At 43.3% G+C, this 70,527-nt stretch overlaps 4 protein-coding genes across 9 annotated transcripts; all 4 read right to left on the bottom strand.

Moving 5' to 3' along the window:
* Positions 1-12,953: 12,953 nt before the first annotated feature.
* LOC120458856 (adenylyl cyclase X E) lies at positions 12,954-17,566 on the bottom strand. Its single transcript, XM_039646683.1, has 12 exons — positions 17,431-17,566; positions 17,232-17,372; positions 16,639-16,798; positions 15,808-16,579; positions 15,581-15,681; positions 15,161-15,518; positions 14,654-15,107; positions 14,238-14,599; positions 14,084-14,178; positions 13,866-14,017; positions 13,645-13,777; positions 12,954-13,589 (listed from the first exon to the last, which is right to left on the bottom strand). The coding sequence occupies exons 1-12, from the start codon at positions 17,500-17,502 to the stop codon at positions 13,027-13,029; spliced, it is 3,363 nt and encodes a 1,120-aa protein (XP_039502617.1). The 5' UTR covers positions 17,503-17,566; the 3' UTR covers positions 12,954-13,026.
* Positions 17,567-17,678: 112 nt separating this feature from the next.
* Positions 17,679-22,124, bottom strand: LOC120453902 (adenylyl cyclase X E). Of its 4 annotated transcripts, XM_039638832.2 has the most exons (12): positions 21,933-22,100; positions 21,741-21,881; positions 21,526-21,685; positions 20,578-21,358; positions 20,347-20,447; positions 19,947-20,292; positions 19,420-19,870; positions 18,993-19,354; positions 18,842-18,936; positions 18,624-18,775; positions 18,431-18,575; positions 17,679-18,350 (listed from the first exon to the last, which is right to left on the bottom strand). In XM_039638832.2, the coding sequence occupies exons 1-12, from the start codon at positions 22,032-22,034 to the stop codon at positions 17,839-17,841; spliced, it is 3,348 nt and encodes a 1,115-aa protein (XP_039494766.1). In that variant the 5' UTR covers positions 22,035-22,100; the 3' UTR covers positions 17,679-17,838. The 4 variants fall into 4 exon arrangements, 3 of the variants coding, with proteins under 3 accessions (XP_039494766.1, XP_039494774.1, XP_039494783.2); XM_039638840.2 differs by lacking the exons at positions 21,526-21,685; positions 21,741-21,881; positions 21,933-22,100 and having other exon boundaries at positions 17,685-18,350; positions 20,583-20,706; XM_039638849.2 differs by lacking the exons at positions 17,679-18,350; positions 18,431-18,575; positions 18,624-18,775; positions 18,842-18,936; positions 18,993-19,354 and having other exon boundaries at positions 19,426-19,628; positions 19,682-19,870; positions 21,933-22,112.
* Positions 22,125-22,132: 8 nt separating this feature from the next.
* LOC120453935 (adenylyl cyclase X E) lies at positions 22,133-26,452 on the bottom strand. Of its 2 annotated transcripts, XM_039638882.2 has the most exons (12): positions 26,233-26,452; positions 26,046-26,186; positions 25,829-25,988; positions 24,990-25,773; positions 24,763-24,863; positions 24,364-24,709; positions 23,856-24,306; positions 23,423-23,784; positions 23,271-23,365; positions 23,054-23,205; positions 22,851-22,998; positions 22,133-22,769 (listed from the first exon to the last, which is right to left on the bottom strand). In XM_039638882.2, the coding sequence occupies exons 1-12, from the start codon at positions 26,326-26,328 to the stop codon at positions 22,243-22,245; spliced, it is 3,363 nt and encodes a 1,120-aa protein (XP_039494816.1). In that variant the 5' UTR covers positions 26,329-26,452; the 3' UTR covers positions 22,133-22,242. The 2 variants fall into 2 exon arrangements, with proteins under 2 accessions (XP_039494816.1, XP_039494823.1); XM_039638889.1 differs by lacking the exons at positions 26,046-26,186; positions 26,233-26,452 and having other exon boundaries at positions 24,990-25,762; positions 25,829-25,946.
* Positions 26,453-26,467: 15 nt separating this feature from the next.
* On the bottom strand, positions 26,468-30,642 carry LOC120453925 (adenylyl cyclase X E). 2 transcript variants are annotated; one of them, XM_039638863.2, is made up of 12 exons: positions 30,476-30,640; positions 30,287-30,427; positions 30,071-30,230; positions 29,225-30,008; positions 29,062-29,162; positions 28,662-29,001; positions 28,153-28,603; positions 27,739-28,100; positions 27,586-27,680; positions 27,367-27,518; positions 27,168-27,312; positions 26,468-27,065 (listed from the first exon to the last, which is right to left on the bottom strand). In XM_039638863.2, exons 1-12 carry the CDS (start codon positions 30,584-30,586, stop codon positions 26,518-26,520), a joined length of 3,390 nt encoding a protein of 1,129 aa, XP_039494797.1. In that variant the 5' UTR covers positions 30,587-30,640; the 3' UTR covers positions 26,468-26,517. The 2 variants fall into 2 exon arrangements, with proteins under 2 accessions (XP_039494797.1, XP_039494808.1); XM_039638874.2 differs by having other exon boundaries at positions 26,910-27,081; positions 30,476-30,642.
* Positions 30,643-70,527: the final 39,885 nt, after the last annotated feature.

The raw sequence follows: 70,527 nt of genomic DNA on the forward strand, positions 1-70,527 counted from the left end.
TTTTCCGGACCTCCCTACCCCACCTTCCCCTGGGGGATATCTCTGTTATATTTATGTTTTCAGCATGTGCTCGTAGTAGTAGTTTCAGTCGGTTTGCTCATGCCACTCATGTGTGGAAGCAGATAACATGCAACCAGCTCCAGATCCCCAAGAGACCGCCCAGCGAGCGGGACAGAGAGAAAGAGAAAGAGAGAGAGAGAGGGAGGTTGATGGGGACGGAGGACGCCTTTTGAATATGAAATGAAAATGCAACTTGGTCCTGGTGATGATAATAATTATGGGCCCTGCAGGCGATAATTGCCCACTAAGCGAGCCATAATCTCAGGCGACGTGGGAGGAGAATTTCGGTTTCTGCAGGGGGCGCTTATGTCCAGAGGAAAGGACCCCCGAAAAGCCAACCGAAAACCACACCGCAGTCAGAGAAACTTTTTTGCGAGTCCACTCACATCCTTTCAGCATATATTGCCCCCTTCCTGCCACTCTGCGGTTGCTTTGTCTTTCGTGTGAGCTATGCTTTATCTCACTCTTCCCCGCTTCTCCTTCTCCTTCTGCTTCTGCTTCTGCTCCTTGGTCAGAAGCAAGAAATTATTCATGGCATCTTCCACTCGAACTTAATGTGGCTTCCACAGGGTGGGCCTTAAATTCTATGTTTAATTGCCGTTGAGAAAACATGAAGAGCACCAACGACAACAGCAAAGCAGCTAGAGAAATACTTAGTAAATATATAAATATTTTTGGACAGCCACAAGGACATTTTAGAGGACTACCTAGAGCGATGACAGATGCAAGGCTATAAGAAATTTATGAAATTGGTTACATGGCTTAAAAGTATACACGAAAGATAAGAGTCCATAAATGTACTTATCGATCGGTATTAAGTTATACCTAAATTTCTATGTGTAAATTGAGAGAAAATGAAAATATGTAATATCTTTTCTATTGATAATTTCCCTACAAAACAAAGCTATTAATGTTATTGTTAATCGTTTTGCACAACCTTCGGAGTACTTTAGTATTATTAAATACTTTCCCGGTAGTTTTACCATGACAACCAAACTTTTATCATTTTTAATTTAAGCCTTCGGTTGGCGCTTTTTATGTCCTTAGAATCCCCTTTTTTTCCACTCTCGCCAACTTTCTGAGCCTGAGTGCTTTTGTCATTTTGAAAAAGGCAAACATTATTGGCTCAGTGAGATAAGCTCCGACTGTGAACTATTTTTCTTACATTTACGTGACGCTACCTCCAGCAAGATTTCCCACATAAGCCCCATACCATCGTTCGTTTTGCAACCGCAAAATGCGAGAAATATTATGCCTTATCCATTTTAATAGTCAATCGTTTTGTCATTTTGCTTCCACTGCCGGCTTCGGTGAAAGAAAAATTAATTTTATTTTAATGTCCGTTGCGGGCATTTGAGAACGGGGTTTTCACGAGTTTGTTGTTGCTGCTGCCGCACTCTTGAGTGGGATTTCCAAGGATTTTCCTTATCAGTGATGCGGGATCGTTTCACCTCAGCCCCTCTACCTCTCTACCCCTCCACCCTTCCACCCCTTTTCAATGTTGTCAGTCAGGTGTGTGTGCGGTACCTTTTTTAGCTTTTTTCCTTTTCCTTATTTATGGCGATTTAAGTGAGTTGTCAAGCGGGGATAAGGAAAGTGCGATATAAAGGTTGGGGCTAAATAAAAGGACAGTTTTCATAGCAACAAGCTGCGTAACGAGGTATGTGGTCTTCATGTGGTTATCTAATGCGATTTTAATTGAAACTGTGGGCATTGTTGATGGTGCGGTTAGGGTAATTGGTTACATCAAGAGGTTGGTTGGTTAGTTTCAGAAACAAAAGGTATTTTAATATGCATTAACAATGTGTCTTTAATCCAAAAGTAGTAGGTTTCCAAAATGATAATAACCCTACCATATTTAAATAAAACCTAATTAATTCCTTGATTTGTTATGAGTTCCGCCCAGCAAAAAAGGAGATCCTGCCCAAAAACTCTCAGGCAAGAGAGTAAAAATAGTTTTTAAATAGTTTAAGCTCCCAGCTCCCTATCAAATGACAGAGGAAACAAAAATTAAAACAAAAACTGCCCACTTAATGAACTACTTTAAATAATTTTCCGAAAGAAAATTATTTTCATTTACTAAACTTTGTCGTCGTGGCCGTAGTCGTCCTAGACGTTGGAGAGCCCCAACCAGCCCCACTCATCCCCTCATCACCATTTTTTGGCCAAGGCCGGGACTTTTAAGAAGGCCCTAACTCTCTTTCAATGGCAACTTCAGCATCGTTAACAATTTGGCAAGATTTAAAAATGCCAGCAATTGAGGGGACGAGCTGAAGAAAGAGAAAGCATCGAGTGAGAAACGGCGGGGTGAACCGAGACTCCGAATAAAAATATCACTTTACTGTGTCGCCCGACAACGTTGAAATCGCTGCCAAGGACGGGGTAATTTATCAAGACAAAAACCAAGCAACAGTGGAACAGTGGACGGGGTTCGAGTGGAACAGAAATGAAAGCCAAGTACTCACTGCAAAAAAGGAGAAATTTCATTTAAAGTCGGTAAAGCATTCCAGTCGCAATTATTTCATCCTTTGAATGATATAGCTACGAAACTAAAAAAATAATGATTATAAAAAATAAAAAAGAACTTTAATAGTCACAGTTGAAGATCCTAGGTATAGTAAAACGCATTGTCATTTAAATGAATTTCAATGAAAGATTTTTAGATAAATGTGCACTAAAAGGATATAACATTGCGTATACGTAATATGCGAAAGTATACGTTACTTTGGGTTAGCATTAGCATATTTCCCAAGTTCACTGCCTTTTACTTGATAAAAATAAGTAAATGGTCGCTTTTTCGTGCAGTGCAGAGATGGAAGCAGCAGATAAGGTGAAGGGGCTGCGAGGGGAGTGCGGGGCAGCAGCTTTGAGTCTTTGGTTACTTTCTTAATTTCATTTACGCAATAGCAGCGATGCCGGCAGCGACGGCACCGGCAACTTTCCAGCTTCCTTTGGACTGTTTTGTTTTTCAATTTGGCCCTGGCGATGGAAACTTTACCAAATACATCTCAAAAGCAGCAGCAACAGCCAGATACGACGGCAACAACAACAACAACAGCAGCAAAAGCACCGAGAGGAGACGTGCAAAGTTTCTATTAAAACGGATTTAATTATGTAATGGAATCATGATAAATTTCGCGCAACGTGAAAAGTGTTCGGCCATGTCTACCCGCCCATTCGCTCATGTTGTACCGATACAAAGGCCAAAGAAAAGGAAGCCAACACAAAAGTTGTACAAGTGGAGCAAGCAGGCTAAAAACCGGAGAGGAGATGAACGGCTTTGGCCAGATAGCCAGATGGATTGGGTTGATGGTTAGCCAGATAATGCGGGTGTGGCCGAGAACCTGGCTGCCTGCCTTACGAAATTATTCTACATTTTGGGACCTATGATTTATACGGAGCAGTTTAATTAACGATGCTCATAACTAGTGCTTCAAAGTTTTCGCTTCCGGTTTGCCACGCCATTTCCTATTGTTGTTTCCGGCTGTTGCGTCAAGAGTTCTTCGCCCCTCCGACATTGTCTTCAATTGCTACTCAGTGGATTCTACCCAATTAGCATATCAAGTGGAACAAAACTTGGATCTATCATCTCAAGAGCCTGCTATAAAATCTGTTTTCAAAAATGTTGTAGTTTAAAAAGTTGTCGAAGTTTACCTCGAGTAGAATATTAAGCTAAAGCTGGGCTTAAATTGTTCATGAACTTTTCGACGCACAGATTGGCTTGTTAACATATATTAAAGTGTGAAATTATTTATTTATTTATTTATACTCTGGTTCCGGGGCAATTACAAATTACCTCTAACCGATTGTTAAGCTATAGCTACTAGGCCTTAAGCTATATTTACATACTTGGATTTACATTAAATTGAGTATTAATAGTAATATGAGTAGATATTGGTTAGAATAAAAGTAATGTCTATGTTTTACATTAAGTGATATAAGTTTGTAGCCTTTAGGAATTTCAGGGAAGAGATGATATTCATGGTACTTGGGGATAGGGAATCAATTGGGTTAGCTGGTAGGAACTTCTTTCTTTCCGCCTCAAAAAGAGGACACTCTAGAAAAATGTGGCGTATCGTGATACTGGCGTTGCAGAGCCCACATTGGGGTGCAGGTTGCTTGTTAAATAAGTGTTCTTTTGTGTATTTGGTGTGTCCGAACCTTAGTCTTATAAATTTCACCATATCTTTGCGGTTGATGTTGTCTTGTGGAGTAATATTATAGTTTTTAATTGATGTTTTGTTGGGGTTGATGTATTTGTAGTGTGAAATATAAATGCTGATAATGTGAAAATGTAATAATCACAATATTCAGAAGGGAAACATAAAAAATAGTGCATTTCTATTTGATTTCCACTTCATGCACTTCATTAGTTCTTCCCAATGTTTATTTCCCTTGATTAATTGAAATGCAAACTCGTAACTCTTTACTTTCCCATATCCTCCTTGTAACGAACTGTCCTTGCGCTTTTACAAATATTTGTAAGTCTGGGTGGTATACATATATAGTGCATTATAGTGCATTAATCCCTATGTTGCACTGCAGCCCATCTACTATATGCGTATTTGCATATGTGTGTGTTTTCGCCTATTTGTTTGTTGCTTTGTGTTTCTGCTCGCATAGATTCTTTGTTCTGCTGCCATGCTAAATAATTAACATCTGTGAAGTTTTTGTTTCGCTCCCCAGTGCCCCAAAATGGAAATCTTTTCATGTACTTCTTTGGCCGTAATTAACATTTCAAGACCAGAAAAACAAATGCACCATCAGCAGCAGCAGCATCAGAGCAGCCACAATAATTTAGATACATTGTGGGGTGCAACAAAAGTTTGTGTTAATTTTGTTGCTTTTGATTCCCGAATGCTCCTCCCATTCCAGTTGGTTGTCGTTCTCACAGAATACAAATACTAGATCGATAAAAAGCAATAGTCTTACTTATATTTGTGCAATGCAAGTTACAATACGTTTTAAACTACTCCTGAAGTGCTCTAAATGGTTATTTTATTTACTTTAAAAAGCATACATATAATAAGTGCCATATAATGAATTATTACCAAGTTATGTTTAGCTTAAAGGGAAAGAAATCCTTGTAAAAGTGACTGATAGAAAATAAATAACTGAATTGCCTCTGATTTTATCTTTGAAACTAGTTCGCACTGTACCTATTCCCTAACACAGACGTGCAAATGCGAAAAAATGCACATTTCCATTTAGCCATTCATTAGCAGAACAGCCTTTGTCCACATCCTTGGCCACAAATTCACTAACATTTTTTACCGCATTGTCATTTATTTGCTGCTCGTTTCTAGTTTTTCTACCTTTCATTGTATCTGTTCTGTGGTCCGCCATTGCCTTTTCAGCGACTCCTTTTTCGCCCATCCTTGCATAATTCTTTTTTTTCTTTTCCCCGTCGGTTGCTTAATAACGTTTTAATTGTTGTTGTGGGCTTTGACCGTGGAGGACCATGGAGTTTCCCACGCAGACTGGCCCCGCCACGCCCAGCCACGCCCCCTTTGGTCATATCGCCGTGGCGCTGAGCGTTTGTATTATCATAATGAGTATAATGGCAAGAGGTTGGGTTGCTTTGGGTCTGTGCTGAAAGGAATGTTGCATAATGTGGCCGCCTCGACGCCGAAAAAGCATTCGAAATTATGCATGCCGCGGTATTATTTCTAGCCTTTGTTTTTGCTCTCCGAATTTTTAAAATATTTTTTTTTTCTTTGGTTTTCTGTGGACCAAACTCCTTCTTTCGCTTTTCGCTGCGAAGTGGGGAAATAAATTCAAGTTGGCGAGTCTATTTAGATTTTCAAAACAGCTTTACGGCCCGCCGAGTTTATTACCATGAGTTTAAAGCGACTCCTCTTGGCAGTCTGCTTATCAAGTTGCCATTAAATCTCCCGCTAAAACATCCTAAAATCCCCCTGCCACGCCTCGCCGATAAGCAAAATTTCAGGGCAAATTTATTTGATGTGTTTTATTGTGTTGTTAAATTTCGCGTAGCGAACTGAGGCCAACAAAACAAGAAACAACTGCCGAAAAAAATCGCACCCACCTGCCCCAAAAACTCAACTTGCTTAGCTCTATCAGACGAGCCGTTTATCATTCCCAGAATCCAGCCTCCGTGGAAATGGCTCTCAGCTGTTTTTTGGAGCCGTGTTTTCCTGCCTCTTACCTGGATGGCTGTCGCCAAAGTTCATTAAATGCGCCATGAATTTCAAATGCCCCAGCGAACTGAACTTTAAGCTGAAATGGGACTCGATTTGGTTTCCGTGTGGGAATGGCGAAGCAAATTGACGCCGAACGGAGTTCAATATCACTGACAATTGGCTTATTTCGATGCAAATGAGCTGGCACTGCTTCACATTCCAATTAAATTGAATTAATTTTAATGCGATTTAAGATTTTCATTTCATTATTTGCTTGATAAGATTTGTTACATTTATGTGAGGAATATTGGAATATGTAAATATGAGGGAAAACTCAGAAACCTCCTTTCCAAGTGTTGAAAAATATGCCGTAATATATTCCTATCATTCTCCAAAAGTATCCTATGCAAAAGTCTCCTTTTATTGGTTAAAGTTAATCAAGTGTTCTTCGCAACTTTTGCTATGTGACAAAGCAGCGAAAAGCAATTTCTCGATTAAATGTACTTTCCTCTCCAGTCCTCAACAAGCTATTCCGATATTAGCCATCATTCCTGCACAGATACCCAGGATCACCCCTCCGGCCCTTGGCCATAAACAAGACATTATCGAAACAGCGAACAAAAGTCGAGTCAGAAATGCAGCTGGCTTCGCTTGGATTATCGTTTATTGCATTATTTTTATGCGATGAACGCGCGTCGATTAGAAAACTAAAAATGTATTTCGCATTTCGCTTGCCGCTGCTTCTGCTGCTGTTGCTGCTGTTGCTGCTGCTGCCGAGTGGCGAAAAGGGAATGAAATGCAATAAAAATGAAACTGAAATGAGGACTCCTCACGGAGCGCCAGGAACGGGGGAAAAATTACTGGGAAAAAGGGCAAAAGCGAAACGCGGAGCTGCAGAGCTGCAGAGCAAATGGCAATCGCATTTGGCGCATTGCACTTTGCCTGGCAACGGCAACACAGGCAGCAGCGGCAACTATCAGCAGTTTACAACAATATTGGCACCTCCACTTGGCTAACTTGGCTAACTGTGAAATTGTGGCCCATAAAACGTGAGCATTGCCACGGAAAAAATGGCGCAAGTTTTCGACTATAAAATATCCGGTACTCCCGCTTAAATCAGTACATTAAATCGATATATGTACCTATAAGGACAAAAGACTACTCATATTTATTTATTTTCATCAATATTTAAGGGTCGATAATAAAAACTGAAATAACTTATGTTTCTTACTCAATATAATTAACTTTAATTGTTTTTTTAATCACCAGAACCACATCGAGCTAGCTTCAAATTCGTATATATTGTGCCTAATTAGTAGGATTTAGAGTGTACACTATTATAACTCCACTTTCGTGCTCAAAAAGAGTTCCAAAAGAAAAACATTCACCGCCTAGAAATGCAAGCAACGAAGCCGAATCTCCGCGACTGCCAGCAGACAGCAGACAGAAATCCTGGCCAGCCACATGGCGTATACGTGTTAATTTAGCGCAACGATTAGACACAGCGCACTCCTTTCCACCTCCTTTCCAGGTCCTTGCAACCGACAATGCTTCCTTCTACTTCTTCTTGCGCTTCCGCCGACAATTGCAGTTTGGTAAATTGGCCGTTTGCTTAGCACAATAAATTTCAACACTGTAGCCTGTCAGTCAATGGCCAGGCGCTGGCGGGGATCAGGGGATCTGGGGAGCTGGATCTCTGGCGGTTAGGCTGGCTCGTTAAGTGCATTTTAGCCGAAACGTTTTCAATTTGGCCAGAGTCAGTCTATTTTTAGGCTTAGCCCGACACAAAGCACTATATTTTGCCGGACTATAAGTAATGATGTGACGATTTGGCAGCAACCGAACGAGGTGAGTGCACTGGCATGGGTTGCGATCCATTCAATATATAGTACTTATACATACCCATATCTATCTGCATATATTCCCGGCGTGGGCGTTCTATAATATGGTTCATTGGCCCCAGGTCGTGTTTTCCTTTGCCGTTTGGCCCTTTACCCACGCAGTTCAAGGCCCCGTTTAGTCGGTAGTTGATTAAAGTCTGAACACACCAATTTAGCTACTCATTGCTTGGGGGACCTTGGTTTTCAAAGGTAAGTCGAGTCTAGAAAATATACATTTTTCTTTGGTTTATGAGTTATAAATAATACCCATCGGAAAACAAGATAGGATTCCCAATATCCTAAAATCTATGCTACTGTTTGTTTGCAATTAAATAAGAAAACGGGAAACCAAATTATAACCGAAAATAACCCATTTTCCAAGTATTTCTTGCCTTCGAGCAGTGGCATTCTTAAAGAGTATCTCAAATTTCCAACCATAACTCCTGGTGCAAATGTTCTCCACTTTGTTTGTTTGTTGCTGCCGTTAAATAAAATTTACTTTACCATGCACTTTGGGCATACATTCTGCTTGGTAAAAGTGGCCGGAGTCCTTGTTTTCGTGTTTCTTCTCTCGATTTTTTGTTTCCTTCGGCTGCGAGGAAAGAAGCTTGGGTCGTTTGCCCAGTCTGATAAATTGTTTCCGTAGAGAGAACGCTGCACGTAATTGCTGAGCGGATCGATGAAAAGTAGCTTAAGGATGCCGGCCAAGAGTGAGTTGTTGTTGCTGCTGCTATAGTAGCAACAGCACTGCTGCTGTTCTGCTGTTCTGCTGTTTCTGTTGCCTGTGACAAGGGCAACTAATTTGTACACTTCACTCGAGAAACCGAACGACAGTTGGCACAAAAATAAGACAATGTTCAAAAGTGCAGAGCCAACTCATTGCAACACCCAACTTGTTTCCGTGTGAAATGTAATGCAATTTCATGTCAAAAACCAACACAGACGACAGGACTCAGTGGCAAACTTTAAAGTGATATTTTTGTGTCGGTTGGTACAGCGTACAGCGTACAGCGTATAGCGCACAGCACACCTGTCCTGTTCCGTTTGCCTTGCACCACCATCGGGCTTGCAGGCTTCGTCCTGCCGGCTTTATCCCTCCTTCCACCTGCTGCCATCTTCGAGTTCGTGGGCTGCCGTGCGGCTGTCTCTTCTTGGTTTTTGCTGTCACTGCAGCAGAAGTAGCAGCAGCAGCAGCACCAGCACCAGCAGCACCAGCAGCAGCAGACAGAAGTGCCAGTCACGAGGCCGCAAGAAAACAAACTTCAGCCTGCTTCCTGTCCCGCCTCACTCTCCCTCCCGTTGGCCCCTTTCACTCCTTTGGCTCCCTTTGCTCCTTTCACTCCGCTCATCCTCGACCGCAGCACATGCCGCTTACTTCCGCTTTTGAGTGTTAAGCAACGCACACAAACGGAAATACACTCCAAAAAAAAACACACTGCGAAAGAAGTTATACTGCTTTAATGAAATTGAAATTTGCATTAAAAATTTGAAGATTTGAAAAGAATTTCATTGTAATCATTTTTTCTTTACAAAAGAAGAAGATAATGCTCCATCGATTTAAATGTATGTTTTGTTCATTAGAGGTGCCATCGGGTACTTATTTCTTTCTGTGTAGTATCTGCCACACTCATAGATTTCCTTGTCCTTTGACATGCATGTCTCGGTCTTTAGCTGTTCAACCTGTCTGCTGCTAGCTCTGTGTGCAGTTTTTGTCATTCCTCGTTCTTTCCCTGCGCCCGAAGCCTGTGGAAGTTATGACAAAACCTGCCACGCCTCTCGCCCATTGTGCGGCGCGCCTACCCCTTCGCCCCGCCCCTGACGCGCCCAAGATCCTTTGGCCGGAAAAAGGATAGAGGCGAAGTGGCTGGGCGAAAGACCAAAAAGTGCATAGGAAGCGTTAAAGGTGATTCACTTGTTTGTTGCTTGTTTGTTTGCAATTTGCTGCCATAATTCTGTAGTTCTGTATTGGCGCTCAGTTTTCGCGCTCCAGGATTTAGATTTCTGCCCGAGCTGGTTGTCTTGGAGTGGAAGTGGAAATTGCTATGGCAACGCACTTGATACTCAAACAAGATGACATTCCATGGTAGATTATTTTTTTATCTTCGCAAATATCCGTACTTACAGACTTGTATATTTATTATTGCAAGCAGATTAACGGAATGAATAAATAAAGTTAATTTTGCCATTAAAAGATGTGAGTCCACAGCCAAATAAAATTACACCCGTCTTAATATGTATTTGTTGTATTTTAAAATGCAAATTCGAACAATGTTTCAAGGGCATTCAGAGCCATTCCGACCTTCGGATACTTTTAGCGTCACTGTTTATGGGGCGTATACGTGATGCTTTTGTTTGCATCTGTACCTCAGCTAAATGTGAATGCTCACTGTTTACCATTTTGGTGGCCATATCAATTTCGCCATCGCTTGCTTTTGGACCACATTACCGTTAAAATTGTATTGGATTGGTCCTGTATGCTTTGCTGACCGACTGGATAACCGAATCGCTATTGTGGCCCCAAGTCACTGCCAGATTGAGCTTCCCTGTATCCTTTTTCCATTCCGTCTGCATTCAGTCGGATTTTGCCACACATGTACATATATATACATGGCTATATAAGCCCTTACATGTTTAGGTATGTGTTTTTATAGATTTTTTCCTTATAGCCACACGAAGTTCTTCTTAAAATGCAATTTTCAAGATTTTCCTTTTCCTTTCAGCTCGTTTGGCTGGCGCCATTTCAGTTCTTGCCTGCCCGCCGATTTTGAGCCTTTTCGCCCGCTCTGCTCAGCTGGCCAACACTTTTGGCTCTGGCCACGCCCCCATTTGGTTCTGCTTGCATGTGTCAAAAGGTATTTTTTACGTTCAGTTTCGTGTTTTCCAGCATTTTTCCAACGTTTTATTTTTCTTTCTCCTTGGCTTGGCTCGGCTTGGCTTGGTTTGGTTTGGTTCACAGGACATTCGAGGCAGGGGGCGAGTCGAGTCCCATCTTGTGTGCAGGTAATGTGGCACTTGGCTAAAATGGTGTGTGAAATTTTATGCGAAACGGCTTAAGATGTTGTTGCTGTGGCCGGAGTTGTTGCCGTGCTTGTTGTGCTGATATTTCTGGAACGGAACACAATCATTCTGCTATGTTGCACATAAAAAGTTACGTTGAGTGGCAGTATATATGTATGTACATATATATAAACGTGTATAGTTCCCAGTCCGTTTGCTTTCTCCACTATTCTCTGACCGAAGCTCTGCTGATGATGACATTTTCGTTTTGGTCGCTCGGATTGGCAGCAACACACACACAAAACTGGTAAAATGGGTAAAATGGGTAAAAGGGGGAAAAAAGAAATCCCTGAAAAAAGATTAGTTAGCTTGGGAGGGTTTAGTTTCAGTTCCATCTTTTTTTTTGGGACTTGAGTCAATGTTGCTAGTTTGGATTCTGGGAATGGCAAATGGCCTGAGAATGAAACTCGATTTCGATTGCGTTCTTGTATTTTTTTTTGCCTCTCGCTTTTTGTCATGAAAACATTTTTCGCTTTGTTATTGAGTGTGCCAGAATTGGTCTTCATTTCCAGCTACCACACTCGCACTCGAAGTAATCATTTGGCTACAAAACATAGAGTGGCTCAACCGACAACTGCATCTAAAATATAGTGAATAAAAATAATACCATTGGGTTTATAGCACAGGTTTAAAGTTGACTCATATTGATTCACCTATTTTTAAAGCTTAAATAGGAAACTAAATAATATCGAAATATTCCATTTAGTCCCAAGCCAACCTATTTTATTCTAATTGAAATTGATGCACTTTGCCAAATTACAAACTTTGTTTTTTAACTCAGTTTAAAATTCGTGTCTCTTTGGACTTTTTGCTTAACCCCCTTCAACGCCAAAATAGGTCAAAAGCATTCCGCACACAAATAATGTGTCACTCATTACAAAACAATCAGAGACCAATATACAGTACGTTTCATACAACGAGGCTTAAGTACCCTATAGCTAAAACTTAAATGGGAAAAAAAGTGCTATACGAAGATTTACTTAAAAACTTACAACTATATTAATATTTATAGGTATAACTATTAAACACCTTTGAAGTGCAACTAAATAGTTGTCATACAACTAGCCTGTTTTTAGAGTAGATAAGTTTTGCATTTTAATTTCCATTTGGAATCAGCATGCATTTTTTAATTGCAACCGAGAATCGAGTTTTTCTTCTCAACACGAGCCAACATGGTTTTGTCTTCCATTTTCGAACGCCAACTGGATGCAGTTGGTCGAAAGCGTTTTACATGTCAAAGGAGTAGTGCCGTGTCCGTGCAGATAAAACAACTCTTTACGGACCGGAAAGGGACACCGAATCCTGGGGGCTTTCACCGGAAATGGCTGTTTCTCTAAAGCGTGTTTTTGCATTTCCGTGCTGTCGTGCTTTTTTGATGCTTCATCCCGGCGAAAACTCGTCAATTACAGCAAACAATGACAAGCACCATCAGCATCAAAGGCATGCGATCTCACCTTCCACATCTGTCGGCTCCATCATATTTTCCAAATTTCTTGTAAAAATACCTTTTAATTGGTTGCGAGAAAAGGGATTTCAACCCATCCGGTGGGCACACTTGACACTCCAAATTTTAACACGGTCTGGTATTAATTCAATTAAAACTAAAATGCGGGAATGAGGCAAAATCCATTTAGCAAGCAGGCTTCTGATTTGCTCTGTTCATGCTTTTGACACTTTTAATGGATAGGCATGGCAGTATCATTAATTATGTTTCGAAATTCGAATGGAAAATGCATGTCACTTCCGCTTTGGGCAATAAAAGACATTTGAGCAGCACTTTAGAGAGCTAGTACCGAAAATAAATCGACATATAGAAAGGAGTATTCGTTTATTTTAAGGTTGATTTAAGAAACTCATAAAACTCATTACTAACAAAAAAAACTGACTTAGATACTTTGAAAAGTGTGTCTGGACATGCTGCCAATACTGTTATCGGGATGGGAATAGGTGGACTGCAAGGATATAACCGTGCTGCGCTCCTGGTGACTGGGAAGTCGCGAAGCCACCTTGGAAATGAAGTTCAGGTTCTCATCGATATCCACCAAATAGGTAGGTATTTGGCCACGTCCCTTTACAAATGTCAGTCCGCGATATGAACAGGAAATGCCGAAGTCTTGCAGAATTTTGGACGACTCCTCCGTCACCTGGATGTGTCCCGGCAGCCCCGTTGATTCCATTCGCGAGGCCATGTTAACCGGATTGCCCCAGATGTCGTAGTGCGGCTGCGACGCACCCACAATGCCGGCCATCACCTCGCCGCTGGAAATGCCGATGGCGATGGTTCCATCCGTAATATTCCGATCGCCAGCAATGTTCTGGTACACCTGATTGCTTTTGGCCAGGGTTCGCATCATGTCCAGCGCATAGGAGGTCATCACAAAGACCACTTCCTCAAGTTCCTTCTCGTCGTCTAGGAACAAAAGTCTTCGGCTGGATCTTTCAAGGTTTTCTGTAACGTATTTGTTCTATAGATTTCACTTAATTTTCATGAGATAAATGCCTACCAGGAGGTATGCCCGATTTCCGATTTGTACTACAGGAGCCGGCAAAGTTGAGATCAAGTCCACACGCCGCCATGTACGTGCATCCGACGATTTTGATTTTCTCAACCGTGTAATACTCCTTGTAGAACAGCAACTAAAAATGCGATATTTAGGTTAAAGTATTTCCCTTTAATCCATATGTATAAATCGAATGAATTATTTGTTGAAATTTAGAACCTTACCAAGGTGTCGAATTCGGCAATAATCTCGTTGAGCACTCTTAAGCTCCGCAGATCCATTTCAAAGTTAATTAGCATGGCAAACATGACAGAGACCATTTTATAGTTTTCGTAGTAGAGCTCATGTTTGGCCAATGAATTAAGATACACATCCACTACCAAATATATTATGTCAATATCCATATATGTACATGTATCCAATTTACCAGCTCGAAACTCACCAATATGAGATGGCAGTATGTTGTTGAGGATAATGATGATCGAATGATTTGTAAGGCTGGCCTCGTTCTCCTCTCTCCGCAGATCAACACGCCAGCTGAGAAAACTCGATTGAGCAACAATTCAAATGAATATAAATTATATCGAGGAGCTCACTTGAAGTTTACTTTGTTGGTGAACTCTATTTGGCGCTCCTTCACAAACATTGTTAGGAAGGTGATGCAAATTAACAGGGCATGGGCGTACTCGGATTTGAGAGAGGGGTTTGTCGTAACGCTGTGATGGAAGACGAAATCGAACTGGAAAAATACCAGCAGCATATATCCGAGCGTCTCCAGAATGGCCACTGCTGTCTTCACCATGATGGGTATGCGGGTGAATGTGAAGGTTAAACAAATCATCAGGGACAACATGTTGGTCGTCACCCACGGATGAAAGCATATCTTGGCCTCCTGCTCGTAGTGAAAGAGTCTTTCCTCGATATAAGCCATCTCGAAATCTTCGCGTTTGCAGCTCATCTGGTGCAAAGATTCACCGTACTAACGTTGTTTCCAAGTTGTTTAAGCACTTACCACAATTACGCACATAACGAAAAAACTCGATATCACCAGGAAGAGGTATATGCAGATGCGGATGGGCAGACTGTTGATGATCTTATCATGGACTTTGAATATAAAGCAACTGAAACGGTTGTAATGATGGGGCACACCGTGTTGACCATATCTGGTCCAGCAATACTTCTTGTACCACGCTATGAAGGTCAGGATGCCCTGTAATATAGCCACAATGGCTGGTAAAATGAAGCAGGAGGGGCATACAACTTGGGTGTCCATCAGTTCAATGTACACCAGGGAGCAGCCAACGCACCAGCTCAGGATAATGCTATACTTGAACATATAGTCGGTTTGCTTCAGATAGGCTCTTTCCAAAGCCGGATCGTTGAAGGTCAGGCAAATGTTTAGCTGTTGGTGTGCAGGCACTTCTTGTTCTGTTTTGAATCGACAGATGCCGAATAGCCGTTTTGGACTGTGATTAATGTTACTATATGTTGTTCAAAGAATGACTCTTTGCGTACTTACTTAAAAGCACTGACCGGCATTTTGCGAAACTCTTCCCGCAACTCTTCCTGGAAAACCGCACGAATATTTTGATTAGCAGGTTCACTCAGTCTTGGTTGTGCTCCCACGTCGCACAGGGAGAGGGCATGTAGTTCGCCAAGAAACTCGTCACTATCTCCGTCATCCACTTGAAAGTCTTCTCGAACTGTATATGTACCTATTCTGTATTTTTTCAGAATGGGATGATCCCGCGCTTTTTCAGGTCCATTCTCAATCGCAAAGCGATCAACATTCAGATGGTTCAAAGTGGCACCACTTATGTGCACGGCTCCCGGCACTCCAGTTGCTTCTAGCACACTGGCAATGGTAACATCCAAGCCTAGAAGAAATCGGGAAGCAGTTGTAGCCAACAGCAGACCATAGTTCGCACTGTCCAGTTACCCCAAATATCAAACTGCAGCTTGGCCTCCCCGATGACCCCTGCAAACAGGTTGCCCGAGTGAACTCCAATGCGCATGTTGATGTCCAAGCTGTGCATGCTCCTGAAAATTGGGACCACGAACCGCAGTGATTATTTGAGAAGTTAAAAAGAGAAGTGAATATTTACGAGTATATGCATCCTCCACATTTGTGCATGAACGCAGCTTATTTTAATGCACTGAACTTACCGCACCTCCATGATGTGGGTGATCATGAAAAGGCCTAGAGAAACACAGTTGTCGGCATGATCGGGATCTGGTTCCGACAGACCCGCCACACAATAGTAACAGTCGCCCAGAAACTTGATGCGCTGCACCTTGAAGCGGGAGGCAGCCATATCGAATCTGCCGTAGAGATCGTGCAGCACCTTTACCAATTTTTCTACCGTCAGTGTGGTGGTCAACTGCGTGTAGTTCACTACGTCTGCATACAGGATGGAGACATCGGGGTGGATCTGGATGGCCATTGTGCGCTCCATGGCTGTCCAGGAGTGAATGCCTTGCCTGGCCATTACGATCCTGCCCTGAATGTCTTTCTGCAGGGGCAGCGAAATCTGCGGCGGCAGGATGCTGTCCAGCAACTGCTTCTCCTGCAGCCGGGCGTTGCGCAGCCAGATCTTCTCCTTGATGTACTGGTGTCTGTCCAGGAAGGAGGAGCGCACCACCGTGTCGTTTATAACGCGGTAGAATATGCCCACGAGATTAAGGCACAGGTAGTGCACAATGTCCACCGACATACCGCCGACTGAGAATAGTGCTGCCATGAACTCCACAAAGCCCTGGGCAATGAAGATCACAAAGTACAGTATATAGATGCCGGACACCAACAGAGCCAGCAGGACTGCCCCTTCTATGAAGTGGATCGGCAGGAACATGTATATCATGTATATTATGTATGTGTCGTAGAATGTGCCCAGTATCCAGTTGTGCGCATAGGTGTGGTATATTGATTCAGTTAGGTCTAAAAGAAAACACTTGGATAGGAAGTCACTGCGCTAATGCCGATAACCAAATACTAACCAGCGAATACCAACGTCAGGGAGGCAAATATCGAGCTGGCATACATATACCACGTGTGCTTCGCTATAAATTCGTCGCAGAAGTTAACACTCAGCACAAGTATAAGCACCAACGCGCATCCCATGGAAAGGGCCACATCAAAATAGATAATTGATCGGCGCTACAGGAAGAGCAATAAGGTGTATATTAATAATACAGTACCATAACAATAAGCAATAAAGATGTTATAGAAAATAACAAAATGTAAGAAAAATCCTCGAAGATCAGTTGCTCAGTTGGATTCTGAGGAGCTGTATTTGCCGGCACTAGCTCGTCGGCTTTTGGGTCTGGAGGTCCTACTCATTAAGGCCCTGAGACTAACTACACATTACTATTAAAAGACTGTGCTTGCGATAAATCTTGAATGCTAGTTAACTTAGCTAGTTCAAACAGCTACTGCTGTATTAGGATTTCATCTGATTTATCTGTTGGAACTTAAGAATACATTTAGAAACTTGGTCAAGGCTTAGTAATAGCTAGCAAAACCATGGTTTTTTTTTTAACATTCTGTGCTCTTTTCGGTCTAAAGTTTTGGCAAGTAAGGCGGTTCTTACCTCAATTGTGGCTAAAAGCAGGGCACAGTGCAGACTGGTCACGAAAATATGCAGCACAAAGAAAGTGAGTAGGTAACTCTTCCAAAGGCGTATCCGATACAATCGAAACTCGCTCTCCAAACGCAAGTCTGCACACCTGGCCTGGAATATTCAGATTTATTAAATAAAATTGTGTGTAGCTCCTAACACCATGTTTTACCTTGAGGTAGCCGGGTTCCCACATGCGTTCCCGTGCATAATCGAGCTGACAAACTCTTTGGACGCTAGGCATTTTGATTTATAAGTTTATCTTACCTGGGTGTCAGCAGAACAAACAGAACATTGCTCACTTAGCCTACTTCAACAAGGTTTTTCTTTTACTAAAACGAACATGATAATCTTTGCAAAGCATTACAAAAATTGGGACAAAAACGTTTTAAGGTATTCTAAATATGTATTTTCCAAATAATTTGTACAAGATTCAAGTCTTTACATCATTTTGTATGGCTACGCATCTCAAATTTTGCTCAATTTTTTCAGCCACGGACTGACTACTCAAAATCTGAGAGACGTAGCCAACAATATGCACTTGCGATTCGATTTCCATATTGCGACAAACAAACAATTTCTATCTTTCCTTGGTGCCGTGCAGGTCATGGCTTAGATGTATTGTTACGGGTCTTTCCAAAAGGCTAATGGTTTTGCTGGATATGAACTTTAGGTCATTATCGATGCCCACAAAGTAGGTGGGAATTTCGCCACGGCCCTTCACGAAGGTTAAGCCGCGATATGTGCACTGAATATCAAACTCCTCGAGCGTTTGGGCTGTCTCCTTCGTAACCTGTATATGTCCAGACAAACCAGTCGATTCCATTCGCGAGGCCATATTGACCGCGTTTCCCCAGATGTCGTAGTGCGGCTGTGAAGCGCCCACCACACCGGCCATTATCTGACCCGTCGAGATACCGATCCTTATCTCACTGGTTGACAAGGACCGAACGAAGTGTTTATCGGCGTAAGCATTGTTGCACACAGACAGGACACGCATCAGGTCCAGAGCAAACGTGGTCATTATAAAAGCCACCTCGTCATGGTCATTATCTCTTACTGTTGACTCTTGACGACTGCGCACCTGCTCCACTGAAATAATCGGATACACCCATATACAATTAGAAAACCTTTGCTACGCATTTGAGTCGTAGCTTGGCATTGGTACTAACTTTCGGATGACATGGATGCACTTCCGAATTTCGAGGTTCTATCAGGGTTTTCGATCAGACTGAAGTCCAATCCACAGGCCGCCATATAAGTGCAGCCCACGACTTTGATCTTCTCGACTACGTAATACTCCTTGTATGCATACAGCTGCAATCGAAAGGTATAATATAAAATAGAATCGATACAATAGCTCACCAGTCTGTCGAACTCCGTGATGATATCATGTAGCACTCTTAGGCTGGGCAAATCCATTTGAAAATTTGTGAGTTTGGCAAACATGACCGATACCATTCGATAGTTTTCATGGTATAGTTCGTGTTTGGCTAATGAATTGAGATATACCTCGACTGTGAAGGAGAAAATGAGAGTATGCATTCTTGGGGCTATTCTTTGGATGTTCATTAAAAACTGACCAACGTGGGATGGAAGAATGTTGTTGAGCAGGATTATGATGGACTGGTTGGTTACATCGGCCGACTTTTGCTTCTTTTGCAAATCCAAGTTGAGCCTGTGATCGGCAGGAAATTCAGCTGAGTTAAAAAATGTACTGGCGATAGAAATTACTTGTAGTTCATTTTAGTATTGAACTCCGACTGACGCTCCTTCGCGTACATCGTCATAAGCATCATGCACACCCTGCTGAAGTGTGCTATTTCAGGCTTCAAGAAGGGACATGTAGTGGAACTGTGCTCAAAAATGAAATGAAACTGGAAATACACAATCAGCAGGAAGAACACTGCTTCAGAGCAACCGATGAAGGTCTTGAGGGCGAAGGGGATGCGGGCGAAGGTGTAACTCATTCCCAGGATCAGGGCCACCATGTTCGTACAGGCCCACGGGTGGAAGCAGGAAAACGGATCCATTTCATAGTGAAAGAGCTTGCTCTGAATGATGTCCAACTCATATTGGTCTTGGTCACAGTTGATCTTTAGACATGCAAATATACTCGTATTAAAGGCATGCGGTATGCGCAAGCTATTGCATAACTCACTAGTGTCAAGGACATCACCATGTAATAGCACAATACCATCATCATGTAGACAGTGACACGAAGGACGAAACTGTGCTGGATCTTCTCAAACATGTGGAATATCGCACAGCTGAGTTTGCTGTAACTCTTGTGCTGGTCCTGTCTACTTCTCCACCAACACACTTTCTTGAACCAGCAGATGAATAGCAGGGAAGTCAGAACGAGAAACGCTATCATGTCAATTATGCAAGCCGTATACCACAAATATGCGTTGTTCACGTACTGAATGTAAATAAGACAGCACCCGATTCCCCAGCCGAGCAGCACTGAGTATTTAAAAATATAATCCGGCTGATGCAAATAGTCCCATTCTAGAGATTTGTCTTTAAATGCCACACAAAAAATGCCCAAATCGCGTTCGACTTTCTCGTGTTTCAAATCTCTCTCTCGTCGCGACCAAGGGAATCGAAACCTGGAGTAGTAGATAGATAATTTAAATTGGAAAAATTCTGATTTTTCTCTATTCCCTATTTGCCATCCTTACTCACTTGAAACCCCCCACCGGCATCTTGCTAAATTCCTCACGCAACTCCTCGGACAGTGAAATTAATTGCGAAACCTGGGATTTTCGGTTAGTTCCCACGGTTTTGAGATCCAGGTTACGATCGAACCTAACTGAGCCATCACCTAAGCCTGAATTGCGGTATGGTAGGGCGGCGAGGAGGTAGGTGCTCATCGGATGTTTCTGCAGTTCAGGATCCCTCTGGGCTGCTTCCGTGCCCGGAAATATCTTGTACTCCGCAGCGTTCAGGCTACTAAGAGTTCGTCCACTAACATGCACATACCCGGGCTTTCCGGTCGATTCCAGCAGACTGGCGATATTCACGTCGGCACCTAAAAGAGCGACGAATAAGTTTTGGGTCATGTGGCGTACCTAATGAGTCGTACCCCATATGTCGTATTGCAGCTTAGCCTCGCCGATCACACCTGCAAACAGAGTTCCCGAGTGGACGCCAATTCGCATGTCAATATCCAAAGAACGTTTCACACTGCGGGCGAAAGGGTACTTTAGCAAGTCGAAGCTTATAAAACCTCGCAGTAATTATATATGGTGATGCCGATGCGGAACACCACAAATAATAGATTGTAAGCCTATCGGGATCTTAGTAATCAACATACCGCACCTCCTTAATGTTAGCAATCATGGAAATCCCCAGAGCGACGGCCATGCTGGCGTGATCCGGGTCAGACTCCCCCAAACCCGCCACACAGTAGTAGCAATCGCCCAGGAACTTGATGCGCTGCACCCTGAAAGAGGAGGCAGCCAAATCGAATCTGGCGTACAGGTCGTGCAGGACCTTCACCAACTTCTCCACCGTCAGGGTCGTCGTCAAATAGGTGTAGTTCACCACATCTGCATACAGGATGCTGACATCGTTGTGAATCTGGATGGACATAAAGTTCTCTTTTGTCCGGGAACTACCCAAATGGTAGTAGTCGTTATCGGGCCGCATGATCTTGTCTTTTATACTTTTCTGAATAGGCTTTGCAATCTGAGGTGGAAGTATGCTGTCCAGTAGCAATGACTCCTGGCGGCGAGCTTGGCGTAGCCAAATCTCCTCCTTGATGAACTGGTATCGGTCCAGGAAAGAGGAGCGCACCACGGTGGCGTTCATGATTCTGAAGAATATTCCCATCATATTGAAACCCAGGTAGTGAAAAAACTCGATTGATACTATATCCAAACCATAAACATATTTCGCAATATTATGATCGCTAAACACTATAAAGTGAATGTAGTATAGCACGTATATAACGCTGACTGAGATGGCTAGCAGAGCTGCTGCCAAGATCGAAGAAATTGGCAGGAACATGTAGATCATGCAGAGCACAAAGACATCGTATGAGGTATTAAGAGGCCAGTCAGAATGGTAATAATGATAAGCGGTATGCGCTATATCTGAAAGCAACAGAAAACACTGTAGTTCAGTGCATGTGGGAAGGCGATTTGGATCGTAGAGATCAACTAATTTTCAATGCATTTAGTATACCCAATTACTCTACGAGTGACTGGTGTAACTGTCATATAAGCGTTGAAATAGTAGGAACCGTAGCATTTAAACTTACCACCCATAACGATAACATATGCCGACAAAATCGAGGTGACAGTCATGACCCACCTGTGGCGATTTACAAATTTTTCAAAGAAATTAATGCTCAGTAGGCCCGTGACTAAAATTAATGATCCTCCGTCAAAAATCAGATTCAGGTAGATGTAAATTTTGTACTGCGTATAGGTAAGATACGTTAAAACACCCAGAGTTCTCACTAAAAACGCATACCTCGGTAAATGCCCACTTGATTACTTGAAGACCTACGATCACTAGTATCACCAAGGGGTAGAACACGGTGAGGTAACTGATCATCAAGCGAATCTTGTATTTCATATATTCCTCCTCTAAATTCAACTCCTTACATTTGGCCTACGAATATCGGTTGCATTCAAGAACCTGAAATCTGAGCATATTCCTTACCTTCAAATAACTTAGTTCCCACAGGCATTCATTGGTATATTCCAGGTAACATCGCCTAAACCTTTCCCTGTACGGCGTTTTACAAGTATTTTTTTTGTTCATATTTTTAAATTGTATTTTTTTTGGATTGTATTTATGATTGTATGTATGACAATTGAGTACTAAGCCAACTGCCTCCATTTTACATATGAGAGAGCTTATTTTCATTTAAAAATTACAATTTTTTTGGGTATAAAAGGTGGACCCTCATTGAAAATATCTAATTAGAGGTTGTGTACAGAAAGATGTTTCAGTAAAATTTGAAAATGTCTTAATTGGATTCACTTGAAGTTGGTATGGTATTTGGCACCAGAGAGGCCAAGACTGAAAAACGCTTTGAATTATTCCTGTTCTTCTTATCCGAGGCAATAAACTTCAAGTTCTCATCGATGCCCACGAAGTAAGTGGGAATTTCGCCACGACCCTTCACAAAGGTCATGCCCCGATACATGCACATAATATCGAACTCCTGGAGAATATTGGCTGTCTCTTCCGTCACCTGGATGTGTCCAGGCAGCCCTGTCGATTCCATCCGGGAAGCCATATTGACCGGGCTGCCCCAAATGTCGTAGTGCGGCTGAGAAGCCCCCACCACTCCGGCCATTAGCTCGCCGGTTGAAATTCCGATGCAGATCTCTCCGGTGGATAGAGACCGATCGAAGGGTTTACCCGCGTATGCCTGGTTGCACACGGAAAGCACTCGCATTAGGTCCAAGGCAAACGTGGTCATTATAAAGGCCACCTCATCATAGTCGTAATCTACGCCCTTGGACTCTTTGCGGTACATAACCTGTTCCACTAAACGAAATAATAAATGAACAAATCAATTTAACCTCTTCATCATTGGGAATTGGGTATATATCAAGACGGCGTACTTACTTTCGGATGTGAAAGAGGAACTAGTAACCTGTGTTTTGCTTCCAAATTTCGACTTGGCCAGGGTGAAGTCAAGTCCACAAGCTGCCATATAAGTGCAGCCCACGACTTTGATCTTCTCGACTACATAATATTCCTTGTAGGCACTTAACTGGGTTCGAAAGGTAATGATAACTTACAATAATGAATCCAATACATGGGCTTACCAATCTATCGAACTCCGATATAATATCGTTTAGCACTCGTAAGCTTGGCAAATCCATTTGAAAATTGATGAGCATGGCGAACATGACGGATACCATTTTATAGTTTTCGTAGTACAGTTCGTGATGGGCTACTGAATCGAGATAAACCTCGACTGGGGGTGAAAACGTTGTTGATGAGAACCGTGCTCTTTGGGGTAATATTTAGGTAAAAACTGACCAACATGGGAGGGAAGAATGTTAGTGAGTAGAATTTTGATGGATTTGTTTGTGAGGTCCGCCGCCTTTTGCTTGCTCTGCAAATCCTGATTGATTCTATTGAGCAGAAAAAATTTACTCTATTGAGGAGTAGAAAAAGCACTCAAAGCATACTTAAAGTTTATTTTAGTATTGAACTCCGACTGACGCTCCTTTGCGTACATCGTGAGTAGCATCATGCACACCCGAAGACAGTGAGCTATTTCCGCCCTCATAAATGGAGTTATGGTGGCACTGTGCTGGAAAATGAATGAGAACTGGAAGACTACGATTATGAAGTAGGCAATGGCCTCGCAGCAGCAAATAATTATCTTGAGGGCAAATGGAATTCGGGCAAAGGTGTAGCTTACGCCCAGGATCAGGGAAATCATGTCTGTGAAGACCCACGGATTAAAACAGTTGTCGGTAACAATGTCATAGTGGTAGAGCTTGCTATTGATGACATCCAACTCATACTGATTTTTGTCACAGTTAAGCTGAATAGATGGATAAAATTTGTAAACGCTGAGGTGTAAGTAAGTAGAGTATTAAGTAGCTTTAGACTTACTAATATCGTGGAGAGTACCAAGTAATAACTGAGAATTATAATAATATAGATGGTAACTCGCACGACGAAACTGTGCTGGATTCTCTCAAAAATCTTGAACAGCATGCAGCTGACTCTGCTATACTCTTTTGAGTCATTTTCTCCAGTTCTCCACCAACACACTTTCTTGAACCAGGAGATAAAGAGCAAGGAAGTCAGGAAGGTAAACACAGCCACATCGATCATTATGCACTCTGTACAAATGGCAGATTTGTCGTTCACCACCTGGATGTAGATGAGACAGCACCCAATTCCCCAGGCCAGCAGCATTGAGTATTTCCAGATGAAATCTGGCTTATGCAAATAGTTCCTTTCCAGAGACGAGTCATTGAACGCCACACAAAATATGCCTAAGTCGTGCTTGACTTTCTCATCACTCGCATTTGGATCTCGGCAGCACGGCGATCGAACTCTGCACATAATTATCATTTTTCATTTAATTACCACTCTAATATCCTTTGACACCCACCTGAAGCCTCCCACTGGCATCTTTCTAAACTCCTCGCGCAACTCATTTGACACTAAGGTAGGCCTCAAGATCGCGCTTTTCCGGGACTCTCCCAAGGCGTTTATGTTGATGTCGGCGTAGGAGTGCACTGCATCCACAGATCTGACCGAGTTGCGACTTGGAGCGGCCGTAAGAAGGTAGGTGCTCATTGGATGTTTCTGCAGTATGGGATCCTTTTGGGCTGCTTCCGTTCCTGGAAATACCGTGTACTGAGCTACGTTCAAGCTGCTTAAGGTGCGACCACTAACGTGGACATAACCGGCTTTTCCGGTTGCTTCCAATCGATTGGCAATATCCACGTCGGCACCTGAGAATTCAGTTATCAGATCAAGATGCCACTTACACCTGGGTAAGACTTACCCCATATGTCATACTGCAGCTTCGCATGTCCGATCACACCTGCAAGCAAAGTTCCTGAATGGACCCCTATTCGCATGTCAATATCCAAATCACGGTAGCTCCTTCGGATAGAAGGGTTATATGAATGCGGAGAAAATAAAATAAAATAATATAAATTTCGGACTTAAGATCAATTTGGTGGCTTGGCTTATAGGTGATTGTAGTCTCAATAGTTATGGAAAACATACCTCACCTCCTGGATGTTTGCAATCATGGAAATCCCCAGAGCGACGGCCATGCTGGCGTGATCCGGGTCAGATTCCCCCAAACCCGCCACACAGTAGTAGCAATCGCCCAGGAACTTGATGCGCTGCACCTTGAAAGTAGAGGCAGCCATGTCGAATCTGCCGTATAGATCGTGCAGGACCTTCACCAACTTCTCCACAGTCAGTGTCGTCGTCAAATAGGTGTAGTTCACCACATCTGCATACAGGATGGACACGTCGGAATGGATTTGGATGGCCATAAAGTTTTCTGTTCGTCGGGGATTGGCGAGGAAGCGGTCTGAGTCGCTTTCGGACAACATGATCCTATCCATAATGCTATGTTGGATGGGCTTTGCAATCTGAGGGGGAAGAATGCTGTCCAGAAGCATCGATTCTTGTTGCCGAGCTTGTCGAAGCCATATCTCCTCCTTGAGGAACTGGTGGCGGTCCAGGAAAGAGGAGCGCACCATGGTGTCGTTCATGATACGGAAGAAAATCCCCATCAGGTTAAAGCCCAAATAGTGAAATATGGCGACGCAAACCGTAGTAAGGTCATGAACCATCTCTTCAATTTCATCATCGTCTTGCATTAAAAAGAAAATTAATAATCCAACGTATAAAGCACAGACAGAGGAGGCTAGTAGGGCTGCTTCCCTGATCGAAGGAATTGGCAGGAACATGTAAATCATGCAGAGCACGAAGACATCGTATGCTGAATTGAGAGGCCAGTGGATCTTGAAATGGTACACTAATATCTGGAATATATCTGAAAATTAAAGACAGTAAGGGATGACAGTAGGGGTCAAAGCTAATAGACTTACCAACTAATACCACAATATACGCGGACAAAATCGAGGTGAGCACCATTACCCACCTGTGACGAAGCACAAAGCGCTCAAAGAAATTTATGCTCAATATGCCAGTAACAGTAACTAATAAAATTGCAGCCGATACCATTTCGAAGTAGATGATTTTTTTTTGCTGCAAGGAAGCTGGTTTATCAGAAGCGCTTTACCTGGATCACCTTTGAACTCTTACCTCAGAGAAAATCCATGGGAATACTTCACAGCCTAAAACCACGAATATAAACAAAGGGAAGAAGACGGTGAGGTAACTGATCATAAGGCGGATCTGATATTTCTTATACTCTTCTTCTAGACCCGATTCCTTACACTTGGCCTACGAAGAAAACATTAAGTATCCTCAAGGTATGGGGATTTTTCACCTTTAAGTAGCTCGGTTCCCACTGCCGCTCATCGGTGTAGTCCAGATTACATTTGTTCCTATTGAGTGGCTTTTTAAACGCTGTTTTCCGGTTCATATTTTCGAAATTTGAAAAAACTTTTTTACAAATAATATCTACACTAGTATTTCTAAGTCCTTAAAGATTTTAGAAACTTTTTCGTATCTCGATTTAAAATAGAATGATGTTCCACGCACATTGATTGAAAAGCATAAGGTTACATATCAAAAATATATATTTCGGAAATGCTTGAAAAAATATATCAAATTATTCGCTAGATTCCTGTTGACTAGAACTCATCCTAAGGCTGTCCGGATCTAGTGAAGACATAACTGAGAAACGTCTTGACAAACTACGATTGACCAATTTTGCGGACATAAATTTGAGGTTCTCGTCGATGCCCACAAAATAGGTGGGTATGTCACCACGACCCTTCACAAAGGTCATGCCGCGGTATATACACTTAATGTCGTACTCCTGAAGAATTTTTGCCGACTCCTCCGTCACCTGGATATGTCCAGGCAGTCCGGTCGATTCCATTCGAGAAGCCATATTCACCGGGTTTCCCCATATGTCGTAGTGAGGCTGAGAAGCGCCCACCACGCCAGCCATTATCTCACCACTGGAGATCCCGATGCAGATCTTCCCATTGGACATGGACCGCTCGAAGAGAGTGCCCGAGTACGCCCGGTTGAACGCCGCAAGGGTGCGCATCAGGTCCAGGGCGAAGGTGGTCATGATGAAGACCACCTCATCATTGCTCGAATCGCTGTCGAAGTTCTCGTCCGTCATTCTGTGATTACGAGCGTGTTCCACTGAAATGAGGATTGGCTTACAATTAGTAGTTAGGAAGTATATTTGTATAATTTATTATTCAAAAACTTTGGCTACTTTCATGTGGTAGCCTTCACACTTACCCTCGACATGTAGCGAACTATGGCGAAAGTGATTGTTTTCGCGGATGTTTGAGGCCAGGTTGAAGTCCAATCCACAAGCGGCCATATAGGTCCAACCAACGACCTTGATCTTCTCAACTACGTAATATTCCCTGTAAGCAGCCAACTGCGATCGCATGGAAATATTAGAAAACCAATGGATTCCTTAAAAGGAACTCACCAGTCTATCGAATTCGGTTATGATGTCGTTAAGCACACGGAGGCTGGGCAAGTTCATTGGAAAATTGATGAGCATGGCAAACATGACGGATACCATTCGGTAGTTTTCATAGTAGAGTTCGTGCTTGGCCAATGAATTGAGATAGAGGTCAACTGTGAAAGAAAGCGAATGAGTCAAAGGCTAATGTTCATCCTGTGGTAACATTCCCTAAAAACTAACCAACATGAGAAGGAAGTATGTTATTGAGCAGGATTATGATGGACTGGTTTGTTAAGTCGGCCGCTTTTTGCTTGTTTTGCAAATCCACGTTTAGCCTGTTAAAAGCACGAGGATTTAATTGATTAGGGGAGAGATCTTAAGTCACAAACATACTTATAGTTCATTTTGGTATTGAACTCCGACTGACGCTCCTTTGCGTACATCGTGAGTAGCATCATGCAGACCCGAACACAGTGAGCTATTTCCGCCTTCATGTATGGAGTTGTGGTGGCACTGTGCTGGAAGATGAATGGGAACTGGAAAAATACGATTAACAAGTAGGCAACGGTCTCGCAGCAGCTAATGATTATCTTGAGGGCAAATGGAATTCGGGCGAAGGTGTAGCTTACGCCCAGGATCAGGGAAATCATGTTTGTGAAGACCCAGGGATGGAAACAGGTATCCCGATCCATTTCGTAGTGGTAGAGCTTGCTCTCAATGTAACTCAACTCATACAAGTCGCGGTCACAGTTTAACTGAAAATTCAGAACTCATTACGACGCATAAATGATATTGTTTAAAACTCACCATTATCAATGAGATCACAGCATAGTAGCATAATAAGATCCCCAGATAGACGGTAATGCGCATAGACACACTGTGTTGGATCTTTTCAAAAGTGTGAAACGCGAAACAGCTATATTTTCCATAGATTTTAAACTCGTAGCGTCCACTTTTCCACCAGCACACGTTTTTATACCACGCGAGGCACAGCAAGAAAGTCAGAAAGAAGAACGTGACCAGGTCGACCACAATGCAGGAGGTGCAGGAAAAGTTGTTGGTCACTATCTGGATATAGATGAGGCAGCACCCGATTCCCCAGGCCAGCAGCATGGAGGACTTGAAGATGAAGTCCGGCTGGTGCAGGTAGTTCCATTCCAGAGAAGAGTCCTTGAACGCTGCACAAAATATCCCGATCTCGCGCTGGGCTTTCTTGTGAGTGTCCAAGCTGGTCCTCCGGCAGCAGGCCGAGTTAAAGCTACAATAAGTTATAGGAAGTTGTATTAAAAGCTATATAGCATTCAATTTACACTCACTTAATGCCCCCAACTGGCATATTACGGAACTCTTCGCGCAACTCATCGGTCATTGATGATTGACTGGGTCTGCCAGACCGAATTCGCTCGATGGATCTTATTTCGAGAAAGGAACCGGATAAAACACCACCAATTGAAGATATGACTGACTCGCGGGCCACTTGGCCAGTAAGTAGATAGGTGCTTATATACTGCAGCACTGGATCCTTTCGAGCCTTTTGCGTGCCAGTTAATATAGTATAATCCGACGGATTCAGCATACTTAGCGTTCGTCCACTTACGTGAACGTAACCGGGTTTCCCAGTGGACTCCAGATGATTGGCGATCTCCACGTCGGTACCTGACGATGTAATTGGATGTAATTACATTAAATGAATTACTCTCTACTAGTCAACACTACCCCATATGTCGAACTGCAGCTTGGCCTCGCCGATAATGCCAGCGAGAAGAGACCCCGAATGAACTCCTATGCGCATGTCGATGTCCAGTTCACGTTCAGCCCTGTCGAATGGTGAAGAACGTTGTAGACTAGGCCTATTTGCCATTTACAATAACCAACGTACCGAACTTCCTGGATGTTGGAAATCATGGATATTCCCAAGGACACACAGCACTTTGCGTGATCTGGATCCGGAGTAGTCAAGCCAGCCACACAGTAGTAGCAATCGCCCAGGAACTTGATGCGCTGCACCTTGAAATTAGAGGCAGCGATATCGAATCGGCCGTATAGATCGTGCAGGACCTTCACCAGATTCGCCACCGTTAGAGTCGTTGTCAAGTGGGTGTAGTTGACGACATCGGCGTAGAGAATACTGACATCGGGATGAATTTGTATGGCCATGAAGCTTTCTGTCCTCAGAGAGTTCATTAGATAGCGTTCGGGGTTGTTCTCGGACTGTGTTATTTTGCTCTTGATTTTTTCCTGAACGGGTTTCGCAATTTGAGGCGGTAGTATGCTGTCCAGCAGTATCGATTCCTGGAGCAAGGCATGGCGCAACCAAGTCTCCTCCATGATGAACTGGTGGCGGTCCAGGAAGGAGGCGCGCACCATGGTGTCGTTCATAATGCGAAAGAAAATGCCCATCATGTTGAAGCCCAGGTTGTGCAATATATCAGTGGATATCACATCGTAGCCGAAACTATCGCGCTCAGTGTACACCGCGTTGAAAGTGAGCGAGTGCATGAAAAAGGCCACATATATAAGACTGACCGAGCATGCCAATAGGGCAGCCCACTTGATCGAGGGAATCGGCATGAACATGTAGATCATGCAGAGCGTGAAGACGTCAAATGAGGCGTTAAGCGGCCAGCTGTGCACGTAATAGTGATACGTGATCAGTGCAATATCTGAAAATGAACAGTCTGTGAAGTGCATACTTGTATACTACTAAATACTTTGGTAAACTCACCTGTGAGTACCACCAAATATACCGAGAGCACTGAGCTAAATATCATGACCCATTTGTGGCGACTGACAAGTTTTTCGCAAAAATTTATGCTCAACAAGCTTAGTACCAGGATAGTGTTTGATGCTCTGACAGTCAGGTTAACGACGACGTAATTGTAGTGCTGCATGAGAGTTTATTTGGCTAAAATAGCTTAGTGGGTTAAGCACAAAATATCACCTGCACGCAAAGCAGCTCGATTGTCATAAAGCTCAGGCTTAGAATTATAAACAATAGGTAGAAAATGGTGAGGTTACTGACCATCAGACGGACCTGGTAGTTCTTATACTCCTCCTCCAAATTTAGCTCCTTGCATTTTTCCTACGGACGACCACCTGGTTAACTGCATTAGGGTGGACCAAGGCTTACCTTCAAGTAACTGTGTTCCCATAGGCGCTCGTCAGCATAGTCAAGATGACATGACTTAAGCCTCATTCTTCTGAACGGCGATTTCCTACCGTTACTTTTGGGAAAGTTCATGGTGTTGGCTCGTGTGCTATGTAAATTAACTTAAAATGAGTGTGCGGAATAAGCTTGCTGTGTTGCTTTCTAAACTTCTTTATTGGTTCAAAAATGAGTTTTCCTAAAGTCTTGCTAATAATAGGTTAAGTTTTTGGTTATGCCTTGAGCTTAACCACTTTTATATCATCTTGACCACGCGGACACCAAAAGACTGTGTCTCAAAGGAGTTTAAAAGAGTACATCTCCACAGGATACGGGGCGAAATCAATGTCGGTCCCAAAAATTTCACTTATTCCTGAAACCGCATGCAGTTTGACGGGAGGTCTGCTGGTCTCCGGCTTCTCGGCCATCTGCTGTGTTGTGTTTTGCGGTTTTATTGGTTTGCGCCAGCACATTCCATTTGCAAAATGATTGGAATTTATGCTTACAGATTAGATGGCCTCGTAGGAGCGAACGCTCAACCCTGCAAGCACACAGTTCGCCGCATTGGGATTGGCACTTTCCACATGGCCCAAAACCCGGTTGCGGTTGTTGCTCCTTGGCCAAACGGATGCAGACAGCCTCCGATGTCCGGCAAGGATGTGTCCTTCTTGGTTTTTGCAAATCACTGCGGCAACTTTGATATCTGCAAAAATGTTGCATTTCCATTCGATATTTGGCTGGGCCTGGCCTGGGTCTTTGGTCAATAGCTGCGTGCCCGGCAACCGCTTTGGGCCACATTCGGATCCAATGATTTGCCATGGCATCGCATGAGGTGGCCCATAATGAAATGCTGAAATGCAGAAACGTTGGGCGCTGAAAGCTCAACTCTGGCATTCCCAGAGCCTTCGTGTTCAGGTCATGTCAAAGCCATCGCCATCGCCATCGCCATCGCCATCGCCATCGCCGTCGTCATCGTCATCGCCATAGCCGCCGCCCATTTACGCCCAGCTGCGCAAATTAAATAATAGCCGCGAGTGCATAAAAAAGAAAGCGGAGTGAACTTTATTTCACTTAAAGCCAAAAGCAACACCAGCCAGGGGACGTAACAGTAGCCATTGTAGTGGAGAGAACTTCCCCCCGCCGGTCGTATAAACATACCTATGCACACACATGTGCATCGTGGGGTTCATGCTGCGTTGAAATACGAGAACTGCGGATTCCATGCACTTTGAAAAACCCTTTGTACCACCGAAAAACATAATTAGTTATAAAGGAAGTTTATTTCCATAACAGCAGGATGCCTGAGTAATCTGTTTTTGAAGAAAACATATATTTTTCGAACTTTATTAAGATATAATGTTAGTCAGGTAATAGCCACCCACATAAACTCCTACTCACACAAATACACTTTGTTTGCGGCTCGCTCTCGCATAAGGTTACATATTTTTTAAGCCAATTTTACAGGCCAGTGCCTAACAAGGACATTAATTGGTGGCTGCTGCTCCTGCAAGTCAGGCCGGGGCTTTGGCTTTTGATTTTGCACTGGAACTGAAACTGGAACTGGCTTTCGCTCTGGCCCACACGCCTTTACTGGGTGCCACGCCCACAGCAGCGCGACACGGCCAAAAGAGTAGTTGGCTGTGTGCGTTGCGTTTCATCTCTCTTTGCCCTACCTTTGCTCTACAACTATAATACAATTGCAGCCAAAATAATAGTGCATTACTTAATCGCAATGCTAGTTTATTGTATTCTTAATTCCGCATTTCATTGATTTTACAATTGCCTAATGACGATAATCTGACCTGTATCTTTTATGTTTTAACAAATATCTGTCACCTGTTGTGCTTCCAAGTATTATTATCATTTTTATTAACATTCTTCTCATCAAATGATTTGATTTAGTCTTGATTTAGACTTACACGTCAACCGCAGCTGTGCATTTATATATGCATATATAGATAGATCTGCGGGTATTTTTGTCGTAGTTTTTGCTCGGATCCCTTTTCATCGTTTTTTTTTTAACTTCAATATTTGCTTAACCCTTTTTTGTATGCCCGCCACATTGACGTCACTTCTCGGGCAATTCTGGTGCTGCTTTTTTAGCCGAGGAGCCAAAGGAACCTTCTGCCTTTGGCAACACGGCAAACGGCGTGTTGTTTTTGCTCTTATGATTAAACATGCCTTTCGCTTTTGTTTGAGCCCGGCCGTCCAAGTTGGCTTAAATATTGCATGAATGTGTTGCAGGGGGCGGTCGAGACGGTGGCGACGGTGGGGGCGTGGTCGCGTCGGGTCGAAAGGTAAGTCTGTAGCTGGCGACCAGTTAATTAGCTGGCACTGCTGACTTTTGCCGCTTGACGACATATTTCGCTTGAGGTTCAAGTGTTTTAGCCAAGTTCGAAGTTTCAAGTTGAGTTGAGCCCCCCTCCTTCGCCCCCTTTTTATTTGCTTACCTTTCCCATTTTCCCCCTCAACCCTCAACACTCTCCCCGCCCGACAGCCATCCCTTTGCAGGACTGGCATGTAAAAGTGCGATTATAGTCGCATAATTATCACGCTGACATGCCCACACACAGAAGATCGTGGGGTGAGGGGGCTGGCTGGGGCTGGAGGGGCAAAACCCATACAGAGAAAATGCCGAAATGTAATTACCTGGCAAACAAACCGCAATTTCTCGGTACACACTAATACAGCGCCTCCGACACACACACACACATACCGATGAAAACTAAGTGAAAGTGGACACGCAACAAGCAGAACCCGGGAAACTCTTTGCTACTGGGCCAGGGGAAATTTAAGATAGGGATGGCAGTACGCTTGAGTAATCGGCGTATTAATTAGTCGTTACAAAAACATTACGATATTACCCATACGACATGTTGTCCCTAAACTGTTATAGTTCTTCATTCAGAAAGCCTATGCTTTCTATGCTTTCAACAAAACAAAAAAATAAAAATAAATATATATTATATTCATTAATATATCTATTACTGTGATATTTATATAAATATTTTCTACATTTTATTTATATTAGGGTAAGCTATTGTAAGCTGATTTTCGGTTATAGAGCTTTACCAACAAACAATTGCGTAATTAATTTTGAATCATTTGATTGTATTGAATATTTTTAGTAACTAAATTTTAAAGTATCCCTTTCACGTGCCCATCTCTAGCGCGTAGAGGCCATCTGCTTCACCTGCAAAACTTTTTGGGGTTTGTCATTGGGGGACCTGCGTGTTTGCCGTGCTATTGCATGGACTACGGACTCCAGCTCCAGCTCCATCCCCGTACCCGGACCCGGACCCGAACTCCGGATCCAAGCAGGACCCGGATCCGTCTGGGTCGGGTTGGTTTTTGCTTTTGGCAGGGGCTTGGGTCCTTGGGTTCTTGGGTTGGGTACGGGTCGGCACTTTGAAGGCGATATCGTTAATGTTGCCGTTGATTGTGTCCAAATGGGCCAACACTCAGCGGCCATTCGCAGCGGGAAAACTGTTTCGCGGGGGGGGGGTTTTAGTGAGTTCGATGTCGATTTTCAGCGTCCTTTTCTTTCTGGTGCTCGCCGTAAATTTCGTAACTTATTTGGCAATTGGCAAACCGTTTGGCGCGTTCAGTGCAACACTTTAAGCATTTCAGGGGCTTTAAAATATAAACACCACTAACTACATAATTCCCGGCCGTAAATAAAAACAAAAAGCAGCAAAAGCAGCCGGCGGCAGGAAAAATGTGGCAAGAACAACAGCAGCTGCTGACCAACATTGACAACAGCAGGCGGATATGCGGAAGAGCGGAAAATGGAAAAAGGGAAAGTGGGAAAGCGGGAAAGCGGGACCAGCCATATTGGCTGGGGCATGCAAATTTTCGGCCATAATAATGATGTGATAATGCCAGAAGTGCCTTATATGGTAATTGCAAGTTCGTTAATGAATGCAAATATCTTCGGTAGTTAGGCTCAAAGTTCAAAATTCGTTCGGATGGAAGCTTTAAGAAACCAAAATGGTTATTATTTCAAACGAGTTGTAATACTAAAATGTATAATTTGCATTAAGTATTAAATATTTAAATGTATTCTATCCTTAGTTGTTTTTAAAACAGTGTACTTACCAAACTGATTGTTTTGGTAAGAAAATTGTCAAATTCATTTCATGCTAAATTGATTATTTTTGTTAGGTCCTACAATAAATGTAATGCTGAAAAATGAAATACAAGTTAGGTACAAAATTTAAGTAAGAATCATTGTGAGGATTTAATAATTCATAAAATAGTAATTTAGCTTAATTTTTTAAAATGTCGAAAGCCTTGTAAAAATTAAGGCAGTCGCACATAGTTCGCCTGAAAGTTTAAATATTTCAACTGCAACATTAAAAAGCCTTTATGGACTGACCTCCTGGGTATATAAAAATTCTGTTTCAATGGCCCATGCAGTTTTTGCATTCCCCACCGCCAGCTATTTTATTTTCGCGCGTTTCCAGGCAGCCTATTTTGGAGCGGCTCGTTGGTTTTATTGGCCCGGTTGGCTGACGGCTTGCCCCCCTTGCCCCCTTGCACAGACCACCCCCCTTTGTTCCTGTCCAGCTGCTATTTATGTAGTCACCGATCTGGCGGAAAGTCCGAAACTGGACTGGACATGGCCAAAAGGGTTATGTGGCAGGGGGGCAGCAGGGCGGCAGCATCATTTGGTTAACACAATTGTGTGGTGCATGGTCATTGCCGTTGACGTTTATGATGTGCTGTGTTGGTTGGCCAAGGGAAGGGCATCGTGTTGTTGCAGAGCCGTTTCCCATTTTTATACCCGTTACTCGTAGAGTGAAAGGGTATACTAGATTCGTTGAAAAGTATGTAACAGGCAGAAGGAAGCGTTTCCGACCATATAAAGTATATACTCGTATATTCTTGATCAGGATCAATAGCCGAGTCGATCTGGCCATGTCCGTCTGTCCGTCCGTCTGTCCGTCTGTCTGTCCGTATGAACGTCGAGATCTCAGGAACTACAAAAGCTAGAAAGTTGAGATTAAGCCTACAGACTCCAGAGACATAGAAGTAGCGCAAGTTTGTCAATTCATGTTGCCACGCCCACTCTAACGCCCACAAACCGCCCAAAACTGCCACGCCCACACTTGTGAAAAATGTTTTGATATTTTTTCATTTTTGTATTGGTCTTGTACATTTCTATCGTTTTGCCAAAAAACATGTATTTAATCATATGTACTCCGCACCCCGAAACACGCACCACGGACCCCTGACCCCGCACCCCGGACCCCGCACCCCACACCCCGGACCCCGCACCCAGCACCCCGGACCCAGAACCCCGCACCCCGGACCCCGGACCCCGGACCCCGCACCCCGGACCCCGCACCCCGGACCCCGAACCCCGCACCCTGGACCCCGAACCCCGCACCCCGGACCCCGAACCCCGCACCCTGGACCCCGAACCCCGGACCCCGCACCACGGACCCCGGACACCACACCCCGGACCCCGCACCCCGGACCCCGCACCCCGGACCCCGCACCACGGACCCCGCACCCCGGACACCGGACCCCGGACCCCGCACCCCGGACCCCACACCCCGCACCCCGCACCCCGGACCCCGGACCCCGCACCCCACACCCCGGACCCCGCACCCCACACCCCGGACCCAGCACCCCGGACACCGGACCCCGGACCCCGCACCCCGGACCCCGCACCCCGGACCCCGCACCCCGGACCCCACACCCCGCACCCCGCACCCCGCACCCCGGACCACGCACCCCACACCCCGGACCCCGCACCCAGCACCCCGGACCCAGAACCCCGGACCCCGCACCCCGCACCCCGGACCCCGCACCCCGGACCCCGCACCCCGGACCCCGCACCCCGACCCAGCACCCCGGACACCGGACCCCGGACCCCGCACCCCGGACCCCGCACCCCGGACCCCGCACCCCGGACCCCACACCCCGCACCCCGCACCCCGGACCCCGCACCCCGGACCCCGCACCCCGGACCCCGCACCCCGGACACCGGACCCCGGACCCCGCACCCCGGACCCCACACCCCGCACCCCGCACCCCGGACCCCGCACCCCACACCCCGGACCCCGCACCCAGCACCCCGGACCCAGAACCCCGGACCCCGGACCCCGGACCCCGAACCACGGACCCCGGACACCACACCCCGGACCCCGCACCCCGGACCCCGCACCCCGGACCCCGCACCCCGGACCCAGCACCCCGGACACCGGACCCCGGACCCCGCACCCCGGACCCCACACCCCGCACCCCGCACCACGCACCCCGGACCCCGGACCCCGCACCCCACACCCCGGACCCCACACCCCGCACCCCGGACACCGCACCCAGGACCCCGCACCACGGACCCCGCACCCCGGACCCCGCACCCAGCACCACGGACCCAGCACCACGGACCACGGACCCCACAACTTGTTTTGGTTAAATTTTTGTTACATGTACCTAATTACACCCCGCACCCCGGACCCCGGACCTCGCACCCCGGACCCCGCACCCCGGACCCCGCACCCCGGACCCCGCACCCCGGACCCCGCACCCCGCACCATGGACCACGGACCCCACAACTTGTTTTGGTTAAATTTTTGTTACATGTACCTAATTACACCACGCACCCCGGACTCCGCACCCCGGACCCCGCACCCCGGACCCCGCACCCCGGACCCGGCACCCCGGACCCCGGACACCACACCCCGCACCCCGCACCCCGGACCCCGCACCACGGACCACGGACCCCACAACTTGTTACATGTTACATGTTTTGTTACATGTACTTAATTACACCCCGCACCCCGCAACCCGGACCCCGCACCCCGGAAACTTGTTTTGGTTAAATTTTTGTTTTGTTTTTTATCTGATACCCGTTACTCAGCTAGTGGAAGTGCAAAGGAGAAATTTCCACACTGACAGTTTTTGGTGCGGTAGCACCCCGCTGAGTAAAGGGTATCAGATAGTCGAGAAACTCGACTACAGCGTTTGTTTTCTTTTTGTTTTTTTTTTGCAACTCCCCTCCCTCACCAAGGTTGCGTGTGCTATCATTAAGTGTTGAAAATTTCATCAAACACTTCAAAGCGGACCCCATCGCTGGCGTTGGTTCGTTTCAGTTTATGATTCTATTATTTTCACAGCAAATAAAAGAGAAAACTGCGTATCATGGCCAAGTGCTAAATGGGCGCAAGGGAAAATTGCGAAAAATTGTCGGAGCTGGCTCTCCCAACTGCCTTCTACCTTCTACCTTCTCCAATATCCATCTGCTTGTGCTCCAGCTTTTCCTATTTCTTTTTTTATTCGGCACACTGCTCTTATGCTCGCAGCTAAAAAATTTAAAGGTGGAAGGGGATGTGATGTGGAGCTGCGTGGCAGCTGAGCACGTAAAAAGCGTTGAACCGAAACGTTGTGGGCAACAGCTGCAAAGAAGTGTGGGTGTGTGCGTAGGGAAGAACGAAATTTGCCAGCGCACACGGAAAGTTTGTGCCATGAATCAAAGTTTAGTGTAGCATACTTTTTAGGTGCGATTTATAAATTTCAAAATAAAATAAATGAAGGGCGAACGAGGGAGCATTCGATGCTAGCTAAAAGCCCAAAAGACAAAAGCTTCTACGAGGTGACTGCCAAGGAGTGGGGGGAGGGGGGGATAAATTCAAATTCTCTGTTTTATTTCAACGCGCAAGGAAATGCAAAATTTACACTTGGTTAGCTGATTGATGAATGCATAAATGAAGCGTACACATCCGCTTCACGGGAGGGGTGGTATCCTGGCAAGGGGAGGGGGTGACAGGTAGCAGGGTAAATTCATCGCCTTGATTTTGGTTGATGTGTGCCGTCGCTGCAAGCTGAAAGCAATTTGGCAGGGTCTGAAAGACATTTCACTGGGAGATCCTAAACAGGTAGCACTGCACGGAAAAATCCTCATTAAAAGGGGTTTTAACTAAATGAGATTACCCTTACATTAAGTGATTTACACATTTTTTTAGGTAAATGTTGGCATTTTTATATAAATCGTAATCTTAAATGTAAAATAGAACCATTTTTAGGTATGTATTTTTATTTGCTGTGCATCATATGGGATGTGGCTGAGTTCACCGATTCCTCTGACGTCACAAGCCATTGCTCCTCTGATTGTTATGCAGAAAATATGCAAATGTGATTTTTAACGTTAAAACGTTGCTCGCAATTTGATTTGATTTCCATTTGGTCGTCCTGCCTCACAGGATTTCCATGCCCCCCAACCCCCACCACCCACTGTGGCAGCGATTTAACAAATTAATGTAATTTATTTTGACAATGATGTGGGCAACGGCTAATGCGGCGTATGAGTAATGCTTGAGCTCTGACCTTGGCCGGGCTATAATTAGATAAGCAAAAGGGGGAAACGGAACGAGCCAGAGATTTGTATGATTTGTAAACACAATTTGGTAAGCGAGGCATGAACATAAAGTCAAATTTATGGCGACTGAGATTTCGTTGAATATTTCGTGGTGCCAGAATCAAAACGAAAACGACGACACGGTCCATTCAAATGCTGAGTAATCTGTTTGGACCGGCGCTGCTGTCCTGCGTCCTTCGTCCTTCGTCCAGCCAGACAACGAAATATGCCAAAAATGAGCTGAAATTACTTTTAATATGCATGAACTATGACCCAAGGCGGAGGTTGGGAGGTGGGGCAGCAGCACGATGTGGTTGTTCTGAGAGTCAAAGATAAGTGAAATGCATGGAGCGTTCAGTACAAGGACGACAGCATAACCAAAGGCGGAGGAAGAGGCGCTTTGTCATGGCAACGACCCCACCCATTAGCCAACAGTTAGATGAATACATATGTATGTGAGACAGGGGTGGGGGAAGCGTCCTGCCGAAGATAGAGCTCGTTAGGCGCCAGACGACAGAATAATTTCGTAATTAATTTGCCAAAACACGAATGTAATTTAATAAAATTGCGCATACGACGCGTTGCCGCTTGCCGCTTAACTAGAGAGAGAGAGAGAGGGAGAAAGGGAGAGAGAGTGGTACCAAAAGGACGAGAAAGGGTCCAAAGGAGGCGAGCATTTAGGTAATTTATGCATGGCTCCTCAGACAATTTGCGGCTTCTCCTTCAGCGGCACTCTCATCCTTTAGGCAAGCAGCGATTATTTATGATCTATTTTTGAGCAAAGTACTAATTATGCTTCAGCATTTGATCACAGTCCTAGCAACGCGCCTCAATTACGCCACCGAAATAAATCAATGGTGGCAAAACGCCACCGACTTGCGGCACGACAAATCCCCAAGTTGCCCCGAGTTCTCGGAAGTGTGTGCCTGTAATTAAATGTTTCAACTTGGGCTTTAATGCAAACAAATTAAATGATTTTTCTCATACTTTTTTTTTATGTGTACTTTAGATATCACATATCAAATTTGTTTAGACTGAGTTTAGCAACAATTAATCTGATAATATTTTTATTAGGTTCGTGTTGCACCAAGTTTTTCTGTACTTATTTTTGATGGCTAAAATGACTTTGGTAAAATAATGTAAAGTAATGTTTAGCTGCCTGAAAGAAGATTATTATTTGAAAGCATCGAAGAAGAAGTTCGTGTGTTTGCCTTTCAAATTTCATTCACTTACAGTCCCCTCTAATTAAGTTTGAGTATTCTCCACTCAGGTGAAGCGTTTAATTCAATTCGACTTCCCCTGTGGCTTTTGGGTTTTTAAGTACACTGCCTTATCCTTTTACCAATGAGTTCCTTATCCCCGGAGTGTTTATCTTGCGTTAGCCAAACCAAACTATCCATCTGCAACTTGAGAGCCCCGCTTTGATGGCTTACTGCGTCAATTTGAATCGCGATTGGGCCTTTTCCTAGACCGGACCCCGTCACGTAGACCCGCCGGCAGTTAAATCAATTGCCGCAATTTGATAATATTTCACCAGGGAATGATTATGAGTGGCCGGGGACGGAGCTGGGATTTATGTGGCGTGGGGAGTGGCAAAGCGTTTTGCTGTTTTGTTGACATTTCCGCCGCGCAGTTTGCCACTTCCGTTCGAAGTTTGTTTTGCTCGACCAGCCCCTCTCCCAACAAAGGCAAAAAACAGAAAGTAAGCCGTTCCACCCATTTCCCTGGCCTGTCTTGTCCTTGGGCCTCGGGATTTCAGGATTCACGTAGAAAGGATTTTGGGCAAAACGCATTTCGCATGCCTAAATGGCTAAAGACGTCGCATAAACATGACATGCCACGCCCCCCCCAGCTCAGGCAGCGCCCACGTCTTTGAGCCACATTCCGTCCGCCGCAAAAACCGCGCAGGCCAGCAAAAAAAACGGGCCAGGAAAAGCGGGCGAGAGAAAAATGTATATATATTTTCTTTTACTTACTTTTTTGTCGACTTCGCCTCGCTTCGGGTTGTGTGCGCATTTGGCGGTTTTTATGAAAAATTACCATGTTTTCTTCGCACTCATTCGCAGTGGTCCGCCCCATTTCCCCATTTCCGTTCTCCCCACTACCCACTCCTTGCTTCCCAACCCCCCCCCTGACCACCCTTTCACCATCTTGTTGGCCTGGAACACGCCCCCAATCTGACGCCTTCACTTGGCCCCAGCACTTGGCTCGTGTATATATGTACACACATAACTTTTTCTGTCCTTCTTTTTGCGTTCTTGGTGCCTGGATATTTCGGTGTTTGACTTTTTTGCGTCAGCCACTTGAGACGAGCGCGCGAGGGGAGTGGGGGAGTAGTGCCAGGGGTGTGGGGTGTGGGTCGAGTGGGTGGTGCTGCCAAGGGAGTCAAGGCTGAAGGTGGGTGGCTGCCAACATACTTCTTCTTCATACTTATACTTCATACTTATGTCGTGACGAAATTATTTTTATATACATATTTCCCTTCTTAAATACCGTGTAGGTAAAGAAGTTGCGACTTCAAGGATAAATGCGAAGCTATACCGGAGATATTAAAACATAAAAATAACTTTAAGGAGGTATTTATATTTAATTTTCAGTACATTAAATACCTAAAAAAAAATAACCGAGAAAATTACTATTCCTTCATTCAATGATCCTATGAGCAATCCATTGCAATGACAGAATACTATAATTTCCAGGTAATATCTCAGTCGAGCTCACAGACATCGTCGTATCAACACGATTTGCTGCTTTGCATAACATTGTGCTGCGCCTATTATACGATATACGAGTATGGGTGTTGGTATGGGTGTTTCGGGGAAAAAATATACTTTTTTTGCTTTGATTTGCCAGTTACGTATTACCTGCTTTTTGTTCGTTGCGTATTTCTGGTCACATTTTCACTTCCTTTTGCGATTTTCACAAAAGGACGAGAGATGAATTGCGTGCAGGAATTTGTGGCCTGCTAATTGGCAGCACATAATTTACGTGCCTATGCCAATTTTTATTTTCACCTTCATTTCCATTCCCAATTTCCAGGAGCAATCTTTTTTTGGCCTCTACTATTTTTGGCACGGCATCGAATCGGATGGTGTGCACCATGTGTGTGTGTGGGGCAGGTAAATGCAATTACGATGACCCCTTGGGCAGATTTGGAGGGGTCACTTGCACATTTGATTAACTGCTTCCGTGCGTCATCAAATTCTTTTTTAGTCCGTTGAGTCGCTGGCCATCTGGGTTGGGGCTTTCACCCCCGGGCCGGGGTCACTCAATAAAACTCATTAGTGGCGTTTTTGTCGATACCAGGGCCACTGGCACTACCACTACCACTGCCACTGCCACTACTACTGCTACTGCTCTCCGGCACTTCAGGACCTCCGGGTACTCCACGGAGCTGGCAATTATCACAGGCTTGCCCCCGTTGACTTTGGCAATTGATTGCAGCCGTTGTCGATGCGACGACGATGGCGATGGCGATGGCGATAGGGATAGCGATGTCACCGCTGGCTGGTCTTCTGGGGCCCTCGAATGCTGGGTTGTGGAACTGGCAGCAACAGCGTCAGAAGTGCCGATAAAAATTTATAGCAAACTGATTTGAAAGTCAATTATCCTTTGCCACCTAGGAGCAGGAACACTCGGCAGCTTCCTGCTCCACCAACGGCTCTGTTCTCCCTGGCAGCTAGTCAACTATTCCGGCCCAGCCGCCATCGAAGTCAACGGCGTGCAAATGGCTTTTCTATGCAAACGAGCCAAGTCGCCGCTTTTTCTACCTAGTTTATGCTTTAAGGTCTTAGTCATACCCTGGCCCTTGGTAAGATGGCTTGGGCTAACGCAATGTTTTTGGCTACATTTGAAGGGTCATGTCATGCCATTATGCATAATAATATAATTGTTACGCACTTTTTCGTTCTAAGGAATATTATAATATATATTTTCATCACCTTCTCTTTTTCTAAACTCATGGTCATTTTCCCTTAAGAACGACATAACTTGTGTTTATTTTTTATGAAGATAAGCATAATTATGAAGAGCAAGACATATATTTTAAATAATTGCCATCTGTGTTGCTCTTCTACAGAGGGTATCCTAATCAGGGTATCTTCAAATCACACCCCATTTTTCTCCTTTGTTTCTTTGAGTCCCCAAAGTGTTTAGTCAAATTACCTGTGCGGAAGCTCTTCGAATAGCTGCAGAGAAAAGCTGGGAAAATGGGTGGAATACTAGTACAAACACTTAACCAGCTTTCGCAGATGTCGCTGCCTAATGTCTAATGAAGACAATTCTTCAATTTGTCGATCGATGGCCGTTAAAGGTGTGCCGGAACTACCGTCATTCCCATCAGTCTCTTTACTCCCCAGCTTTTCCATCCCAAAGGACTCTATTCGCTGCTGTTTATGTAGTTTTAGATGTCGTGTCGAATTCCCAGAGGCTGAGTTCCATGGAGTCCTGTGCTCCTGCCTCCTGGCCGCTGTGTGCAGTTAATGAGTTTAATGGCGAGCATTGAATTTGAATTGCTAATGCACATCCTGTTGGAAATGGAAAATGCAACTGGAAATCAAGTTTATGAATGTTTTGTATGTCTCCCACTATAGATGGTAATGTTATTGTTGTTGTTATTGCTATTGTTGCGGCTGTCATCGTTGGTGGATCTATGTTTTTGTAATTAGTGGAAGCCAGCCCGAAATTCGAATTGTTTTTGGGTGGCAGCTCTGCGATTTGGCAATTTAATTTGCTGGCGTTTGGTTATTTCATTTTAATGAGTTAGTTCAAATCACCAGCAAAACAATTATGGTGACGGAAAAATTGGAATTTTATTGCGCATTGATTGATATGCATAGCAGATGGCTCTTTTTCCGGTGGCCATCATATGGTTGGCGAACAAATAATTGCAAAGTTATTAGAGCTAGAAACGAATACATTTGAATTTCATGACTCTTCACGTGTAAAACTAGTTAAATTTGCCAATTTTTCAATCAAATATCTTTGTTATAAATGACACTTGTTCATTCTGTGCATATTTTGTGACTACAAATTTATTTAAATAGTATAAAATCAAATTATTTCGATTGCTACTTCGAAATTTCATATGTGTTTTTATTCCCCTAATTTACCCTAATTTGCCCAAACAATTGGAAGTGCTTATCCCGCAGATCGCAGTCGAGTTCCATTTGGTAAATACCAACTAATTGTCGGACAGCTGCCGCAATCTTTTCTCCTGACAATGGGACTCACAGCTCACATGCAATATTAGTTTGGCGGCGGTCGGCAAATCCCATTTCCTGGGCTTGACCTCATCGACCGCGATTTGTATCTAAAACGCGAAACGACCAATGTGGCCTATTGTTGGCCACCTTCTGCCCACCATTGTTGACCTAAGCCCTTTGCCCAGGCACACATGTCTACTCTATTGTTGTGGATTATGGTCGGCGGTGGTGGTTATGCACTGGAATAAAATCTTAAACTTCATTAAAAGAACTAAAATATATACATACTCTTACCTAAGCTTTTAAGTAACATGATATTTACAATCATAAAAAGTGATTTTAGTTGAATAATCATAAAAGTCTTCAAAAATTGTATTCTTATTGTTGTGTTTTAAAAAACTGATTAAGGAACAAGTGTAACATTCTTTTCGGTACAGTGCAGCTTAGCTAATACTCGACAACATTACAGGTAATCTTGGCCAGATACTCATCTGCCCAATTGTTTGTTCCACCAGTTGGAAACTGGGAACTGGGACAATAATTTAAATTAAATTTGAAGTAATGTTATTGTTAACATTGCTTTTACTGTGACCGTTACCGTTATTGCTATTGCTATTGTTATTGTTATTGTTATCTTTTCTTTTCCTCTGGGTAAGTGTGTGTGCGTTGGTGTCTCATCCGTGTCCCCTGCGAATCGCGAATTGTTTTTCCATTTTCGTTGTGTCCTCAAGGAGCAAAGGACGCTTTCGACTTGGCCTACAGGCTTCTGGCATCCACTCACTCGTTATTTATGCCGCTGATTTATGATGTGTTGCATAGTTTTAGGCGCAATTGGTTTATGGCCAGCATCCGTCTGCGTGGAAAATTACTGCCGTCGCGGTCTTCGGGGCACCATAAAATTAAATTAAACACACAAATTATATTCATTTTAATTTTCATTAAATTTTTATGACCTTCCATTGTTCTGCCGCCGCTAAAGTTGTTTTTTTGCGACTTGTTTTGTCTGCCCACAATTACGACAGCCAAATAAAAAAAAACCAAAAAAACTCAACAACAATGGAAATGTCACAGGTAAAAATGCCAGAGTCGGAGGTTGCGATAAAATTTATTACTCTCGGTGGGTTGAGTGAAACAGACCAAAAAAAAAGAACTTTGCAGAAATTAAACGATTTGTGTAATTTTCATGTTGCTACAAATGGTTCAACATATGTTCCGGACCGGCAATAACAATAAAAGCAATAATAATATTAATAATGCAGAATTTAATGTTGGCAAACGTTTTTTGTAATTGCCTTAAAATCGGCTTTAAGGATTTCGCCGAACAAAGGTGAATAATTAAAATGGAAGTCGATCCAATGCGATCCGCGGTGAAAATCTGAATCTCTGTAGGAGACCAGCCGAATTGGAAAATAGTGCTGTTTAACAGTCAACACAGTGTAAGGGTTTATTCACTTTATTGTGGAAAAACAAACGTATATATCTTTAGGTTTTTTAAAAGTATGCCCAATAAAGAGAATCCTCTTCTTAAAAGAATTCTGTGGACTTTCGTGCTGAGGATATTTATATGTATAAATTTACTCTTATGAACTTCCTCTGGAATTACTGAAATCTATAACTATTTATCAAAATTTGGTTGAATAATTAATGGCATTCGTGAGCCCTACTCCTCACGCACTCAGCTCTACGCAATGAATGTCAACCGGATCGACCGCAAACACTACAAATTCTCGATTCGAAATTGCATTCTGTTGTTTTATATTTATGCGCAATTATTACTGCTTAATTAAGCCAATATCAGGGTGCTTATATCCATGGCCATTCGGCATATACATACATATGTGTGCGTATATGTATTTGCGTACACCTACATACTCTGGTTAAACGCGCCTCTGTGTGCATTTCCGGCCATAATCGTTGGTGCAATTGTCCTCTCCTCTGTCCGTTGTCCGTTTGTCCATTCTTGCTGTCCGTATGGTTTTCTGCGGGTTTCGGTGTCATGTCGAGCATTATTGCATTTTGTTTATGGTCCTTGCCTGCTGTTGCACACCCTCCCGCTGCTGATGCTCTTGTTATTGCTGCTGCTGCTGCTGCTGCTGCTGCTGCTGCTGTTGCTGCTGACGCACTTAACTGGCTGGCAAATTGAGTGACCACATGTCCACCCCCAAAGGCATCCACTCGACTCGTTTGCTGCGGCCAAGTGTTTGGCTTAATTAACGTATTTACCCCGAAAACGACACAAGTCCGGGGCTTCAAGCCTTTGCCTCGGCAGGTGGGCCACAGCTCTAAGTTAATAGAGAGCAATCAAAATTATGCCCAGGGCTTTTAGTCACTAGAGAAGGCGCCTTAAAGTGTGCTACTAAGTTGTCTGAAAGCGAAACACGGTGCATACTTTTACACACCTTTTTCATGTATAAAAACAAGTTACGGTTATGGTTCAATAAAATATTACATCTGCAACTAAATGTGAACAATAAATAAAACATCCTTTTATAACATGATTTGACTTTTAGCCTAAGTGAATCCGGTGTGTCCCTGATTCAATTATCAAAAATCTGAAGGAAAGTATTTATTTTCTTTCCCCCAGCTTATTTCTAATTCCCACAGCCAACTGGGACTGCAAGTTGCACTCGGAGGCAGCACCAAATTGCCAAATGGCTTTTCATAAAGTCCCGAAAATAAATTTGGGAATTGCAACAAAAACTAGCACACTTAGACACTTATAGAAAAGTGCATTCTCATGTGACAGCCAGAGTGTGTGTGTGTGTGCGGACCATGAAGTGGCAGAAAATTTGCACTGGCACTTAAGTTATACAACATTCAAAGATGTTCTTTGTCCGCGACAGACAACGGCCATAAATTTTTGCGACCCAGTGCCAAGACTCTATAGGTATGTACTATGTATGTATGTCTATACTCGTATATGAATGTCTGTGTGGAGGAATGCCATAGGCGACAACGGGCTGGGCGGAGAGTCCTGCGACTGCCTGCCGTCGTCTTCAGCAATATTTTTTGGCACATGCTCAACTAATAATTTGCCGTGTGCCAGCTCCGAGTAGCGGGAACTTTTTATGCCCTCCGCCAGGATCTTTTTGGGTCGAGCAAAATGTTTGGAATGGGCATATTAACTTGCCATAAATCTGTGCCACAATGGATGCACAAGATGCCATCTTAAGTGAATCAGGAGAATGCAATTGAGATCTGAGGAGAATTATTTCAGTCCGATCTTCCAGCGAGGAGGAGTGTGTTAGAAGAAGAGGTCTGGTAAAAATTTTTAAATGTAATTAATGGGAAATCTATTTAAATGGAATTCTTTTTTGAACGTGTTCTTTGGATTCAATAAGAATTACTTTGAATTATCTCCGCGAACGTTTCGTATTTTGACTCTTACCTTTTAATTAAATGGAAGGATAAAAATACTATTAAGAGTATGTTGTTAGCAACATTACCCAAGCAAATAAAATGCATATTTTGTCTTGAAATTCCTTATTTCAAACTTCGTTTTACGGAAATCCTTAAAAAGCAAGGCCTTATCACATAATCTTTTGATTTCGTTCCATTTGCTGTGTGTGCTGGATATACCGCCCATTGTATCAACGAAATTGAATATGCCAATACAGGCATTGCTCATTTCCACATTTCCTCCCACACACAGTCCGCTTTTCCTGGCCTTGTTTCCCCTCTTCCACTTTTCCACTTTTCCTGCGCGGAATGCCTGTGGTGGCGTTTTTGTTGCCTACTTTTTGGGGCCAAGCACTGTCTATTGGCATCTGTTTTGGCATTGCCGGCTTTGCCGGCTACAATTGCATATTGGTTGGTTAGAACCCCGCCTCATTGCGCTTGACAGGCCGCAAAACATTTCACTTGCAAATGTAGAAAAGGCTAAACGACAATGCCACCAGAATTGCCATTGTTGTTTCGTTTGTTTCGTTTGCTGCACTGCAGAATCAATAAACGCGGCGACATAAAAAAAAAAAATCAAAAAAAGTAAGAAAAAATATACGAAAAGCTGCAAAGTAGAATCACCTCCAAAGGATACCAAAACGAAAAAAAGGAACAAAAAAAAAGAAAAGCCAACACGGAAGGCGAATCTGGCCGAGATTTATGGACAATTTTGCACGTTCCTCATGTGTGAAAATCATTCGACGGCAAGGCCCAAAAATTTCCAAAAGCAAAGGAATGGAGACCTGTTTTTCGGGAGTTTATTTGAAAATAATGCCGCATTATTTATGGCTCGACTCGAGCTCAACCTCGGGCTGCAGACTCCATTCGCAGCACCGCAAGAAGATGCATTTTCAATTTTTGTTCCCCGGCAAATGTTCACAGTTCTGCAGCTTCGAGCAACCGCAGGAAAACAATCAACTTGGCTGGCAACCTCCTTTGCCTTGCAGCCCGCCCCCAAAAAAGTGTTGCATGCAAATGCACCGACGACAACGAAAAACGAGTGCAACAACCACACCAGCTGTGTGTGTGTGAGTGTGTGTGTGTGTGTGTGGGGCAACAAGTCGGGCGGTGCACCGTGCATTTGCATTCAAATTGAGTGGGCCGAGTGGATGAGTGGCTGAGTGGCTGAATGGCCAAGCGGATGTCTGAGCACTTCCTGGGGCTCCTAATGAACAAAGTCGGTGAGGCCATGGATACTTTGTGGACACCCATGGAGCTTAATTGGGAAGTTCGTTTGCTGCAGATTTCTAATGTTTCGGTTTTGCACGCAATAAAGTTTCACTTTATTTAAATAAATAAAAACCTTTCACCATTTCTCAAAAATCTCAATTAGTTCAAGTCATATTATCAAAATTAATTATCTGCAAATAAAATATCATTTGCTAGTACTGGCTGGTTCAGTTATAAGTGCTTCTAGGGTCACAATTGTATAATTGCAATACGAAATCGAGCTTGTAACTTTACGTTTGCTAATTGCTAAAGTCGAAACATTATAAAGGATTCCCAAATTATTTCAAATATAATTGTATGCTGTCATGTAATCAATATAATCAAGGCTTGTGCTATGCAAAAGCAACAAATTATTATTCGTTTTATTCGTTTTATCATTTCATTTATATATTTAAAACCAAAATGTGCCCAGTGATCATTTACTACAGCTTCCGTGACTAGGATTTAATTGAAATCGAGCATGAGGACAGAGGGCAGACATGGCAGCAAACATATGCAGATTTCCCTGGCTTTTGCCACTATCTTATACTTGGTCCTCTTCTCTCTTTCTCTGATTTTCACTGCTTTTCTCTGAGTCTTGGTCGTGCGGCCTGGCGATTTATAAACAAACGCGCAACACATGCCGCCATATTTCCTTGTCCTTGTTGTTTTGCATGTGTATGTGTGTGTGTATGTCGAAAGTGGCCCGACAACTCCCCCCCCTCCGCTTTGCCACCATTCGGGCTTATTAATGTCCTCACCCGCAACCAATAGACAAAAGGACACCAACAGCTGGCTGCGTTTGAATGAGAATTGTGGAATTGTTGTTGGCCGTAGCTTAGCTGCGATTTCATTTCCGCTCCAGCATGGTATGCGTGAGTGCGTGTATGTACATATATGCTCGTTCACATATACAGTTAGTCGTAGGTGTGTGTATGTGTGGACGGCAGCAGGTGTTTATGTTTGTGCCTTTTAATTAAAAGCCATTTACAATTTTCTTTCATTTGTCGGAAAAGAGAAACGCACAGCACAAATCGAGCAGAGAATCCTTCGGGCCTAATAAACCAATTGCCAGCTGGAATTGGCGGTGATAGTTGGGGGCGCCTGGACTGTTGAAAGATGTGTGCAGGGGGGCGGGGGGATAAGGGTCTCTCCATCATTTTGTGTGCTAAATGTCTGTCTACTTGCCCCTGATGAATGCGTTGCAATTAGTGGCCTGAGATTGCACATTTGGCATGCTAAATTGTTGATTGGTTGGCCATAACTAACTTGGAAGATATGGGAAAGCATTTTGCGGTTGCCCTTTGCAGTTGGTCCCTTGGTGGATGGCTGTGGGTGAAGGGCCACCCTCGATGGGCGCAAACTTGCGGTAAATGATAGACTGTTACCAGTAATGCAGTTTCTACAATTCTAGGAATAGATGAACCGACCAGAGATGGAATATTGGCATTGGTAATCAACAGCGGTATGGATTGCAAAAAAAAACTAGGAAATTAGTGAAATTAATTGAAACAGAAAATGACATTTTCCGTTGCTGTACAATTTTTCGTGAAAAAGTTCTGTGCATAATTCCTTAAATTATGCGGCTTATTCATTAATCTTCTAAGTCCTCTCTTATCCCTGCGATCGACTTTTGTAAAGAGCCAAGGATATCCAAGTTAAATCGATGCCTTGACCCCAACGCATAATCGTGGCAATGTCGAGTCAAGGATACCGCTGCCAACAGGACATCCTCCCCCCCTCTGCGCCTGTATACTTTTCGTTCACCTTTCTGGAAATCTCTCGCCCTGACTGTGATTTTATGTGCTGTTTTCGGTTTCGGTATCCGCAAATTTATTTGCCTGCAGTGCAGAAGCGTAGTAAAGTTTTCTCGCCAGCTAACCCAACTCTATTCCCTCCCCTTCCACAATCTTTTCGCATCCTTTAGCTCGTTTAGCTCACTCACACACACACACACAAAAAGATCCTAGGGCAGCACACACACACAGTGGAAGCATTTATGCGACGTGCAACAAATTTTAATGCGTTTTCTCGCCAAAACGTTAAAAAATGTGGGCACAACAACTTGGAATGCCAACAACAAAAGTAACTGCCATTTGCAGTGTGTGTGTGCGCGTGTGTGTGTGTGTGAAAGTAGATTCGGGGTGGGGGATAGATATAGGGGTTCTATACCCATTTGAGTTCAACTGGCAACTGTTGCCCAAAGAAAGGATCCAACAAAAGCGTCACGTACTTGGCAAATCGCACATTTTCTATAACTTCTCCGCTGTGTGAGGCAGTGCATGTGCCTTTGTATGTGAATGTGTATGCGTATGTGTATGTGTGTGTCTGTTATGGTCGTGTCAAAAATATAACTCATATGGCCATGCCCCCGCTGCCCCCGCTAGCTTCGACACCACACAATTTCCTACCGGCAAGCTGTTACCTCCTTGTGGTCCTTTCTTCTCCTTTGATGATAACAGCATATACAGCCCAAAAATTTGATTACAAATGTCAACACTTTTTTCTGGTTTCCGGTCGCTGTGTGTTGTGTTGTGTTGTGTTGTGCATTGTGTACATTTTCCGCCCTGCTGCCCAGAAATTGAGGAAAAGGACGCTCCGCAGCCGCCGGCACTTCATCAGCCAAATTTCCCCAGCTTCCCATGGATTGCAGTTTTCAATTCGTTACGCAAGACGCGAGCGCATTTAGTTTATATAATGTGAATAAGCTGCCGACTGCAAAACATGCAAACAAAACGTTTGCAATCCGCAGAAACGAAAAATCTAAATAAAAAAGTTACTGATGTTTCGCCTTTCAGACTATCCAATACCCTTTTAAGGCTAAATATTTTAAATACTTCCAAGACATACAAGTTTCTGAACAACTAACTTAATGAATTGAAATATTGAAAATATAGTAATGATGTGAATAAAAAATATGCGATAACAGGAATTTTGTAAAAAATTAAAGTTGATTTACAATTTACACTGTAGCATTCTATGTCTGATTTTATTAATTAGGCTGCATTACAGTAAAAAGTATTGAAAGTACAAGTACTTACAATTTCGTAAGTATTTATTGTAGCAAAATTAATTCTTAAAAGGAGTGCGAGTGTACATTTTAAACCATTTGTCTTGAAAATATCAAAAAGAAAATATTGTTATATTGCTCAGTCCCACTTAATAATAACATAGCAAAAATGCAAAGTGCAATTCCCCGAATGCGGAATACCCTTGTCCCCACGAATGCCGGTCAAAAAAACAAAGAAAACGCTACCAAAGGACACAGCAGCTAGGACCCACACACACTGAAATCCTGTGAGATGGGAGATGGGAGACCGGTAGAGAGATGACGATTCTACAAACTCACCGACTACAATTGCATAACAAACAGTTGGCTGTTGTAACGACAAATATGCGACGCATGCAAATGACTGACTTACAGCCAGAGAGAGATGGCATCTGGTTGGAATCGTGCGAGCGAGGGAGATGGGTGTAGACGTTTATGCGGGAAATATTAATAAATTAAAGAATCAAATAATGTTAAAAGCTTAAAACAGATACTTAAAAGTGCTGGTTTTTTAAAAAGGCTAAGTGTTACACAAGCACTTGATGATCATTATACGTTGTTTCTAGATCGTTAGATAACTTAATGGCAAATATATAAATATATAAATATGTATACCTGCAAAGGAGCACATTTTTTGTTAAAAGGCGGAGGCTGGTGAATTAGTGTCTTATGATAACCCCAGCTCTTTTTCCCACACGTATCCGTGCTTTTCGTGATTTCGTGCTACGCATAAACGCCGCCATGAATCCCGTGCAGTATGTTGTCTTCAGCTAAAAACGGAAGCAGCAGCAGCAACGAGACGAGACCAACGTTGCCCTCCATTTGCCGTCGCCGCATTCCGATAAAATGCAAATCCGGGATTACTTCGTCGTTTTGCTTTCGAGAGCTGGTTGTCGTTCAAAGCCCCCACGAGCGACGCCCCTGCCCTGGGGAGGGGGTGATAGCAAAAACACTATCCCCCAAACGCCAGGACGCGGCACTGGCATCGCATTCGTATGCAATTCGTTTTGCCACAATTGATCCTTTTCATGTCGCTAGGATATAAGTACATATGCGAAATTGCATATCTTTGTAGTCGTTGCTCCTTTGCTTCCCTCCGCTTCACCGCCCTCCCCCTTCGCCCTGTTGTTATTATAAAAATGCGAACATGTCGCTGATGTTGCTGCTGCTGCTGCTGTTGCTGTTGCTGCTGTTGCTGTTGCTGCTGGTGTTGCTGCTGCTCCAAGGACTCCTCCAGGGATCGCGTGTGCAGCGCTGTGGCGTATTTGCCTTGTTCTGCGTTTTTTCACTTCTTATTTTGTCCGCGTTCGGTTTGCCTCTCGTTTGCATTGTTTGGCCCAAATATTAAAATGCTTGACTTACAAATTTAATGGAGCAATAATGGCTGTGCATGCCGCCTTCAGGGCCACGCCCATATGTGTGCTCAACCAGACGAAGACGAGGTCATAGCCCAGGGATACGGAGATACACAGCTGAGGAATGGTGGTGAACTGGGCTAGGAATCTGGCCGGGAACACGACCACACGCAAAAGTTGATTTTAAATTTAATAAAGTGACTGCTCCGTCTGCCTTGGAGTCACTCACTCAACTCGAAATTGGCGACCTTGCCAAGTGGCGAGTTAAAAACCAACGACCAAGCCCCAGACTTAACCTGGCTAGCACCCATAAAAACATGGCTGAAAGGCTGGCTCTGAATGCCGTGGCCAAAAATGCTCTTTAGGGAGTTGTATTTAAATTTAAGTCTTAAAAAGTTTAAAAACTGTGCACTTTTAAATCTTTTTTGGTTTTAAATTCTTTCCATTTACAAATGAATATATTTTTTTCTATTATTCAAAAAAATGGGAAACTTTATTTTTAAGAAAATATCACTATATAAGTTTCTTTGGATAAAAAAGGGTTAATTTATTTTAAATGGTTTAGCAAAGCTCTATGCTCTTTCTAAGTCCATAAAATGCGTCGATTAGGACTACACCTTCTGTTAGGGCATCGAAATGGGACACATTTTAGTTTATGAGGCATTAATTCGCCATATTTTTCATATAAGCATGGAGAACGCATGGCTCATTTATAAATCGAATGTCCTGCTGTGCTTTAGCCGCCCAAGGACCTTTACGCAGAGTTAACCAGGCTGGCAGGACTCATTCACATGGCCATTTGCCATTGCCCTTGGCCATAAATTTTCCAACTGCTTATGGCGCCTTCCACATCCACATTCACATCCACATCCATATCCACATTCACAACCATATACACCCGCCCCCGGCATCACCGCATTTTTCGGGCCAGGCGATTATTGTCATTAGTCTGCCATTATGTGTTGGCCATCAACTTCAGATGCCGTCGATGATGATGGCGATGGGCTCTAGTTTAGACGGCAACGCTTGGGGGAGTTTGGGGGCGTTTGGGCCATTGATTGTGGAGTTATTGTTCGATACTTTTGGGCGTTCAAGAACTAAAGTCAATGGAAATCGTGAACTCAATTGCAGCAGCTGTAGCAAGTCTAAAGTGAGCCCAATTGTATTGTTGAAACAGGGATTCTATTCAGTTAATGGGTAGGCGATTGTGCAGCCTCTAGGCCTTTGGCAAAGCACTTTCTCCCTACCATACCATATTATATGGCCTTCAAAGCCACTCGATTGTTCTCCATCAGGTCGATTTTGTAGGGACTTCCAAACAATGGAATTAAGGTGGCCATTAAATTACAACTAATATCAGAGAAACAAGGCGATTTTCTTAAGTAATTTAAACAAAGATTTTAAATATATTATACATCATTTATAATGTTGAAGTATTAGACATAGTAATAGTTATATTAATTTTGGTTATCTTTTCATGCATCCATGAATTAAGAAAATATTTATAAGCTTGAAAATATATATGAAGTTATGGACCACTAAGCATCTTCTGGTACCTGACGACGTAATGATTAATGTGCCAATTGAGTTAACCACTTTTCGCTGCCAATGCCACAAAGTACTTGCATAAATGTTCAGGCAAACCCTTATCAAACCCAAGTTGGCTAATGTCTCCTGCAAATGATTGGGTTTTAACGCGGCTCATTGCCAGTTTTTATAATCCATTATCCCCGACTAATGTTCAGTCTAAGTCGACAAGGCCTGCAGACATTTGTATGAATTAGCATATGTCAATATTTGTTAAATTGAATTAGCGCCGAATGTGTGTCTGCATACGTGTTACGCTGCCTGTGTGTGCGTGTGTGTGTGTCTATGTGTGTAAGGAAACGTCCTTGCGATTGGGGGGTGTTTATTGGTGTCGTCTGCCACCGTTGGACCCCTGCACCACAATTTGTTATCATTAATTAAACGACAAGGCATTGAAATTTATTACACGCATAGTTGACTTCCATTCCCGCCCAATGGGAAGTTTTACGTACTGGAGAAAACTTTTGCGACATAAATTGAGGCAATTGTTAAAACTAAAATCCTCGCACAAAATGTACGAAAATTTGGCGTCACGACTCGAGTTGAGAATTGTTTTTACCACACGAGAAAAAAGTTTCCCAAGAGCGAGGGAAAACCTTGAGTAGTGTGTGTGCGAGTGTGCGAGTGTGCGTACTCATGCGTGATTCCCACAATCAAAAACTTAACTATCTTACCATAATTGCGTGCACTTGTCTGTTGTTGGTGTATTTAATGAAATTTCATTCGTAGCCTTCCCCTCCAATCTCAGCGGCTCCTTCGAGCCTGCTCCTGTGGTCGGGTCACCATTTCCATCCCCAACTCCGCCTACATTCCCGTGCTCCTTCACCCTGCTCCACCTGCTCCGAAATCCCTCTCCTGCCCGAACAATTCCCAGAGCAACTTTTACGTGCACACGCACATGGGGATTTCCATACGTTGTTGCCATGACTTCCATTGCGGCTCTGACTCCGCTGGTCTGACTGTGACTCTGACTCTGGCTCTGAATCCGAATCCGAATCTGGTCCTGGGAACTGGGAACTCGGTTTCCTGTTCTATTTGGCTGGCGGCGGTGTGTCGTCGTCGCCTCTCTGCAGGATACGAATACAGGAATACAGTAACACTCAAAGAAAATGTATTATAGTATTCAGATTCTCCTTGAATTTGTAATAAACAACTTATGTGTTTCCGTACTACATCGTTAATAAAGGAAATCAACAAGTTGGGTTATATATTTTTCATTGATGTGAGCATTTTACATCTTTGGACTATTTTCCTAGAGAAAAGTATCACAGTTCCTCTTTAGAAATTATCCTAGTACATTATTTATTTATTCTGCTACTTTGTTGGCTCAAATTCTGTTCAGCCTAGTCCGCAAACTTAATTCTCAGTGCAGGGAGGTGACAAGGATCAGGTGAGGTTGAAAGAGAAGGCAGTTAAACTTTTTGCAGCTCAATTAATAAAATAACTGAGCAGGAAGCTGCTAATTGTAAATGGAGGCGAACGTGCATGTGTTCTCGCCTGTGAAATATAGCACAAATAACACAAATAACAATTTCAACTTTTTTGGCAACACTATAAAAGAAGGGACGGCCATCTGGTCGAATTGCAGGCCGAAACAGTTTATCGCGTTTACTGTCAAATAATGAAATTGCTGCCGCTGATTTATTTTGTTGACAACGCAGCTGTTGCCTTTTATTTTCAATTTTGATTGCCACATGACACGTCCCTAAACGCGACGAGACGAGGCGAGATCCTTTCGTCCACTTGGGCCATCCGCATCTACATCCACATCCACATCCATCTACGAGTATATGTCTATCCATCCACTTGGCCACAGCCCACAAACAATGCGATAACAACAAATCAATTCAACGCAAGCTGCCTCAACTCATAAAAAGCGATTCACTTTTGGGCGGATGGGGGCAAAGATTCCACTCCAGAGCTCGACTAGTTTGGGTGAATGTATCACTGGGATATATTCCCTAAGAGCTGAACAATAACACACGGAAAACAAGGACTTGCATTGCATTTAAGGTTTGGACTTTATGTTACCCCTCAATTAGTTATTATTTCATTCAAATAATTCTTGTGGGTTACAAATTTAATTGAATTTTTGCAGCTTACATTTTGTTTGTATGTCTCAGAAATATACTTAATCTATATCTGCTATGTAAATTAAAATAAAATTATTTTGCTCACCCAAGTACTTTTTAAAAATCTCCTTAGAAACAATGAAGCCCTAAGATTTTTAAAAGTTTTATATAAAATGAAAGTGGCCAAAAACGCCCAAAGTAAGTTTACCAGCAAAGGACATTTTTTGTCTGCAAAAATATTGTCATTGAAAACAAATAAAGTTGTGGACGTTTTCATAAAGGCAACAGTGGGAAATCCAGTAGGAGACCAGAACCCAAAGAGTCCAGAAGCAAAAAGAAAATGAAATCTTTAGCAAGTATTTTATAGTCCACATTGCCAGGCATTTGATTTGATTTCGATTTATGGCCGTCTTATCTTGTTCACGTTTTGTTTTCGTGGACGTGATAGCTGCTCCAATGTCATTGGGCCAAAATAAAGGGGAAGGGTGCTGAATGTTAAGGTAAATGAATAAGAATCCGGTCGACAAATGCAATTAACACTGGGTGGACTAATAAACCCGCCGTCCGCTTTTGTTGCCTTTCAATTTTAATTATGTTTGGGTTAATGAATTGCATTTCAACTTCGGGAAATCCCTCACACTTTGGGCTTATATCTCATTTTCAATATGTTAATTTTCAGTAATGGGAAATGACAAACATTCCGAGGCACTGGCATTTCTGTGTAAGCTGTTGGGCTGAAAAAGGTACTATTCGTATTAATTATATTCTTTACAGCTATTATGATAACCAAACAATTTACAATATATAAAGTAGTTTTCTTTACATAAAACTTGAATGAAATTAATATTGAAAAATATACCCATAATTATATCCTATTTTACAGTTTAATTGAACATAAATAGGTTAACATATTTTATCACGCCTAAAAACGCTTAAATTGACTTTTAAATTCCTCTAAAATAAAAGAGTGGAAAGCAGAGGTAAAATATTATTGCTGAATGAGCGCTGGTGATTGGGGGAAATGTTATTAAAACCCGAAGATTTCTTCACGTAGATAATTTGGTATATAAATTTGCATTTAAATGCGTATTAAATCGCACAGAAAATGCAATGCGGAAGGGAGATGGCAAGTGGGGCAGAGCGAGAGGCAGATTGCTGGTTACGTATGTACGTGTGTTGGGTAAAAGATTAAACGCATGCTTTGCTCTGCATAATTGTTGCATAATGAACTGAAGGATATGAAGGATATGCTGGCCACGCATACCCGGATCCACACACACACGCACACACACACATGCATACACACACATGCATACACACACATTCATACACACACAGACGCACGTCTGAGTGGATATTTATATGCTTTTTGAAGCTGACCAAAGGAGCGGGGCAAAATGAAGCTGAAGGCACGAGTGGATCAGTGGCCAAAAGGGCAGTAAACAAAAATTCCCCAGCGACGTTAATTAAATTGCATTGCATATGCAAGTTGGCTGCATTTTAATTGGATCGGATTTAAGAATAATGCCCAAAGTCATCAGGATGCGTGCTCTCCGTCGTACTCTCCGCATCTCCGCCCCCCCCCCCCCAAGAATCCTGCCACGCATTATGCACCTCCTCCTCCTGCCCTCCCCTTCATGCCGCACTTCCTGACTTCCTGCAGATCCTTCCAGCCCCCACCTCTAACATTAAGTTCATGAGCAAAGTTTTTCCTCTGGAGCCGGAGACAATGGCCAGGAGATGCGTTGCGATGGCAAAAGTTAACTCCGTCTTGGCTGGCAAAAAGAAATATACGTATGCTTAAGCAACGAGGAGGTTGCCAGTGATATGATGGAACTAGAGATACCCATTTATGGACTCTTAGAGTGGAAAATGAGAAAAGAAAAAATGAAAGCACAATATAATCATATAATTTATGAAAACTACCATTATTGAGGTTAGCAATGCACCCCATATCAAATGCTGTTTTAAATTGCTTTTACATTTTTCTCTATTCAATGCCAGTTCTTAACTGAATATAATAATAAAAACCCAATCACCAGGTATGAATAAACCCGATTGAGACCCTACAAGTGAGATTGCGAGAGGAAACTTTTTTGGCCAGCATCATCAGTGCGCCGCTGAGAGTTTGCCACTGGGATCTTTGGATCAGCAACTCGCTCTAACAAACCAATAATAATTTCCGGCAGCAGGGCATCTCCGGCAGCTGCAAATGCAGCTTGGGAATAGTCGAGGATACAGTTCCGCGTCTGTGGGCCCGGGAATAGGGAATATGGGCGGTAGAGGAAGTCTCGGCGTCAGCGGATGCTCGTCTGATAGTGAGACAAACAAATTGAATTGGCCCCACAGCTTTGACTTTTCCCTTTTCCACTCTTTTACTCCTCCTACACGCCCGTGGGCTAATGCGGTTATGTAAGCAGCCAGAGGAAATCTGGCTGGCTGTGGATATTGGAAATGTAAATATTATTGGGCCAGAGATAGCCACTTTTGGGGGATGTGAGAAATCGATGACCCATTCAATTGCGCTCGAGTCCGAATTGGAAAGCAGCAATTATTATTATTTATTTATTGACAAATATACAAGTAAACTGCACATTTATATTTATGAGCTTGATTGTTAATTTTATTATAAGTACTTGCTTTCCCCACACAAAGTTGATACTGAAATATTTTAGGTGCAAGTGCAGTCACTATTTAAGCGATGGCTTAGATTGAATTAAAAACATTTAATATATTTCATATTATTTACTAATAATTATTTACAATAATTATAATTCTTTTTTCTTTTCTCAACTTAAATAATGTTTAAAAAACCTATACAATTGAAATTGTATACGTTGTACAGTGTATTTTCCCATGGGAAGTAATGACCTATTGCGACACAAACTGTTTGTGCCACCCACTCATTTAACGGGGGGAAAGGATTAACGCGTGACTTAAATCGCAGTCAATTTACTGCCCCGCGGCCTAGGCAGCAAATTTGCATTTTCAACTTGTAAACAAATCGAAAAGCAATTAAATTATTTAAATAAAAACAACATCGACCGCAGCGGGCTGAACAATAAACGTGGCCGCTGCAAGCATAATGAAAGCTCTGAATTAATAATTGCGCATACGCCGTGTTAAACAATGGCGTGCGTTTGCTCGGTCAGGTGGAAGGGGTGGTAGTTTGAACAGCCTGCAGCTTGCTCCCTGCATTATATATGCTAATTTGGGGCTAAGCCAATAACCACTGCGAAACAGGAACCTAACAGGACACACACGTCAATAACACTCATACGCCCAGTTGGCCAAGCCGATGATGAGTGACGGGCCAAATGGCGAGGCAGAATAGGTGCGGTAGGATATTAAGAAATCCGGGCACGCACATGCCACAGTAGCAGCAGCAACAGCAGCAGGAACAGGAGCAGCACACAGTTGGACATCCATAATCCTTATCAATTGTATTACTTCCGGTCAATACTAACCACTGACATATCCTATTAATTTCATAAGCAATTGAGTGCAAAACTGTAAAGCGGACGAAGCGGAGAGTCTGGCTGCCATGGCTGCCATTTGTACGTGACTCTTTCTGATACGAATGAGCGCACTTACAGGACACAAGGACCCTGGCTTCACGTCCTTGCTCTCTCTCCCTTACTCTGTCCCTCTTCTTCTCATCTCGGTCCTTACAAATCGAAAATACTGGCATTGTTCACGTGCCAGTCGTTGGTCTCGGATCCTGGCTACTGGCTACTGGCTACTGGTTACTGCTTACTCCTTCCTCTTCGGGCACCCATCCCAATTGGATTGTACATTTCGCGAGATTACGGCAAACTCTCATTATTAGAAGAACGGAAGCCCGGAAATGAAGTGGCGCAGTGCCATCTCTTTCCGCTGGCTGGTATCTCTCACTCGCCCTTCGGATGCCTCTAGACTTCTTGTGCGGCTCATATCAATAACTAAGCAAATTGTTTGCCCAGCACCGGGAGGCGAGGCACATGCTTTAAATTCCAGTCCTTCCTCCTTCAGCTCCTTCAGCTCCTTCAGCTCCTTCACCTCCTCCACCTCCCTCACCCTTCGCCAGGACCCAATCCCTTGGCATCGGACATGCTGCTAATGTTATTTTAGGAGAACTTTTTTAATCTGCCCCTGCTGCTCCTGCCACCGCTGCTGCTGCCGCTGACAGAACCAATTAAGCGCAACTGAATGCACTGAGAGAAATCGCCCATCAGGGCATCAGCAGATATATTTCCCTCTTAAATTAAAGCTACAAAGAAGGAAATGTAAGGTCAAACTGTTGATTCAGAGCAATAGAACTACTTATTTTCCAAACATGAATGTGATTGAAGTTTAAGGAATAATAAAAGTTTATAAATGTAGCTGATGGGCTTATCAAATATTTCTAATTAGTGCAAAAAAATGTAATAATAGTATAAGATTCCGGTTTAATATAACAGTGTAACAGCAATGCGAAACAAGGTTGAAAAATTTCAACAATTTCCAAAAAGGTTTGTGAGAAAAGAATGTGCGAGTGGAGTGGAAAGTGGAGAATGCTGCTCGCTGTCCGCCGCAATCAGCGACTCAACTGGACCCTTTCCCTCTATATATGTGTGTGTGTGTTGTGTGTGTGTGTGGGTGTGTGTGGGAGGCAGTGGGACTGCGTGTGTGTTGGTATTGGCCATGTTGTAAAACGTCAAAAGCGTTAAACGTAATTGAGCTGCGCGCACAAATACAAATAAATAAATGCCGCTGCAGAGGGCAACATTGAAGGGGGATGGTGAAAGGGGGGGGGGGGAAGCTGGATCCTGTGGCAACCGAAGCAGAATTTTGTCTGCTGACGATGGCGAGTGCTGAAAAGTTGAAATGTTATTTGAAATGTTGCAGGCAGTGAGGAGGCAACAGTGGCGGGAACAACAAAGGGCCAGCGCCATGTACCAAAAATTGGTATTTAATTTTCAACTGAACTTGCAGTCCGCTGGGAAAACGCAGTTTTCCGCTGTTGTTGCTCGTTTCACGTTCGCCTGGCCATAGCAATTTGCCGCATTCCAAACATACACATATAAGCGTATAGAAAGGAGCCGGAGTCCACCATCCATAAAGGATCCAGTCGAAACAGAAACAAAACAGCACAATGCATGCAAAAAATACGAGCGAGAATTTGCACCAAAACTTTTCGTGTTGATGAAATTCCTGTTTTCCTTCAGCTTTATTTTTGCACCGTTTTCGGTTTCATTCGACATGAGCTGGAGCAGCCAAAATAAAGAGGGATATAATTCGCAAGCCAATCGACGCATTTATGCAAATAAGTTGTATATTTTCGATTAGCCAGCATTTAATCAGATATAAAGCTGATGAGCAGCACAAACAGCTGTACCTTTCCATTTCTCCATCGCCTGCTAAGTGAAGATTAATGCATAAATTTTGCCCCTTGGACAATCACAATACGCATACTCTCAATTTAGACTGTCATCCCTTTCATCCATTACTTATCGCATTTGCTATTTAGATGTATACAGATTTATGTCTATTGTGCAGGGACAGACATATGCAGTAGCTTCTTTAATTAAATATAAATCGCTGTGCTGGCACACATAAATATTAAACTAAACACAAGGGGAAATGACACTTGGGTGAATTTATTAGCAGCCCAAATACACTTGAGCAATATTCATTCGAAATGTAAATATATATGTGGGCAGCGGAAAATAAGAAATTAAATAATGTTATTAAAATTTCTATTTGAATTGAATTCACCCCAGGTAGAATTATTTAATTTTAGCTTTATGATGGCAAATTTCATATGTATGGTAAATGACTGCGATTGCAAGTAAACTTAAGTAAACAGCCTGGGGACTCTATTGGATTACTTTTCACACACATTAATTTCGTTCTAAATAAATAAAAGCAGCATTGGGTCTTAAGTCCCTCATACGCATACGCACACATTCAGCAAATACAACAATTAATCACTGTGTTAAAGCAACTCCAACTCCGTGCATACTCTTTGACTTGGTACCCAGGGCGTATGCGCAATGTCAAATAAATTACGATTTCCGAGGCGAAATCCTGATGTTGTCTCAGGCACCTGTGAAGGCCCATAAAGACGAGGATAATCCTTTCTGCATTCCACTTTAGGTTCGCCAACGCTTGAATATTTTTGCTCGATTTTTTTCTGCTTTGTTTCAGTTCATATTTATTCATTATGTACGGTGCATAATCAATCAATATGCTGCTTGATTTGATTATTCCTTTATTTTCATTTCGCTGGCCATGATTGTTGATGTCCTAGAACTCGTCCTGGTTCGCGTCCTTGTTTCTTTTTGCTGTCGTCGCCCTTTTCCGACCCGAGAGTCCTGCTTTCGCTGTAATTCGCGTTAGACGCTCCAGCAATTTATATCAATACAAATCCAATCGTAGTGCGTCCTTCAAACCCCAACCGCCTTTTTATGTAAGTAAGTGTGTGTGTGTGGGGGTGTGTGAGTGTGTGAGTGCTGATTTGATGTTTTTTTGTGCTTTTTGTCTTTGATTGAGCTTGTTATGTGCTATCTACACAGCCAGCTCCACACCCTGACGCCATTGTATTTGTCTATTCCAACTGCAGCATTTGCCATCAGTCATGGTCGCGCCACGCCCCAATTCGGACGCCCCCACTGCCGTCGTTATCATCATCATCATTATCATCATCATCGCCATCTTCATTGAAGTCGCTTCAATGATTTTTCTGTATAAATTTCTGTGTATCGAGAGCATTTCGCTACTGATTTGTTTCGTCCTCGTGCCCAACCGACCGACCTACCACCGCCCTGTATCATGAAGATGTACCAACCACCCAACACCCTCGGAACCACTAAAGCACTCAAACCCTCGACATACCCCTAGTACACCACGTCTAGCAGCGATATAAAAAATTTAAATGTCACGTGCTCTTTCATTTTGGCATTTGAATGGAGATTTGGTAGGCGGGTTGGTAGCGGTTCCTGCCGCTAGGTGGCGCCCTTCTAAGTCAGCCCTGACCTCAACTTTCGGTTCTGTAAATATTTGCTATTGATTTTACCATAATAACGCTCCCATAGCGTCGATAAATTTTCAAATAACGCATTTCACCTTCCGGGGCCGGCGAACAGAAGCCCCCAAGGTGTGACACCAGTCAATTTGGAGCCCCTCGCCAATGAATGGGGGTTTCTGGGCCACGAAAGGGGCTGCGTCCCTGCCATCAAGACGAAAAGTCAACAATTGTAAGTGCACATTAGTGATATAATTATTGCACTTATTGTAATGGCTGCTTGAAAAGCGCAGCAAAACGCGCAGCAAAAGAGCCAGGAGGAATGGGAAAAAGGTAAGGGGTAATGCGTAAAGTTTTATCCGGCAGCTCGAAACTTGTGTAATTTGTCCTGAAATACGTTTTGATTTTGAGAATTGATTAGGTTTCACGTGGATTTTGGCTCGATAGGGAAGGAATTGAGCCACATGCTTAATTGGGAAAATTGAATTAGCTTATAGCTTTAAATATTCAAAAATTCAAAGTGAGATGTATGCTGCATTGCTGCACTCTTTGCGGAATATTATCAGTTTCGGGAATTGTTTTTATATAACAAATATGTATATAATACTAACTAGATCGTTTAAAAGGTATCTAATAAATTTTATGGAATTGTATGTGAATAGAACAAGTTAATTTCAATTAAATTTAAATTTTTCACATTTGCAAGTGTATACTTTTACGATTGACCTCTAATCGAAAGCTGTGTCGCCTCCGCAAAATGCAAATAGACTGCAGGAGCGGAGTGGGAGGATGAGATGTGATCTGATGTGATGTGATGGGATGGGATGGGATGGGATGGGATGGGATGGGATGGGATGGGATGGGATGGGATGGGATGGGATGGGATGCGGTGCGGTGCGATGGGCTGGGACTGGGACTGTGCTGTCATGGCAACTTTTAATCGGCTCTGTGTCGCACAGTTGCTCATCGGCGGCGGAATCCTTGCTGCTGATGCCTGTCATCAGGACATTTGCATACGCCCATCAGTCACGGGGCCGGGAGACTTACGGTCGCACTCGAGGACTCCGCCGGAAGGAAGACTCGTCTGCAGCAGCACGTGTGTGTGTCTCGGGATCTCTGGCTCTGCTCCCGTGCACATTCGTCTTGTAAACATGGAGTTAAGCGCCATTAATTTAACGCCCATCCTACCACTTCCCCCCCCACTTTCCCACCACTTCCCCATCGAATTTCAGGCGTTTGCATTGCGTTGAAATCACTTTGGTCGCCGTATTAGTGTCTACCCACACTCCCCGTGCCCGCCATCACGTTCGGCGAACATTTTTTAGTGACGAAAAAGTTTTCCATTTGATTTCTGCCTTTTACGAGCCTCCAAGGCGAATCCTTAAGTGAATCCTACCATGTGCAGCTTACGCGCCCTCCACTTTTCCAGGTAGCCACCACTGGCAACCACTGGGTTCGTGTAAAACGTGTGCCTTACGCAATGGCATGAAACTTTTAATTTAATTCACTTTGATGCGATTATTTTGCGCTTTTAAAATAATTACAATACGTTGCGTAACCTTTTTTCTATTAGCAGCCTCTAAAAAGGCAAGGAAAAAACGAGTGGGATAACAATAGAAGGGTATGTAGAGACTAAAACATACCGTACATGGTATATTATAGGTTTACTTTATATAATGTAATATAATACTTACACACTTTATTTAATATCTATTTAAATGTATTTAAAATTAATTAAAATAGGCAATATAACTCAATTAAAAGTGAATATTTGCTTATTAAAAAATGTATTCACAAAATGATTAGATCATTATCAAGTCCATGCTATTGTATTAGGTGTATATAAAAGTATTATGAATGGTTGGCATATAAGGGAGGACAATGTTTTCCCTATTCATCAATTGCAGCAAAATTGCTTTCGCTCTTCAGAGCCTTGTTTACCTTGTTTATAAACTTGTTTACAGGAAAACAATCTACGCCGTAGATTTTGTGTGTGTGTGTGTGTGTGTGGTAAAATCCCAAGGTGGATAACGAGGATAAACTGCGGGAGCTGACTGCGTGCAACAGCGGTGTGGCAGTGATGTCTCAAGAGGCTGACCAACGTTGATCCCCATTAGGGGCACAAACAATTCGAGACTCAGGGGCCCATCGCAATGCCGGGGATATGTGCAGATGTTATCTGCCCCCCACTCCCCTCAAAAAAAGGGAAGGGGAAATGCAACCAGTTGCGAGACTTTTCACAGTCACTGTACGGATGTGTGTACGATATGTCCCTGCCATTGTCCGTTCGGCTTAACCGCAAATCCTTTTTAACATATAAAAAGTTACATTTCTCGTAGATGCTGCTCCGGCTGTCTACGTTCTCTACGTTCTCCGACTCCAGCCCCAATTACGAGTGGCAAGCCACAGAGTGTGTGTTGGTATTCCCATAGTTGTTGTCAACACCGTTTTATCCTTGGCATTGCGTGGCCGCCAAGACGAGAGCCCGGCCATGTCCTGCGTTATCCTGGGCGCTGCGTTCAATTGAATTTGCGATACGTGAATATTTAAGCACTGCGCTGGGACCCTTAGCCAGGACGAGATCCCACGGCTTGTATCTACATAACTATCATGGCTTTTGTCCTCCACCGCACCGAACTGAAACCCAAGCCGGCCGCCCTGCCAAAGTGTGTGATTGAATTTTTATTGCTCGATAAGGGCGACTGCCAGGTGGACGGAGTCCCACTGCAAACATTGTAAGCATTGTAAAATATTTGTATTCAAGATTTCAAGATTTCTGCTAACCACTGGCCAAGTTTATTGATTCCCCATCCACGCGCCGCACTCCATCTTCCCCGTCGTTCGCTGTCCGTTTCTGTCTTCTGCCGGACACTTCAACTGACAGCGTTTGCAAAATGACACACGGAAAATGGTCAGGAAACGAAGTCTGCGATGGAAGAAGGAAGATGGAAGATGGAAGTTGTAGGAAAAGCCGGGGAAAGTGGACGGGTGTCACTGCGACTGAGGTTGATTGTGGTCTATAAATAAGTGGATATGGATAAGACTATGTCAGTGGAGCACACCGCCTTGTGGTTCTCGGCATTTATCGTTTGATTTATTGAAATGCAAGAATAGATAAAAATACAGATGAATTTATAATTAAGATGTTTTTATAAAAAGAGAGATTTAAATGAAATGTAATAACATAAAATAAACATTATTTAAAGCTTAAAACATCGTGTAAAAATGATAAACAAAATAGTTGAATTATCATTTGATATTTGAACTAAATAGATTAAAATTCTATTACTTGGCCATAATTTCAATTCCTATTTAAGAGAGAGTTTCGCATTCGGCTTAGTTTCTCTTTACGAGTATTGTACTTAAAAATCGACATGTTTTCGTAACTTTTTCCCTTTCCCCCTTTGCGCTAACACCCGAAGTCAATTTCGGGGAAAACTTTTTAGAAAATTGAACACAACTTACAGCGCATCGAAAACCACTGACGGGGGATTGACGAATGGAATGATTGCAGTGATGGGGGAAAGGGGAACCACCAGCATGGCCAAAAAGGACATTCGCCCAGACGCACTTTAGGCCAGCGCCTTTGCCTGTTTATGTTTACGTTTATGTTTATGTGTGTGTGTGCGGTATCCTGGATCCGTCTGAAAGTGTCTCAATGTATCCGACTGGCAGCGTATGTGTGCGTTAAGGTTTTACTGTCTGTGATTTGATGTTTACAATAGCTACGCATGCGACTGATACGGACCCAGACGGCAGCCAGGACATTTAAGCCCGAGCAGAGACTCAGAAGCAAAAGCAGCAGAAACAGCAGCAGAAGCAAGTGATTTCAATAAATTTGATGGTTTTCCATTTGCAACCCAAACTCAATCGTCTATTCGCAGTAAAAAATTTCGAATTACGCAGGACGAATGTGGAGGGCAGGGATGTCGGTTCGCTGGATGAGTGAAATTGGGGGAGGCGCTCAAATGACTAATACAAGCCAAGTTATTGACATGGCAGCGGGATTGCGCCAACGAGGGCAACACTCTCTGCGTTAAGTTCCCCATCGAACTTAAGTGCACTTCAACAAATGGGGACATGCTTCGAGGAACAAAGAATGCAATAAATGTTACTACAGTTTTTGATTTGCGTTCCTAAGTCTTCATATTGCTATCATATACATTGTTTAGTACATTCACCAGCAAGATAATTAATCAATTGAATTGTATTTAATTTGGAACTCTTCTCAGTGTATAAACATACCATATACTTAGATATACAGGGCGTCCCAAAAAGAAATGGGTAAGAGTGCGAAAGGCAGTGGCAGTGGAAAAGTTTCGGGGATGCGTATAACTTCAAAATGACTGCTTTATGTAAATCCCACGGATAACGTTTTGCAAATTGAATTTTTAGCATTCTATTTTATTTATTTTCGTCTCTTTGGCTTGCCAACCGAGGAGAGTGGGAGTGCGAGGACGTTTGGCTGTCACCAGAAGGACAAGCCTCCCATCGACTCCTTCAGCGGTCGCAGCAAATTCGCAGCCGCATCCGGGGATCCGTATCCGGATTCCGGATTCCGGTGGCATCGACCCGCCCCAAATTCGAGGATACTTGGCGTTCCATGCGGTAGTTGCATGACAGTTAAGCTGGCAGGATAAGCAGCAGCAGGAACAGCACTAGCGGCAGGAGCAAAAGGAGTAGCGGCAACAGCAGTGGCAGTGGCAGGACCGAGCCCGTACCCAAATCGAAACCAACTGTCAGACATATTAGCATGTAGGCATGGACATGTTAGCTTTACATCGACATCGAGAACGGAGCACATTGCAGGGAATTTTGGCGTGATTGGTGGCATCGGGATCCGGAGATGGGGTCCTGAAATGAAGCGATTGCCTGCCGGCTAGATGCCCGTGCATGTCAGGAAGGATCAGGGCCTGGACAGTGTGGTGCCAAATATACCCGCGGCAAATGGAAGGCTTTGATTCGTGATATGGGCCATGCTGCGAAAGGCCATGGACTTGCTGTTTATTGAATTTTCCCCTCGCAGCATTTCCATTTTTCGCACATATTCCAATTGAAGTGAAAACACAAAGTGTTTATGAGATTATAACAGAAATTCAGCTTGCATAAGATAATATATATATATATATTACTACTCATAATTACTCATAAATAAATAAATAAGGCAAGTACTTTAATTGGTACATTAAAACGTAATGCCAGTTACAATTGTTAGTCATTCACTTGCCATACATGACCAACTGAACAACCAAATGAACTCTCATTTGCCGGCTTCTTACCAATAGAAAGTACTTGCTACATTTAAGCACTAAGTATGCTTGCGTGCTAGTTTCAATTAAGCGTTAATTATTTCAATTAATACGTAATTGTGGACATTAAAAATTCGAGCAGTTTCAATTCAACTTTGAAGTGTGTAACGACATTTAATTACGTCAAATTACAGACTACCTTTAAACAGCACTTCTGCCTAAATTTAAGTGAAATAATTATTTTTTTTCAATACTCAACAATTTGTACGCAAACATTTTCTCCGATTTCAAATGTGCACTTTTAGTTTTATGGGTTTCAAAACGATATTCTATTTGCGCCATAAAATGTATGGTCGGTATAAGCAACCAAACCTATTTTCAAATGTCATTTGATATGGAGGCTTTAACCTTAATTTAATGTTTTTGTCGGTTTGTTTTGTTTAGTATTAATATCCCGCCTTGTTGGACCCAACCTATCAATTAGATTTTGTTCCTTTTTTACCATTTTTTCTCCAATTTCGATTGCTATCATTGTTGTGCTGCTGCTGGCCTTTCGTGTCAGACAAACTTGTTGTTGAGTCTATGGCATTTGGAAATCGGACTAATGAGTTTTGTGATTTTTCATTTATTCACTACACTTTTTAATTAGTCTGTGCTGTTGTTTTCCCTTTGTTGCTACGCCAATTTGCATGTTTCTGTTGCTGCTGGCCCCAACAAATGTTGTAATTGAAAAATAAATGAGGCAATCAACTTGCTGACCTGTCGTCGATGTAGCGAAATATTTTGTCAGCTATTGACCCGCACAACTGAAATCGCTATTGACTTTTCGACTCTCGAATGGTGGCTCTTTATCACAGAACCACTTTTTACCACGCATTTATGTCTCTTTGTGTAGCCAAATGCATTACTCAATACCAGTTATTTTATCAGAATAATAAGATTTTGGAATTAATAAATAAATTTGGATTTTATAATTGTTTATAACTTGGTTTTAGAACAAATCAATTGTATTTTTTCGTATTTTACATTAAATCAAAAAAGGAACTGCTCCAATAGTCATTTAATATTCGCTACACATGCCACCAGCGGAATTCTCCCACGCTGCCGTTGTGTGTGTCAAAAATTACAAATGTTATGGGCGACACTGGCCGAGTGCCACGCCCCTTTTGGCTGGCCACGCCCACGGTTGTTGCGAAAAAGGTAATTATAGTCCTGGTGGGCCGAAACCCGACTGGTTTGACTGCTTCATTCCGGAATTTTTGTGCTCGGCCATTTTTGATTGTAATTGTTGTCGATTGTCATTACATGTTTTGCCTGCCGTTGGATTTTGGTTGCCTGATTTTCGCTATACGTATACCGCCCCGCCCCCACCCTCCTGTTGCAACATGTTGCTGTTCCCCCCAGTCCCCCGCCCTTGGCCCAGCCATTGTTGCGGCATTTTTGTTGCGCGGTTTGTAGCGCGGTTTGTTTGTTGGCAGCGTCGCATTGCCGCGCCTGTCAACACAATTGTTGTACTTGCCG

The sequence above is a fragment of the Drosophila santomea genome, chromosome 2L (genome assembly GCF_016746245.2).
Source record: "Drosophila santomea strain STO CAGO 1482 chromosome 2L, Prin_Dsan_1.1, whole genome shotgun sequence".
Taxonomy (NCBI): Eukaryota; Metazoa; Arthropoda; class Insecta; order Diptera; family Drosophilidae; genus Drosophila; species Drosophila santomea.

Excerpts from the sequence above, each read along its gene's own strand:
- LOC120458856 (XM_039646683.1), bottom strand. The coding sequence starts at position 17,502 with ATGCCTAGCGTCCAAAGAGTTTGTCAGCTCGATTATGCACGGGAACGC. Across the intron at positions 14,600-14,653 it reads TCGTTATGTGCGTAATTGTG|ATGAGCTGCAAACGCGAAGA; the intron begins GTAAGTGCTTAA and ends TCTTTGCACCAG. Across the intron at positions 13,590-13,644 it reads GAAATCGGGCATACCTCCTG|AAAACCTTGAAAGATCCAGC; the intron begins GTAGGCATTTAT and ends AATACGTTACAG.
- LOC120453902 (XM_039638832.2), bottom strand. The coding sequence starts at position 22,034 with ATGAACAAAAAAAATACTTGTAAAACGCCGTACAGGGAAAGGTTTAGG. Across the intron at positions 21,686-21,740 it reads TCAAGTGGGCATTTACCGAG|TACAAAATTTACATCTACCT; the intron begins GTATGCGTTTTT and ends ACCTATACGCAG. Across the intron at positions 18,937-18,992 it reads AATACTAAAATGAACTACAA|GCTCAACTTGGATTTGCAAA; the intron begins GTAATTTCTATC and ends TGCCGATCACAG.
- LOC120453935 (XM_039638882.2), bottom strand. The coding sequence starts at position 26,328 with ATGAACCGGAAAACAGCGTTTAAAAAGCCACTCAATAGGAACAAATGT. Across the intron at positions 23,366-23,422 it reads AATACTAAAATAAACTTTAA|AATCAATCAGGATTTGCAGA; the intron begins GTATGCTTTGAG and ends TCTGCTCAATAG. Across the intron at positions 22,999-23,053 it reads TATCGGAGTTCGATAGATTG|TTAAGTGCCTACAAGGAATA; the intron begins GTAAGCCCATGT and ends TTTCGAACCCAG.
- LOC120453925 (XM_039638863.2), bottom strand. The coding sequence starts at position 30,586 with ATGAACTTTCCCAAAAGTAACGGTAGGAAATCGCCGTTCAGAAGAATG. Across the intron at positions 29,163-29,224 it reads TCCAACATCCAGGAAGTTCG|GGCTGAACGTGAACTGGACA; the intron begins GTACGTTGGTTA and ends ACCATTCGACAG. Across the intron at positions 27,313-27,366 it reads TAACCGAATTCGATAGACTG|TTGGCTGCTTACAGGGAATA; the intron begins GTGAGTTCCTTT and ends ATGCGATCGCAG.